Below are 72,089 nucleotides of genomic sequence, written 5' to 3' on the forward strand. Positions count from 1 at the left end.
CACTAGAATTCATTTATGGCTTGACTCCAAAATACCCTTAGTCTAACAGGGAAGCATGATAATACTTTGGTCCACTTTGTTCCTTTGTTAAATGGTGTTGAAAAGTTTGGAGTATTATCCTTTACTGAGTGGACAGTTGAGCAACTAAATGTCCATAAGCATCGGTAAGTGAAGACCAAGAAGCAGTGTCATGCACCACTGAAATGTTGTAGAATCTTTGGTCCCAGTGACCCAGACTATTCTTTAATCTATCAATTCTGAGTCTGAAAATTCACTCAGATTTTGACACTGAGAAAGAAATATTTTTATCTGGGAGATGGCTTTCAGCCTCTAATTATGTACTTGATTTATTTTGATTATACCAATAAAGTTGTACCCTCTTGACTGCCCATATATTTTTCCCCTAAGGATGTCCTGTTTTGTAACCATCTCTGTAACTTTTGCAGGATGTCGAGCTGCTCCTCCATCTCTGCCGCTCATTGCAATAATTGTGACCACTGGGCTTCTGATGGCCGAGTGATATCTCCTGTCCTCTTTGGCTGTGGAGGTCCCATCACACTCATTGCCAACAGCAGCCCAGTTCTTTGGCAACATCTATGTACTACAGTCAGGCCTGGCTCATACAGCACAGCCACCACTGAACTCCTAAGTAGTGTTTTGTGTTTCTCACCAGTGAGTTAGTTCGAAGTTGCTTTAGTAAATATTATATCCTTTGTGACCTCTCATGGAAGTCCGTCTTCTAGAGTTCTGCTAGCTGACATACTATGTTCACTGTGGCATGTCACTTCTCTAAGCAGTTCAATCTGTTTTTTTCTGCAATCTGTCACTGTAACTCTGATGGCTCTACCACACTTAAAGTGTGCCATTGCTCTCTCCATGCTTCAATAATTCATCCTAACAGGGTACTTCACAATTTCCTGGAGTCTGTGTTAGAGTGTTAAATCCTGTGTCCTAAAAAGAGTATTCCAAAGCCAGTAAACTCTCCCTTAGCTATTGTATGATATAATCCCCTCAAAATTCAGCACTATGCATACTTTCACAGCTTCTTCTAGTATACGTTGTAGTCTATAGTCCTTTTCTTCCCTTATCAGGCCCAGCCTGTCTTCATCTGGGTTATGTTCTAATAGAATCCTTACTACTGGCCTCATGACGAAATAGTGAGGGAGAGGTAGATCCTGAGAAGGGCCAAGTTGTCTTGTTGTCTTGTGGGAAAGAGGCCTCTGCATTGTCTGCAAGCAAGAGGACTGTGTCACTGCTGTATGCTCAGAAGGGTCCAGGGAAATCAGATTAAATATTTTCTGAAGACTCAACTCTGATGTCTGTATTGTGTATGTCAGGACCCCATTCTATTCCAACTAGGTCCTTCGCTTTGGCATAAGACTTGTCTGTATTAAGAGTTTAAACTTTTTAGAGGCTCAGCTCCTCTTAAAATTAACTCCTGGTTCTGGTCTTCAGCTTTCTCTATCCTATCACTGGAGGAAATGAAGGTCCATTTATATGCTACCAAGGAAACCTTCTGAGTGTAACATTTAGATTTGGGTTGTCAAATAATCTATCTCAAATTTTTCCTATTTTGTTTCCTTAGCAATAGTCATCTGATTCTACTGTTCTTATAGTTAGTATTTTACTTACGTTTCTCTGATACACTGATACACTGACCGATCCAGTGACTTTCTCAAGTCACTGATACACCAGCCCAGGAATTGGTTTTCACTGGTATATACCGTCTACCCCAACTACCAAGGGGGAGTTTCAGCAATTGTATTATCACCTTACCCAGGGCAATATATGCTTTAATTACCACCACTGATGGGGTCTTCTTTCCCAGATGGGGGCAAGTTATCCAGTTCCAAATCCCATCCTAATGTCTTCTTTCTTATACCTTTTCTAGTTCCATCCATTGAAGTCTGAGTTCCCTGAGAAACAGAATCAGAACTCTTGCAAATTGGACTGCAGGGTGTCTTCATCTACGTATGCTGTCATAAAAAAACACCATAGACTGTGGGGCTAGAAAAACGTAATATTTTTCTCTCCTAGTTTTGGAGACTGGAAAGTTCAAGCATCCAGCAGGGTTCATTTTCTGGTGGGGGCTCTCTTTCTCGCATGCAGATGCTTCCTTCTCGCCGTGTCCTCTCATGGAGGCAAGAGAGCAACCTTAGCTGTCTATTTCTCTTTCAAAGGACACCAGTTCTCTCAGATAAGGGCTTCATGGTTATGATCTCATTCAATCTTAATCTCTCCTTCAAGGTCCTATTTCCAACATAGTCACACAAAGTCTTCGGACTTTTAACATAAACATATGAATTTGGGGGGCACAATTCAGTCCATAGCAAAAGACCAGCTTTAGATATTCCCACATCAGTCAGTGACTGGATATAGACCAATGGGAATGTGTGATGTCCTTGGATCATCTGAGGCAATCTCAAAAATGCTGAAAACCAAGGGCCGCCTACCACTGGCACTCTGAGCAGCATATACCACATGCCCCATCAGGGTTATTGCCCTCAGCTGGGGAGAACCCTCTCACATAAGGTTGTGATGCCTTCCTAGAGGCAACCTGCATTCAGTGACAGCTTGAGAGGGGCGTAAAGGGCCAGCCATTCTGACCCGATTCAGGACAATTATGCAAGGCTCTCCAGGCTCTCCAAGCTCCAGAATTCTCATAGTGTTTCCTGAACCCTTGTTGTCACTGTTTCGCAAACTGCTTCTCTTTTCGTCAATCCTGTCCCTTTCCCTCTCCTACTACAGATGTTGGTCACTGGAGTACCCCCAGTACACATCTATGAATGAATCTTTGTCTCAGAGATTGCTCCCCAAGGAACCCAGCCAATGCCATCGGAAATCAAAGCATTTCTTTATTTAACTTTAAAAAAGTGAATAAAATTATCATTTTCACCATTTTTAATGTACAATTTAGTGATCATTACACATTATATACTTGTGTGAAATAATCACATTTACCCCATAAATATGGACAACTATTATGCATCTATTATAATTAAAAATAAAACATCTATAAACGAGAACGTGCAGGAAATGTGTACTCTTGATGGTGGCACTATCTTATATTTTTAAATTAAGAATTTTGGAGCGGCCGGGTGCGGTGGCTCAAGCCTGTAATCCCAGCACTTTGGGAGGCCGAGACAGGCGGATCACGAGGTCAGGAGATCGAGACCATCCTGGCTAAACGGTGAAACCCCGTCTCTACTAAAAATACAAAAACTAGCTGGGCGAGGTGGGGGGCGCCTGTAGTCTCAGCTACTCGGGAGGCTGAGGCAGGAGAATGGCGTAAACCCGGGAGGCGGAGCTTGCGGTGAGCTGAGATCCGGCCACTGCACTCCAGTCCGGGCGACAGAGCAAGACTCCGCCTCAAAAAAAAAAAAAAAAAAAAAGAATTTTGGAGCAAGAAAGGATTTCTGGCTCTACTAGGTCTTTGCATATCAGGAAATTTCATAAAAGACTAGAATAAAAGTAGCCATACAAAATATAACCACAAAATATTTTTTAATAGGCTACCAAAATGCCATGATATATCATTATAATCACTAGTAAATATGTATTATGCAACAGTATCATTTATGCAACAGGATTTTTTATAAACCAGCAATTTGTACTTGGAAATTCAATTTCAGTGAATCACAAGCTTAAAAATTGAAATTCAAATTAAGCACGTTCTTTAGTCAAAGTCATATATCATACTGAAAATAATCTGTATTTTTATTGCAAAAGAACACTTTAAGAAAACCCTGGAGAATTGTTTAACCTAATAATTGTAATTGTGTATATATTTCTGAATATTATTGATTAAATTTATATTTAGCTCTTTCTTTCAGCTATATATAGTCACAGCAAAGCTATTTTGCATCGGCATATATGTCTCCCTAACTATGATAAAGAATATGATAATGATGTTGTAAATTGATTGGAAGAGATGATCTATCAATTCTTTTGCAGCTTCCAAATTCCAAAAGGTCATTGCATGCTATGCATTTATTTTTAGTCTTTCAAATCCTTCCCATTACACAGAAAGAATAAAATATTACCGACAGCAACCAAACTCAGTGCCATTTACTTGAGACCCATATTCAGCTTTAATTCCATCAGATTTTTCAGCAGGTAGTATTGGTCAGTGCTTATAAACTCAGTCTCTGATTCACAAAGAGCTGTTGAATTCTGTCCTGACACTTGCTAATAACCTTCAGCAACCTAATGTCACTAAGTCTCCGTTTCTTTATGTCTATTAAATCAGGACTGATAATGTTTATACCAATAAGTTATTTTTAGAATGAAATGAAGTAATGGATGTACAGTGATGAAACCAGGGCCCATCAGGTAGCAAGTGATCAGCCAAGGTGAGCTGTTTTATGTCTTTTACCTTCCTTTTATAAATAGATCTTGTGTACAAAAAGAGTTTTGGAAAGTATACAGCATTAGGTATAAATAAAGTTTCATTAAGCTACTGCCACCCAAGTCACACCTCCATGATTACTAATGAGAGGTAGGATCTGTCACATACCAAAGACTAATATAATTATATATTAATCATCTGCATGAGTCCTAAATTAGGGTGCATTTTCTCCTTTCTACAGTTGAGAGATTTGAAAATCAGTGGTAAATGATTTGTGCAAAGTCGAACACTTGGCACATAATGAAATCTAGCATCAATTTTATGTTATTTTGAATTCAAAGTGTATAGTTCCTTCCTTATACTATTTTAGCTTTCTAAAGCAAATGCTGAGAATAATAGCAATTAATTACACTACTTATTCTCTAAAATTTATTTCAATGTCAACGTTCATATGCTTTAATTGGTGAATGTCTCATGCCTTACACTCTCACCTAATCTCAGAAATTTCCACGAAGAGAAGTTATAGCACGTTGGCTTTGTGAGTTTTTATGTAGTCCAATTTATGATGTCCATGTTCTTAATTTCAGAATTGCTGGCAATTTTATGATCCATAATAAGACACAAACTGTCCATTGGCAAAATACCAGAAACAATGAAACCTTTTCATTCATTCAATGGACTCCTTTTCTCACCAGAGATACTGATATTTTGTGACTTGACATTATGGTTTGCTGCTAATATAGCAGACAAGAATTAGAGAAGCAGTCATTAAGAAAATGACAATTCCCCCCCCCCCACACACACACTTTATTTTCAAGATAAAGTCATTGACTAGGAAAGATAAAGAAATAATAAATGAAATATGAAAGAATAAACTTTTTGACACCATCTAGAAGCAAACTTACCTAAGTCGGGCACGAGTGGATCCACAGCTTGCTTTAGGCCATGAGGGTATCTGGCACCTTTGTAGTGTTATGGGCTCTTAGTGCTCCCGGCAGACTCAGACCCTGGTTCATGTATTAATATTTCATAAAGCATTAGTACTTTTTTGATATCCTGGACTTAGCAGTCACAGTGTTTCCCATTTTTTTAAAGAGCATAGGCTAAAAGAGGTTAATAGTTTTTGGAGTCACAGAAATAAATAAGAGGCTAAAAGTACAGGGCACCTCTTTCACTCTCTTTCTTTCTCTCTCTGTGACCCATATTCTGGCTACATCTTTATTCTGCAAATAAGAACTATTTCCCCGAATATAATTACAGAAAGAATGGGTCATACTGGACATTTGTGTATTTGTATATCAAGTTCTGATCTACTTATTTGAAACAGTCCATGAAAACTTTGAAACTAACTTTCCCTGAATTCCTTACATCTCATTAAAGTTTTTGTTTCATCTATTCTTTAATTCTGGATAAGTAGTGTAGTAAGATATAGCATAGCACTAGAGGAAAAACTCAATAATGACTAACAAAAATTATACATGAAATATATGAGTAGATATACCACATAGTTTATGTATATATTCATCATTGTATATGAGGGGTTGTGTGTTCGTGAGTGTCTGTGTGTGTGTGTCTGTGCATTTATATGGAAGGCATGGTATTAACTGTTAATTACTCCTTCCTAGGGCATTGGTGAAAGTCTTATCTAGGAGTAGTAAGTGGAGCTTCTCTCTCTTGATTTGTATTTGAAGACATTTAATTTTTTTGTTGCCCTCGTTCTGGGTCTTTACTACATTTTATTTGCCTTTGTATAACACTTAGATCAAAATTGGTCTTTCATGTCTTGGTAAAAGTGTGATTTTCTTAAATTAAGTAAATTTGTAGCCTCTGAGACTATTAGTCTATGTCTACAAGTTCAAATGCAGGCTTTCGTTTTAGTCAGTAACTGTATTCCTAGGTCCAGCTTTTTTCAGCCACTTTCACTAAATATGCTTCTTTTGAGCTCAGCCCCAGTCAGCTCTAGAATCCCTCATGACTAAAGCAAGCACTGTGTTAGGAGTGGGGTATCTTATATTGGGCTGGATCACAAATTAATGCTGTTTTCATGGGACTGGAAATATGCCCAGTCATGTTTCTTGTCATTATCCTCTATTATCAATCATCATTTTAGCAAGATTGATTGGATTTCTCTCCTGGTTATGTGCATAATCATTGCTATTTTAGCATATATTTTCTTATTGAGAATAATTCCAATTTCTTAGCTTAGATTTCTCCCTATAATCTATAAAGCCAAATACTTATCTTAGGTAATCCCAGTTATTATCTGTACTTGTGCTGCCTAGAGGCAGAGTCACCGTGTAATTCAATCATGAACCTGAACACCTGTTGTTTTCTCTATTTCTACAAACACACCCTTCCTCACACACCCTGTAGAATAGTGTACTTCACTTTCAATGTCATGCTAGATCATGGTTTCTCCAATCTTTTGGACAAAGATTTTAGATTTCTGATTCTCACTTTGGCACTAATCTCAAATGCACATTACGATTTATATTCAAATGCTCTTTCTATTCATTTTCTTCCTGTTCCACATGGTTTGTAATACTGTGTACTGAGGGTTTTGGGTGGATGGCTAAGTTAAAGGTATAACTTTTATTACTATCTCTCCTGCTCTATTTTTGTTTTTAGTTTATTCTATAAATTTTGAAGTATAGAGTGATTTTTCTGAGTGCCTTCAAAAATATCTTTGCTCTGCACTGTGTAATGACAACTGTAATCAAAGTGAACTGATTTTGACCTCTCTGGTTTTGATGAAAAACTGGGTATTTATTTATTTCTTTTTCTATTTCTAAGAAAAAGACTTATTTCTTTTAAGCAGTGAGAACTATTCTAAAAGATGTGAATAGGCCATCCAGAAGACAGACAAACTTAACATCTAGCAGGTGTTTATCAATGGTCATATTCCTTGACAAGAGTTCCTTACATTTAAAGGTGATCAAGATAATCTGCAACTTCAATCTACTGTTGTGATGTTTAACTTCCATACCTGGAGCTCAGTACCCAGAGCTTCCTTTGCAATCTTTGTATTCCCACCCTGAAATCTCAGAACACTTTCTCTGCTCGCTAGGGGTCATACTCAAAGAGTTACTTCCACAGATTCTGTTTACAAAGTCCTTCACAAGCCTTTATTCCCTGAATAAACCTCACTTTTATGGAAACAATAACAAAAAGAAGAGTGCTCATCAAATTACTCTAATCAGAACACAATCACATTCATTCACTTAATAGCTCATTCACGTCACTATATGTCAGACATTGATGTATGCACTGGAGAATACAGCATAAACACAACTGGAAAAAGTTCCTTTCTTCCTGGGATTCATAGTCTAGTAAAGGCATAAATAAGCAAAGAAACATCACAAGTTATGATGACATCCAGCTGATCATTTAAAAGCTGACACTGTTAATAATTAATCTCTAAATCTGAGCTGTTCCAGGAAAAATTAAAAGCTTGTTTCCTCTAGTACAAAGAAGTATGGTGTGGGTCAGATGATGCCAATATGAATAAAGAAACCAGAAGAGACTGAGGGGACAAGGCGAGAGGTGGGCTGCCCCTTTATGAGGGTGTTCGAGAAGTGTCTACCTGGCCAGACGTTTGAAGGTAGTTATGGGGCTGAAGGACTTGAGGACATTTGGGGAAGGGAACTCCAAACTAAGGGCACAGCGAAAAGAAAGGTGGAAGCTTTGAAACGCTAGCCCAGTAAAAATTCTGCCTTTGAAAATCGTACCATGCCTCTTCCATGTAGGTTAAATGAATACAATAAAGTTTAAGTGATAATTTTTCATTCACTGAATAGACAACACTGTGCCATCTGTTAGGCAATTGTAAAGGCTTTAGGTTCAAAACATATTTCTCTCATCACCTTCCCTATATCCCCCATATCTCACCTGTGTTACTGTCCGAACCTTTTAATTGGTCTCCTTGCATCTCCCCTTTCCTCCTGTCAGCCTGTTCATGATGCAGCATTCTCTCCTGTCCAGAGCCCTGGCCCTGCCTATCCCTTCTACAAGAACAGCTTACTTTTTTAACCTTCAATTTTTTATAATTTCAACTTTTATTTTACATTCAGGGGGTACATGTGCAGGTTTGTTACCTGGGTATATTGCATAATGCTGAGGTTTGGAGTATGGTTGATTTCATGCCCAAATATTGAGCATAGTACCCAATAGTTAGTTTTTTTCAACCCTTGTCTCCTGCTTCCTCCTGATTTAGTCGTCCCCAGTGTCTATTGCTGCCATCTTTATATCCATGTGTACCCAGTTTTTAGCTCTCACTCATAGGTAAAAACATGCCGTGTTTGGTTTCCTGTTTCTGCATTAATTTACTTAGGATAATGGTCTCCAGCAGCACCCATGTTGCTTCAAAGGACTTGAACTCATTCTTTTTAATGGCTGTGTAGTATTCTGTGTAGTATTCTGGTATATTTTCTATATCCAACCTACCACTGAGGGGCACCCAGATTGATTCCATGTATTTGTTATGGTGAATAGTGCCGCAATGAGCATACGGTTGCAAGTTTCTCTTTGGTAGAATGCTTTATTTTCTTTTGGATATATAACCAGTGATTGGGTTTCTGGGACAAATGCTAGTTTTATTTTCAGTTCTTTGAGAAATCCCCAAACTGCTTTCCACAATGGCTGAATTAATTTTCATTCCCACCAGCAGTGTATAAGTGTTCCCTTTTCTTCATATCTCCCCTGGCGTCTGTTATTTTTTGACTTTTAATAATAGCTGTTCTTAATGGTGTGAGATGGTATCTCAGTGTGATTTTCATTTGAATTTCTCAGATAATTAGTGATAATGGGCATTTTTTCATATGTTAGTTGACACTTTGTCTTTTAATAAGTATCTGTTCTTTCCATTTTTAATAGGGTTATTCCTTTTTTTCTTGTTCAGTTGTTCAAGTTCCTTCTAGATTCTGGATATTAGACCTTTGCCACATGGGTAGTTTGTGAATATTTTCTCGCATTCTGTAGGTTGTCTGTTTACTCTGTTGGTAGTTTATATTGTTGTGCAGAAGCACTTTAGTTTAATTAGGTCCCATTTATCGATTTTTGTTTTTGTTGAAATTTTGAGGAATTAGTCATATGATGTTTCCTAGATTTTCTTCTAGAGTTCTTATTGTTTGAGGTCTTACTTTTTAAATATTTAATCAACCTTGAGTTAAATTTTAATATATGGTGAAATGTAGGGGTCCAATGTCATTCTTCAGCGTATGACTAGCCAGTGATCCCAGCACCATTTATTGAATAGGGAGTCCTTTCCCCATTGCTTAGTTTTCTTAATTTTGTCAAAGATCAGATGACTTTAAGTGTGTGACTTCATTTTCAGTTTCTCTATTCTGTTATGTTAGTTTGTGGGTCTGTTTTTGTACTGATACCGTGATGTTTTGGTTATTATAGCCTTATAGTTTCAAGTCAGGTGATGTGATGCCTCAGGCTTTGTTCTTTTTGCTGAGGGTTGTTTTGCCCATTCGGGCTGTTGTTTGGTTTCATATGAATTTTGGAATAGATTTTTTCTAGTTCTGTGAAAAATGGCATTGCTAGTTTAATAGGAATAGCATTGAATCTGTAGATTGCTTTGGGCAGTATGGGCATTTTAATAATATTGATTCTCCCAATCCATGAGCATGAGAGATTTTTCCATTTATTTGTGTCATCTCTGATTTCTTTCAGCAATGTTTTGTAGTTCTCCTTGCAAAGATAACCTATCTCCTTGGTTAGATGTATTCCTGCATACTGGTGTTTTTGTTTTTGTTTTTGTTTTTGCCTATTGTAGATGGCATTGCATTCCTGATTTAGCTCTAAGCTTGCACATTATTGGTGTATAGAAATGCTACTGATTTTGGAACATTGATTTTGTATCCTGAAACTTTACTGAAGTCATTTGTCAATTCCTGGAGCCTTTTGGAGTCTTTAGGGTTTTCTAAGTACAGAATCATATCATCAATGAATAGAGATATCTTGACTTATTTTCTTATTTTGATGCCTTTTATATCTTTCTCTTGACTGATTACTCTGAAAGAACTTCCTGCCAGGAAAACTTTTACAGGAGCTTTCCTACTTAATACTGCAAATTATTTCCTCCAACACTCAGCACTGTGAGTCTTTTTGTGTTTCTCTACTTTTCCTTTCCTAATAACAGTTATGGATATATAAGTACTAGAAACAATTTGTCACCTAAAGAAATGAACATTATTTCCTGACACATGGCTGGTAACAATCCATGTATGTCATGTGTCAGTAAATAGTTCTCCCACTAGTATTCAGAAGACTGAATACATCATCTATTATTAGTTTTCTAGGTAAGACAAATATTCCCTTTTTATTATCATTTATGACTTCAGTCTCAACTCTCTACGTCATTTTTAACTTTGTTACTAATTCCAAATGCATGTTCAATTTTGGTAATTTGGACAAAATCATATACAAAACATGGAAACTTATTGAGTCTTGTTAGATCTGATCTATTTGTGGAAGACAGAAGGACTTGGCTTGTTTCTTTTTCCCTGTACTCTCCAAGAACCAGCACAGTACTCCAATTCTTACCACTCTATTAGTAAAAGAATAGATAGAAAGATAGATAGATAGATAGATAGATAGATAGATGCATATATACATACACTGCTACATAAATACATACTTAGAAAAATATATGTATAGAGAGAGACACAAAATTATCTTCCCGGATTCCATAAAAAACACAAGCTTAGCAAACATAACTAAATGAAATAATGTTATCATAACCCTTCATCTTTCAGAAAGTCATCCCTTTATATCATGAACCCATTAACCATTTTTCTATCATTTCATTTTACCTCTGAAACACAGTAAATATTATTCTCTGCAGGGATGAAGTGATTATCAGAACTTTGAAATTCTTTTGGAGAAAATCAAGCTAATGTATTAATAATACAAGAAAAAAATAAGGCCTGCTTCATATTCAGGGAATGTAAAATCTGTTGGGATAGACAAGAAGTAGACAGTGAAAGTAGAATTTTTCATTAATGCCAAATAGACTTCAAATTTTTATGAAATCTACTTCATTCATTCTTAAATTGTCGTGTACTATTTTGTCCATAACACGCAAGGGACCAAAATTAACCGGACAAGTGCCTGCAAGGAGACATTCATCCCAGATCAGCGTCCCAGTGAATGGAATGTTTCCCGGTGAGGTTTTTACCTAAAGCAAAGTAGCCAGAGAATCATTTGTTTTTTAAAGAGAATGCAAGCTGAGTCTTTTGAGACAGATGAGTCCGACAATGGAAAATACAAACATGTTCTAAAATCTAATTCTTAAAAATGAGAGGCAATGAAAAAATTCTAAAGGAGAGAAATGTTGAAATAGACTGGGAATTGCATGTGAATGTTAAAAGCAGAAGAAAAGACTCTGTAAAAATTATCTCCACAAAATCCAGGATGCCTCAAAGTTGCAATTAATTGCAACTTTTTTTCAGTTTCTAACCAGTTTAAAGTTCATATTATAGGTCAGAACTGTGTTTCTACTTCTTCTATACATCTTTGTCATATATATAGAAAGAGATATGTCTTAGTCATGCCCAGAGAACTAGAGGTAACTTCCAGATGGTTTAGAATCAGTGTGCTGTTTGTATGTTAAAAGTTTAAGAGACTTGCAAGATTTAGTGTTAAAGGTTATTCAATCTGACTCCCATACTGTAGGTAAATTACTATCCTACAATGCATGGATAAATATGGAACATAAATCGAGATATAAAAAGTTTCTATCTTGAAAATCACAGAATACCAGATTTAGAAATGAACTGAAAGTACTCAAAAATTCGATCTTTTTAAAACTGCAGAATCTTTGGATACATGATCTTGATTGATTTTTGGTTATTCAGTTTCCATTTGATCATATCAAGGATCAAAGGTAGCCGATTATTATTCACAACGTATTATCAACATTTGCCTCCTGTAATATATCTGAATTGCTCCATGGGAGATTTATGAGATGACACAGCATGTATTACCTGACAATAGCAATTCAGAGATCTGAACATGTATCTAATGTCTCCTTGGAGTCAGCAATGCACCCTGACATCCCAGTTCTTTCTATGATTCTACTTGTATGTAGGCTTCTCAATCAATTCTCTCTCCTAGGCATTCCCTCACAGGTTTTCAGTATGTCGGCTTCTGTAGCATTTTATCACTTATTCGCATTATAAGATTTAATCTCCAAGAATGATATTCAAGATCATACACATTATTTTATGTGTGTATGCTTATTTTGATAGTGTGAGAAAATGTAAAATCATTTGTTCTTAGGAGATAATGTCAGAAGTAGATATATATTCATCTTTCTAATCAAACCCATCAATTACACTGGAGCATAGGGAGGTAGGAAAATAAAATTCTAACAGTTGTTGAAAAAAATGATGTTATCTCAAAGTAGAGATACTTTGCCTTAGCTCTAGTATACCATATGAGAGAAAACTACTATGGACTTAAGTGATGAGTCACAACTGCACTTACTAGTATGTTTTTATACCTAATAGTACTGCATACATATTTTGTTGAGATATAAAAACTGAACACCTGTTATCTTGGAGTACAGTAAAATGAGAACATCATGAATTGCAAAGTTAGGTAAGATTCAATTTGAGTCTCCACAATAACATTTTCTGGCTGTGTGAAAATAGCCTAGTTAATTAGCCTTTCTGAGTTTTACATATTTAAAAGAGAAAAACAGCACTAGCCTAAGATTAGAAATATATAAATAGAGTTAATATTTAAATTAGCCACACATAGGAGAGAGAGTACGGTTCTACTGTATCTGATATAATGTTTGCAACCCTAAATTCTCTTTTTTCATGTCTTTGATACTTCTTTAATACTTTAATACTTCTTTGAGCATTTATATATATGACTGTATACAGACACAGAAGTTATACGTGATGCCAGCATACAACCTACAATGTAAGAAAAGTATAAAATACAATATTTTGTGTATAACTCCCCAAAAGTTGTGAATAACACTTTGCTTTAGACATGAATTTGGAATATATAAATTCACTATTTATTACCATTAAAAAATAATTTGAAAGTAACAGCCATTAACCATATTAGGGAACTGAGTTACCTAACTGACAAAATGATTCATATATATATATACACACACACACATATATATACACACACACATATATATATATCTGTAATTCAATGAAATGATATAATGAAATGATATAATATTATGAGTATGCTAAACGAATAAGTGAAAAAAACTATGCCACAATGTAATAAACATATTATAAATCTTGGAAGTAAATTTCCCTCACAAAAAAAGAAATATTTCTTGCTTTAAAGGTGTAAGCACACTTTTAAATCATTTTACATTAAGTGAGACACCACTTCATCAACCAGATTAGGGGAATCATGCCTAGAGATTAATGGAGTGGCAAATGTTTTAGTCATAGATCCTTCATATGAATTATATTCCTGATTCAGTCACTTAATTCTGTACAGTCTTGGACAAGTAGCTTAACCATGATGATCTTCAATTTTCTTAGATATTTTATGCAGAAAATAAACTCACCAGTACAACGCCTCATTTAAATTTCCTTAAAGAATATAATAAAGTAATATACATGAATGGGTATTGAGAATTTAAATTGGCTATAAAATATCAGATGCCATGTAATCATGAGAACAGAATATTTAATAAATGTGCTCTGATGCCTGCTTATTTATGGAAAATTCATATTACATTTCTGCCTAACATCCTTAACAAAAATAAATTTTACTAAGGTTAAAACAAGTTAAAAGAAAAAAACCTTTAACATTTTAATGTGATAAAATAAATTTAGACACGTACTTCTAGGAAAGATGAAGTAATGCAGATTTAACCACTTGAGACACACAAACGCACACAAACACACACACACACTCAAAAACAAAATACAGGACATGATTATTTTCAAAACACTGGACAGTAGGTAATACAGGACTTTGATCCTTGAGGAACAGGAAACAAATAAAGTGAGTCCCATGAATGCCCTAAATTATTGTCTTAATAGAGTTATCAGACTATGGTACAGGGAAGAAAAACACAGGCAGAATCCATCAGATTCCTAGAGTTGAAGAGAAAGAGCAGAGAGTCTAGGAAGCTCTTAGTGGCTAAAATTGTTTTAATCCAGTGAAATATGTCAAAAGACATACTGTGTCCACTCATGTCCATAGAAGCATTATTCATAATAGCCAAAATGTGGAAGCAACCAAAGGGTTCATTGACAGGTGAATGAGTAAGCAAATGTGGTCAATACATAAAATGAAATATATATAAAATATTCATTTCATTCAAATTATATATATTTGAATGAAAATATTTTATACATTTATATTATATATACTTAATATTTAAAATTCATTATATATAATATAAATATATAAAATGAATATATGATACTCATTTAAATATAAAATGAAACATACATAAAATGAATATCCACTTAAATAGTAAGGAAATTCTGACACATGCTACAATATGGATGAACCTTGAAAACATGCTAAGTAAAACAAGTCAGCCATATATAAAAGGATAAATAGCATGTAATTCTACTTATTTGAGATTCTTAATAGAGTGAAAATAGAATGATGGTTCCCGGGGACAGAGCAGAGGAAGAAACAGGGTTTGTGTTTAACGGATACAGAGTTTGTTTTGTAAGAAGAAAAAAATCCTGAAGACTAGTTGCACAACAAGGTGAATGTAAGTGATACCATATGTATCAATCAATTCACAAGGTGAATGTAATTGATACCATAACTTAAAGATGTTTAACATGGTCAATGTTATGTATATTTTACCAAAATAAAAATTTAAAAATGAGCCAACATAAAAGATAGTATATCATTTACTATTTCCTTGAAAGCCAGGCTGGCTTAACAATAAAAAAAATCAACATATTCACAAAATAGAAATTAAATCCACCTAAATATTTATAGGCTTAAAAAACACCTAATTTCAGTAGAAATAGAAAAAAATGACAACATTCAACATTGATTATTGATATTATTCAGCTGAGTGGAAATACAATGAACTTTTCTCAGCCTGATGTAAGGTATCAATGATCAGCCTACACCTAGCATCATATTTAATATAAAAGTCGATTTTTCTCCTCTAATGTCAGAAATAAGGTAAGGATGCCTGCTCTTTGCACTTCTATTCAATATTTTAGGGGAGCTTCTAGCCAGTGTAATAAAACAACAAAAAGAAACATACTGTATCCAGGTTTAAAAGTAAGTTGAAAAATTAGCTTTATAATTTTTACAATAAAATACAATAAAATCTACAAAAACTTCCAGAACTTATAAATGAGATTACAAGATTGCAGGATAAAAATTAACATACAAATTAATAAGTTGTATTTTTATATACTAGCAATAAAAAGGAATAGAATGTAAAGGAAAATACAGTTTTTAATAACATAAACATAAAATATTTAAGTATAAATATTACAATATATGTTAATATTACAAAATATTAAGTGAATCATATGGAAACTTTTAATAATATGGAGACTGAATAAATGGAGACTTTTACCACATTCATGAGTTAGAGGGCTAAATATTCACATGTGAATATTCATGAACAATGTACAAGTTTTTGTATGGACATATGCTTTGTTTTCCTTTGCTTGAATGCCTAAGTGTGAAATGGCTGGATCAGATAGTATTCATTCAAAATACCTCCAATCCAGGAACAGTACAAATGTCTATCAAAAAATGAATGAATGAGCCAATGGTGTTACATTTATATAAGTGAATACTATTCAGCAATGGCGATAAATCACTATTGATACACAACACAGTATCATAGACCTCTAAATAATTATTCTGAGTAAAACAAGACAAATGACATATAATACATGATTTCATTTAAATGAAGTACTTTTGAAAAAGACATCCTAATTGACAATTTAAAGCAGATCAAAATTTGCCTGGAAACGTGGGTAAAGGTAGCGGAAAATCTAAACGGTCACAGTGAAACTTTTGGTGTGATATAGATGCTCATTATCTTGATTTTGATGGTGATTTTATGGGTGTGTACATATGTCCAAACTTATCAAATTGTACCCTTTACATATATGTACAGTTTATTTCATGTCAACTATATCCCAATAAAGCTCTTAAATAAAAAAAATTAATGTATGTGGAAGGAACATGATAATATATAAAATCGAAAATTATTGCAATCACAGCCCCATGAACCTAATCAGGGCAGGCAGTCAAGATTTCTTACATAATGAAGAAATTGCAAGTAGTGAATGAAGGGCATTGTGGATGGAACTTATATGTAAACATCTAATCCAACCTCCTGTGTAGATCTGAACAGCAGTTTAAACACAAAATGATTGAGTAAAGCCACAGTCCTACTTGTTTTTAGAAGCCATAAGCTTTTGAAGAAATTCATTACAGAGAAAATTTTTAAAAGAAATTACAGTAAACAGAAACTGAAACGGATATAAACCTGAAATTTCAGAGAATTGCCCTCTGCAAAACTTATTTAGTATTTTAATTAGAATAACTTTTTACAAGAAGTTTTTATCTTCAATGGAATGAAAGAAGTTACAAATGCCATCAGAGAAGCAGACATCTATAGTGACAGAAAAAAAAAAAAAAAAACGGAAAAAAACAGCAGTATCAAAAGCACAAAGAAACAGGTGAGATAAATATAAAATACAAAATAAGAGCAGAACCAAAAGTTTTAATGAAGGTTTAATGAGAAGAATTAAAATTTCAAAATACATCAAATTAATGATATGGAGGACACATTTAATAAACTCATTAAGAACCAGAACAACATAAAAATTTGAAAATAGTGGGATGATCAATGAGGAGAACATAGAGAATAAATTTATCTAGTGACTAGAGTAATTCATCAAGAAGAAAAAATAGTGTGTATTCAAGGATCAAAATTAACACTATTTGTAAAAATTATGAAAATCAAAACATACCCAGGTATAGAGATCAAAACTATTGACTGTGTTACTAACAAAATTATAAACAGAAAACCCCAGCAAAAATATTCTATGTATATTTTAAATTCTAGGTCAAAAATAAAATAATTTACTGTGCAGCAATTAAAAAGTAAAAGTCTGTCTTATAAAACCAAAATTGACTACAATTTCTCTGCAGTTAAACTTCTTTGCTGGAAATAAAATATTGGTAGCTGACTTAATGAATGGACCGTTTCTGGATGAATATTAGGAGCTTTAAGTATTTGTTTGATGCTTGAGAGGAAAAGCTTGGAGAACAATAGAAAAAAAGAAATATGCAATTTTTAAAATAAGTTTTACATAGCTCGATACAAGAAACTCTCAAGGATAGTAACGGGTAGGAAAATGCTCAAATTTATGAGCGCAGATACAAGTAATTCAAACAGAATATTAGCCAACTGGATTCAGCAGCACATAACAGATCTAATACTTACTGATCTCCCCTATCCCTAAAGATTCTATTTAGTGCTGAAAAAAAATCATTCTCCACATTAACAGATTAAAGATAAACACATCAAAAGCTTAAATCAATGCATACAGAAAGGACAAATAATATTAAAGATCTATTTATGATAAAAAAATTATCAATCCTAAAGAAATTTCCTTAATCTGATAAAATTTATTAAAAACTATAGCAAATATACTTACTGTTAAAATGCTAATAATTTTTTCTGTGAGAGCAAAAAGACAAAAATATGTGTTATTGCTTGTTTTATTTAATTTTGGGGCAGAGTTCCAAGTTAGCATGAAAGTAGGCGATTAAAAATAATTTAAAAGGAATAAATAATACTGTGATTATTTGCAGATGGTGATTATACAAATAGAAATTTATAATACCTAAAATATATATTTTTAGAATTAAAAATTAGGGAAATTTTCTAGATAAAAATATCAATATATTAAAAGTCATTATATTTTGGTATATTAGAAACAATTGAAAAACAGTAATGACATTTTTGAAAAAGACTAAAATGTAAGGCCTTACCTTAGAATTTATGGAGACTCACCATAAAGGTCTATAAATAATTATGATACTATAGTATCTGTGAAAGAATGCAGAAATTGACAAATCAAACATCTTATTCAGGCTTTAAAATTCACGCACACATACATGATATATGGAGGTGGCATTTTGGGGAAGGGAGAAATGTATGGTGCTGGGATCACTCAGATCATAATAAATGATTTTAAGTGAACTGAAGGCATAGATAAAACTGTAAATATTTTTTTTAATTTGGAAATTTATTTCTTATTTTTAAAAATGTTATTGTTTAGGCATTACGATAGGGCTTTAAAATTTAACTTTCTTCTTTTATGGTCCATAATTTTTTTAACTTTTATTTTAAGTCCAGGGGTACATGTGCAGGTTTGTTACATAGATAAACTTGTGTCATGGGCTGAGGGGAGTTGGCGTTGTACAGATTATTTCATCACCCAGGTGTTAATCCAAAGACATACTGTTATTTTTCCAGATCTTCTCCCTCCCCACCCTCCACCCTCCCATAAGTCCCAGTGTGTGTTGTTCCAAACTATGTGTCCATGTGTTCTCATCATTTAGCTCCCACTTATAAGTGAAAGCATGCAGGATTTGGTTTTCTGTTCCTGTGTTAGTTTGCTAAGGATAATGGCCTCTAGCTCCACCCATGTCCCTGCCAAAGTCTCCTTCTTTTTTATGGCTGCATAGTATTCCATGCTATGTATATAGCACATTTTCTTTATTCAGTCTATCATGGATGGGCATTTAGGTTGATTCTATGTCTTTGGTATTGTGAATAGTGCTGCAATGAACATACAACTGCATGTGTCTTTATAGTAGGGTGATTTATATACCCTTGGGGATGTACCCAGTAACGGGATTGCTGGTTTGAATGGTGTTTGACATATTTAGGAATTGCCACACTGTCATTCACAATGTATAAGCATTCCTTTTTCTCCACAGCCTCACCAGCATTCGTTATTTTTTGACTGTTTAGTAATAGCCATTCTGACGGGTGTGAGATAGTATTTCATTGTGGTTATGATTTGCATTTCTCTAATGATAGTGATGTTGAGCTTTTATTCATATGATGGTTGGCGGCAAGTATGTCTTTCTTTGAAAAGTGTCTGTTTATGACCTTTTCATACTTTTTAATGGGGTTTGTTTTTTTCTTATAAATTTGTTTAAGTTCCTTGTAGACACTGTTTATTAGACCTTTGTCTGATGCATAGTTTTCACAAATTTTCTTCCATTCTTTATGTTATCTGTGTACTCTCACTCTCTCTCTCTCTCTCTCTTTTTTTTTTTTTTTTTTAGATAGCATCTAGCTCTGTCTCCCAAGCTGGAGACCTCTGTGGTTTACGTGATTCTCATGCCTCAGCTTCATGAGTAGCTGGGATTACAAGCATGCACCACCATTCCCAGCTAATTTTTTGTAATTTTAGTAGAGATGGAGATTCACTGTGCTGCCCAGGCTAGTCTCAAACATCCGGCCTCAACTGATTCATTTGCCTCAGACTCCTAAAGTGCGAGGATTATAGGTATGAGCCACTGAGCCTGGCCCTGTTTACCTGTTGATAATTTCCTTTGCTGTTCAGAACCTCTTTAGTTTCATTAGATCCCATTTGTCAATTTCTCAAGTTTTACTTCTGTTGCAATTGCTTTTGGTGTCTTTGTCATGAAATCTTTCCCATGCCTATCTCCTGAATGGCATTGCCTAGGTTGTCTTCCAGGGTTTTTATAGATCAGAGTTTTACATGTAAGTATTTAGTCTATATTGCCTTAATTTTGTTTGTGGTATAAGAAAGGGGTCCACTTTCAATCTAGCCGGTTATCCCAGCAGTATTTATTGAATAGATAATCTTTTCCCCATTTCTTGTTTTTGTCCGCTTTGTCAAAGATTAGATAGTTGTAGGTATGCAGTCTTATTTCTAGGGTTCTCTATTCTGTTCCATTGGTCTAGGTGTCTGTTTCTATGCCAGTACCATGCTGTTTTGGTTACTGTAGCCCTGTGGTATAGTTGGAGGTGAGTTAGCATGATGCCTCCAGCTTGGCTCTTTTTGCTTAGGATTGCACTGGTTATGTGAGCTTTTTCTTGTTACATATATTTTACAAATTAATATAGTTGAATATTATTATAATATTAAATACATTACAAAAATTATTAACCATGAAAGAAAAGACATATATTTAACTATATTTAAATTAAATTACTTCATCCTTAGATGCCATACACCCAGTGAAAGTCACAGTGATCTGCAACAAATATAACCAACAAAGTTTCAGCATCCAGATGCGTAAAGACCTCCAACAATTAAATAAGAAAAAGCTCTAAAAAATTCAAAAGAAAATTGAGAAATTTAAATTTAATTGGCATTTCATAATAAAAAAGAAATACATTCCAGATATCAGTTGTTCATAAATCTACAGTAATTACAAGGCTGTGTTTTTCACGTAAGACAAAAATGCTATGTGAACAGGAGAGTGTCCAAGGGAAAGACTCATTTACCTGTGGACTCTTGACTTATGACATAATTACTTTGCTGCATTGCAAAGTAATTAGGCAAGGACAGACTTTTCTACAAAAGAAACTGAGACAACTGTGTGTGAACAGAAAGAAAACAACAAAACTTGACTCTAAATGTGAAAGACAAAAGGAATTACTTTCTGATGATATTATTACAGAGTAGCTTAAGTAATTCAGTGTGGGGAAAGCTTTCTTAAACATTACAAAAATACTAACTGTAACAACAAATGTTGATAATTTGACTAGATTAAAATTGTGAACTTCTATTAATCAATAGGATCATTTAAGAAAGTAAGGAAGTCAGCCTTCAGAGTGAGGGAAGACATGTGCAACACATTTTTCTGACAATGAACTCAAATCTAGACTTATAAAGCAAGAGAGTTGAAATGTTTATTAAAAAGTATAGGTAAATGATTAACAAACATGTAAAATATTATTAACCCCATTAGTCATTACATAATTGCAAATTAAAACCTCAATGAGGTAACAAATCTGCCAGATTCTTAAAAATTTAAAAGTTAGGTATAACAAGTATTTAAAAAAATGAAGCAAAGAAATTTTCATACCCTGCTGATGGAAATGTAAGCCTGTAGAACCACTTTGGAAAAGTTTGGCATTGTCTGGTCCTGTTAAGATATGCATACTCTATGATATAAATATTTGCAACACCTGATGTTACACAGGTGTTACTTTGATATTTTTTCTTTAACCTGTACATCTATGATGTATGTACATTTCATTGAGTATGATTAATCTCATAACAGAAGCAGGAATCAAAGCTATCATTGTCTTATTGTAACACTCTGTCATTAGGAATAGATGTCTATCAGTTTTCATTCTCTTTTTGTATCTATCCATGGCCATGGTCCAAATGCTATGACAAAAGGATCAATTAGCCCACTATGGTTCACAGGTCCTCTTGTGGGGAGGAGAGTAGCATTCCTGATGAAAGTCTTGGCCAATATGGAATTTTACAAAACAATTGTTCAATTGTTAAATAGAGAAAGTTGAGTTAATAGCCATCAATAAGTAAATATACACTAGACTCCCTCTTCTTGTTTGTACTTCAAAGAAATTCATATATTAATATTAAAAATAGAAAAGACAATCTCTGTATAGCAAAGACTCAGAAAACTGCTATAAGGCAGGCAAAAGAGTGATGAGTCAAACACTTCCACCCCTCATTCCCAAACATTTCTACTCTGGCTATGGAAGAAAGAGTGCCATATATTCTTTGCTATTTTAAAGCATATATTGCATCTACTGAAGTAGAGTCCTATTTTTCATGGTGTTTGCTCTGGACTGGTACCATAACTGAGTTTTCAGAAAGTCATCCCATGAATTGCTTCTCATTTATGTGGTACATGGTGAAAAGACTCACCTCTTAACCACAACGGAGTCAAGCTCCTCACTGTGCTCTTTTTGACTAGGCCTTGACCTTGGTCCCCAATCTCCTGGGCCTGCGAAGCTCAATTTTAAGGAAGATCTGGTGTCAGTTTACAGACCATCATCCACCCTTGATATCTAGTCACCTGGATATATGATTAAAGTTCTCATCCCTCAGCATCCCTCAGGCAATACCTGATCACCGTGGTTTGCCTTCAGCAAGAATCCTATTTGGTCCTCAGTAGGTTTAGCAAGATAGCAAGAATGCCACTATACTTGATGTCTCCTCTTAGCAATTTTCTTTTGTTCCTTTTTTTTTTTTTTTTTTTTTTTCTGAGACAGACTCTCACTCTGTCACCCAGGCTGGAGTGCAGTGGTGCAATCTCAGCTTACTACAATCTCTGCCTTCTGGGTTCAGGTGTTTCTCTTGCCCCAGTCTCCTGAATAGCTGGGATTACAGGCGTGCACTGTTTGGAAAATTTATGAATATTTGGCTTCTAATGTAAGATAAATACACATATTTTAAAAGTAAGTATCTAACACTTATATAACACTAACCATGGAATAGATAAAATCCTAAGTGTTTTATTTATACCAACTCATTTATCCTAACAATTACCACAGAAAGTAGGTGACTAGGAGGAGTGTCCTTGTTTTAAAAATGAGGAAAATGAGGCACAAAGAAATTTATCAAGATTACACAATTAGAAAATGGCAAAGCTTAGATATAAAGTTTTGAAAGAGGCTCACAAGTTCAAAATTTTAACTACTACCATAGTGAATGGGGACTATAAAAAAGTAATGCCCTGTAGAAAAAAACCAAGAAAGTTATATTTTTATACACATGAGCTAATACGGGTAAATTCTGGCCTCAATACATTCTTTACTAATTAGTACATCAAAGAGGATACATTTCCTGTGGCCCCCTCTTAGTGTACCATTTTTGGCCTCATTTTATAACTTTGGACATGTAGAATATCAATATTGTTGATTTTTATATAGTTTTGCATGTTCCTTTTTATTTCCTTTTGGCACAAATTTTTGGCAATTTGTATTTAGCTTTCATTTTGTCTACATTCTTTGTTGCTCTTTTTTTTTAATATCCAGGAAACACTGGCTTTTTTTTTTTGTATTTTTAGTAGAGCTAATTTTTGTATTTTTAGTAGAGACAGGGTTTCACCATGTTGGTCAGGCTGATCTCAAACTCCTGACCTCATGATCTGCCTGCCTCAGCCTCCCAAAGTGCTGGGATTACAGGTGTGAGCCACCACGACTGGCCCTCTTAGTAATTTTCTGTCCATTGACTTCATTCTGCTTGTTCCTTGTTTTTGTTTGTTCGGAGTTAGGCTCCATCTTTCTCTCCTATTGGGATAGTTTTTTTTTTTTTTTTTTTTTTTTTTGAGACAGAGTCTCGCTGTGTCACCTGGGCTGGAGTGCAGTGGCCAGATCTCAGCTCACTGCAAGCTCCGCCTCCCGAGTTCATGCCATTCTCCTGCCTCAGCCTCCCGAGTAGCTGGTACTACAGGCGCCCGCCACCTCGCCCGGCTAGTTTTTTGTATTTTTTAGTAGAGACGGGGTTTCACCGTGTTAGCCAGGATGGTCTCGATCTCCTGAACTCGTGATCCGCCCGTCTCGGCCTCCCAAAGTGCTGGGATTACAGGCCTGAGCCACCGCGCCCGGCCTCCTATTGGGAGTAGTTTTGACATCTATCATGAGAGTCCTGAGTGAAGTCTTCCTTACAATTTTAACAAGTGTCAAAATAATTTTTTCTTTAACTGTGGTGACCATGAATCTCACACTCTTTTCCTTTGAACCAACCCACAACTGAACAGGCACATCTGGGGGCACATCTGAGGAGCACTGGCAAAATCACTACCTGAAAGAAATCGTTATACACACACATAGTGGTTACATCACTCTTGAGGCAAAAAGAAAAAATCTGAGTTAAGAAAAAATCTGAGTTATGAGAGAGTGAAGTGACATTGAGTTGTGGGCAGAGTGGGGGCAAGGAACCGCCATCACTTCTGTCTTTTGCCTTTGTATCCATGCCCAGATACATAAATCCAATTTTTGGTTGATTGCATGGGATAAAGAGAACAATTAGGTCAAAACACAAAATCTGTGGGCCAGGCTCAGTTCATACATTTGCAAGTTGGGGCTGACACCCCGATTTATATAAACACGAATCCAGGAACACAGGCTAGTATTTATGATCACAGTGAACAGAAACAGATTTGGCTTGGCCCATTTCAGCTGCCTGAGGCTCCCCAGAGTCCCAGATGCAGATGTGCAGCTGGCATTAACAGAGTCTGTGCAAGAGTGACGTTGCTGATCTCAAGATACTTAAGTTTTGCAGTGTCACATGCCTTTTATGCTTAAAACATATACCGTCACTCAGAAAGGATTTATATAAGCTAACCATGCACTTATTTTTTTCTATTTAAGAAAATATCTGTAAATAGTCCAACTCAACATCAGCAAAAACATATTCTTAGCCTGCATAAAAAGCAGTCACTAAATCTGAATTGTTCTTGAGTATCTTTTGTAATATAGGATTTCTGTTACCCTGTTCCTATTACAATGACTGTAGAGAACTCTCACTTCAACAGTGAGAAAACTGACTCTGACCATGTGACTAAAAACGTCCGATAAAGCTGGTCAAAAGGAAACTTTAAACTGAAGTTGTTTGCTGTTTTCAGTAGATGCAGCTAAAATAAATTAATATAATCAAATGAAAACAGTGAAACAATGATGTATAACGTAAAAGTCAAATGATAAAATGAGTGATAATATTTACATCATAAAAATATAAGTAAAGAAGGAGCATGAAACAGCGTGAACTGGATCTAGTTCTATTGACAATGTATCTAATATACATATTACCATTTGAACAATATTTGAGTTTCTATATTCCAATAATAATATAAGGAGAAATGGCCCCAAATCCAGCTAATTTTGTAAATATTAGTATGTCCCTCTTAATTGTTGATATATCAAACAAAAGCAGTAAACATAGATTTTTTTTTTTAAATGGAGAAAACCCTCCACCTTGGAAATGCACAAAGAATATCTTGACATGAAAGTAAAAGAAACTGTAAGCATCTAGGCAAAAGAGAACTTTTACATAGGATGAAAAATTAGTAAGGAGATAATATACCAGATTTTAACAACATATGCAGAGTTTTTAGAGAAAATCTTTCTGTTCCAAGAATTTTACACCCTGCCAACCTGTCATTCACATGCATGAAGACAACAAAAAGACTTTATCTGCTTTCTGTGGACTTAATTTTCCTAATTTCTGGTTTTCTTTGGATGAGAGACTGAACACATGCTGGATTTGCCCATTTTTCACCACAAGCCAAGAAATGACAGAAAAGGTATTTTTTAAGTGAGTTAATGAGTGCATTACAGCTATCAAACATATAAAAGATAATTTTCTGCAGTCAAGATGCATGATGCATATATATCCAGAAGGCCAAAGAAAATGAGACATCATGGATCCCATCATCCTTAGCTACCTTACAAAATGTCAACATGCAGACCTACGTAATTTTTCTTGGTAAGCCAATGTTTTCTGGACATTAAAAAAAGAGCAACAAAGAATATAGACAAAATGAAAGCTAAGTACGAATTGCCAAAAATTTGTGCCAAAAGGAAATAAAAAAGAACATGCAAAACTCTATAAAAATCAACAATATTGATACCCTACATGTCTAAAGTTATAAAATGAGGCCAAAAATGGTACACCAAGAGTGGGCTACAGGAAATGTACCCTCTTTGATGTACTAATTAGTAAAGAATGTATGGAGGCCAGAATTTACCTGTATTAGCTCATGTGTATAAAAACACAACTTTCTTGGTTTTTTCTACAGGGCCTTACTTTTTTATAGCCCCCATTCACTATGGTGGTAGCTAAAAATTTGAACTTGTGAGCCTCTTACAAAAGTTTATATCTAAGCTTTGTCATTTTCTAATGGTGTAATCTTGATAAATTTCTTTGTGCCTCAGTTTCTTCATTTTTAAAACAAAGATACTCCTCATAGTCACCTATTTCCTGTGGTAATTGTTAGGATAAATGAGTTGGTATAAATAAAACACTTAGGATTTCATCTATTCCATGGTTAGTGTTATATAAGTGTTAGATACGTGCTTTTAAACTGTATGTATTTTATCTTACATTAGAAGCCAAATATTCATAAATTTTCCAATTAAATGTAGAGAAAGTCCTTCTGTTTCAAACCAGTCTCATTGAGGGTAATTATATAGTCACTTCAAAGGTTATACTCCCTACTAAGATTATTCTATTATTTTCATGTTTTCTACTGTCTACCTCATCTTGGTTGGCATAAATATTGTATTAATCTTCGCAGTCACAAAACCTATGATCCACAAGCTGTTTCTAACTTCTCACTGGCCACCTCTGAAATGCCCCTTTTTTGCCCAGCTTATTAATATATTATACTGGTACCTGCTGAAGGCCTATTTATTTCTTTTTTGGTATCTTGCTCATACATTTGACTAAATTTAAAGATATGTAATACAACTATTGCCAAGCGCTCCAAATTCTAGACTTCTTTCATTCTGACCTCACACCTTTTCTAAGACATGAATTTTCTCAGTTTATTTGCATTTACCTAGGACATAGCTTTCTGATTCTCTCTCTATTCACTTTCTGGGACTGCAAATACATGTACACTAGACCTTTTGGATGTTCTCTACTTTTTTTTTTTTTTTTAATTTTTTTTCCATAGTCCTTGTTTGTGCCTTTCAATTTTGATATTTTATAATGATCTGTCTCAAAGTTTATTTCTCTCCTTAGCTGTGTCCAACTGATTTGATCACTATCAAGGGAATTCATTACGTCTAGTAGCATTTTAAAAAATTCTAGAGTTATCATTTGACTCGGTTTATTTTTTTATTAGTGTGCTCTAATTCCTTTTTTGTCCACAAATGCTATCCATCTTTTTCACTAGATTTCTGAGTATATTAGTCATAGTTATATTTAAATTCCTTTCAGTTTTAGCTTAGCCACATCTGAGTTTGATTTAGTCGACTACTTTATCTCTTAATAAGTTATTTTATTCTTCTGTGTAACTTTTTCCCCTTAATTTTGAACTGACTTCTTAAAAGTTAGTTACTTATGTACAAAGTTTTCATGACTTCCAATAGACAACTGTTTTCTTCTCTCAGGCCATTGATGTTGAAAACTGAGTCAATACACTATTAATAATTATTTGAATTGATACTGAATTTTATTGCTGTTTAGTCCCTTTCAGAGCAGCCCACAGACATCACGTTTCTCCAGGACTAGGTTGCTATTACTTGGTGTGAGACTGGAAGTATCTGGTGCATTTTCTAGTATTTCTCAGTTATCCTGATTCAATGTCAGTCCAAGAAGTCTGTGTATTTTGTCTTTGAGGGTTGGATTTTTCCACACTTCTGCTTATTACCCCCAAAGATGAGAAACTCTTTTGTACATCTCAAAAACCTCCTGTGCAAAGGACTCTCTGCCCCACATCCAGCTATAGGAACTCTGCTTTGTTTGCTGCAGAATCCTAGGACAGAATGCTTCTGTTTCTTCCTCCAGGGACAAAACTACTTTTGCTTCTACTTCTCCCCCAAAGTATGTTGATATCTGCCCGTGGACAAAGGTGGAGAAGTTTCCACCTCTCCCCTAGAGTCAGAGGAGTTTTAAATGTATCCTTCCTACAGAAACAGTAGATTTTGCTTATGCTCTTGGAGTAGAAAGGATTTTGGCCCTTGATGAATGGTTCACATCTTTTTTTTTTCCCACAAAGTCTCACTCTGTCACCCAGGCTGGAGTGCACTGGTGTGATCTTGTCTCACTGCAACCTCCACCTTCCAATCTCAAGAGATTCTTCTGCCTCAGCCCTCCCAGGAGCTAGGATTGCAGGTGTGCGCTACTGCACCTGGCTGATTTTTGTATTTTCAGTAGATACAGGCTTTCACCATGTTGGTTAAGATGGCCTCAAACTCCTGACCTCAAATGATCCACCTCCCTCGGCCTACCAAAGTGCTGTCACTATAGGCCTGAGCCACCACGCTGGGCCGTACATCTTTTTACTCATCTGAGGAAAACATGTCATAATTCTGCCTGGCCCCAGTGGCAACTGATCAAGTCATATGCACCTTTGCCACAGGGAAAGGCTCTCTTTGGATTCCTGCTTTGCATCTAATATTTTTGTGAGGCCAATGCAAAGATGTTTTTAAGTGGGTCTGAATACTCCTGGTGTTTGGCATTTACCATTTTTCTAAACTGCAATAATATCTCAAACTTGAACTTTAAGAATTTATTTGAAATTATCTCCTTTATTGTTGCTTTCATGGTAGCCACTTTATCCTGTGTTCAACCAAAGATGAGAAACTTTTGTGTTCCACCTCATTTTGGAGGGACTTGTCACTCTGAAATTTATCTTACTTAGTTACTTTCTAACAATAGCAATCTAATTAATTCAAGATAATTTATTTTTGATGCATAGTTTTCTCATAATTAGCAAGGGAGTAACTTTCTCTTTGAACTTTTTTCAATTGAAGTAAATCTAGAAATATTTTTATTTGATAACATTTTTATTTTATAATAGTTTTAGATTTATAGAAAAATTGTGAACATGGGCAGACAGATCTCATATACAAGATAATTAATTTCCACATTGTTAACATGTTACATTAGTATGATAAATTTGTCACAATTCACAAATAAATGTTGACACAGATGTTTTTATACATTTTTACAGATTTCCTTAGTTTTTACCTAATGTCTTTTCTCTGTTTCAGGATCTTATCAAATATAGCATTCATCATCTACTTGTCAGTGTCTCTTTAGACTATCCTTGAATGTGACAATTTATCAATATTCCTTGTTTTTGATGACCTTGACAGTGTGGTTAGCTAGCATTAACCACAGATATTAACTAATATTAACAGAGGGCTGGTTAACTAATACTCCTCAACTGGGATTGGGCTGATGTTTTCTTTGTGATTACATTGGAGCTGGATTTTTGGAGGAAGACTACAGAGGTAAAATGTCATTTTGATTACATTATATGAAAAGATGTACCATTAACATGATTTATCATGGTTGTTGATAACTACATCGCCTAAGGTAATATTTGTTCGGTTTTTTAATGGTAAAGTTACTCATCTTTCGCCTCTCTATATTATATTCTTTGAAAGGAAGTCACTAGGCACAGCTCTCACTTAAAGAACAGGAATCATGTTCCACCTTCCTGAGCATGTGGCATCTACATAAATTGTTTGTAATTCTGCAAACAATATCTGGCTACCTTATCCATTTATTTATTAATTCGATCACTTATTTCTATCAGTTTGGATTTATGGATATATATTTTTTTACTTTAGATAAAAATTCAATATTATTTTATTTATGTTTGCTCAAATTTATCTGGTTTTGAACAATGTGAGCCCTTTCAGTTAGTTTCTGTGTCTCTGACATACCCATATCCTTATAATTTATTGAGAACTTCCTTACTTCTGTTATTTACAAATTGCAGTAGGTTTATTGTGTATATTTTCTGCTGGATACTAAAGTCTCCCATTTCTCCCAAAAGCCTTCTATTTCTTCATACATATACAAATAGAAAGATATATAAATATATGGACAGATACAGATATTAAGCTGAAGGTGACATATGAGTTCATATTGATGTCGCCAACTCCAATTCAGATTTACATTGATCATTCTAGTCTTCTGCCCTTCCTTATCATTAGACTGTCTCTCCGACAGTGAGAAACCTGAATCTAACCATCTGACATCCATTTACTTAATTATTCAATTTCAGAATAAATGTTTAGTGGTATCACAATGACTATACATTGTGAAAACCAACATTACCAACTAGAGCACAATGCTTACATAAAGTTCCTTTTGTCCTTAAATTGACAGACTCCACTCATTTTCAAAGTTCCTAAATTCAGCACCTTCCTCCATTTCAGTGAATTTTTTTTTTTTTTTTTTTAGTATGCATTTAACATAATCAGATTGTTTTGTCACATTCTGTATTTCATCCTGGGATTTTCCTACCTACTAAATTACACATTTGCACACATTAAGATTCACTCTTTATGCTATACATTTTTCTGGGTTTTTACAAGTTAATAATATAATGCATCCATTATGACAGTACCATACATGTTTTGCCTATTCATCTCTCACCCTCAAATCAATGGCATACACTCACATGTTTAGTGTCTTTTTCACTTTGCCTTTTCCAGAATTTCATATGATTAAAATCATATGGCAAGTATATTTAGGACTGACTACCTTTAAATGTATATTGCCAAGTATTATACATTAAAATACATTATACATTAAACATTACATTATACATTAAAATACAACTATGTCAGCTGGGTCCGGTGGTTCATGCCTGTAATCCCACACTTTGGGAGGCAGAGGCAGGCAGATCACCTGAGGTCAGGAGTTCAAGACCAGCCTGGCTAACATTGTGAAAGCCGCTTTCTATTAAAATACAAAAAATTGCTGGGTGCGGTGGCTCACGCCTGTAATCCCAGCACTTTGGGAGGCCAAGGTGGGTGGATCACAAGGTCAGGAGATCAAGATCCTCCTGGCTAAAATGGTGAAACCCTGTCTATACTAAAAATACAAAAAGGTAGCTGAGTGTGGGGGTGGGCACCTATAGTCCTAGCTACTTGGGAGGCTGAGGAAGGAGAATGGTGTGAACCCGGGAGGTGGAGCTTGCAGTGAGCTGAGATCGCACCACTCCACTCCAGCCTGGGTGACAGGGCGAGATTCTGTGTCAAAAAGGAGAGGAGAGGAGAGGAGAGGAGAGGAGAGGAAGGAAGAAAGGAAGAAAGAAAGAAAGAAAAAAAAATAGCCAGGCATGGTTGTGCAGCCTGTAATCCCAGTTGCTTGGGAGGCTGAGGCAGGAGAATCTCTTGAACCCGGGAGGTGGAGGTTGCAGTGAGCAGAGATCACACCATTGCACTCCAGCTTCGGCAACAAGAGCGGAACTCCATCTAAAAATAATAGCAATAATAATAATAATACACCTATGTATTTGCATAGTTTCATAGCTCGTTTATTTTTAACACTAAATACTACTCCAGGAGATGGACAGAGCATGATGGCAGAATAAAAGACTCCACTGATCATCCCTCCTGCAAGGAGACCAATTTAACAAATATCTACACACAAAAAAATTTTCATAAGAACCAAAAATTAGGTGAGCAAACACAATACCTGATTTTAACTTCATGTCACTGAAAAAGGCACTGAAGAGGTAGGAAAAAACAGCCTTGAATCACTGATGCCAACCCTTCCTTATAGCCCAACAGCAGCAGGGTGTTACAGAGAGCATTGCTGTGTGTTGGGGAGAGGAAGAGTACAATAATGTAAGGCACTGAACTCAGTGCTACCCTGTTATAATAGAATGTGAAAGTGCAACCAACTCAACTGATGCCCACCGACGGAGGCAGCATTTAAACCCCTGGCCAGAGGGGAATCAGTGATCTCAGCAGTCGGAACTTCAGTTCCTGCAAGCCTCGCCAGTAGGGTCTAAAGTGTTCTGAGGTCCTAAATAAACTTGAAAGGCAGTCTAGGCCACAGGGCAAGTCCTAGTGCTGATCTAGACCCATAGCCAGTGGACTGGAGGGGCACACAACCTACTGAAATACCAACTGGGAGAGTGCTGGCATCACTCTTCCCCTAACTCCACGCTGCACAGCTTGAGGCCACAAAGGAGACCCCTTTCTTCTATGTGAGGAGAAGAGAGAGAAAAGTGCAGAGGACTTTGTCTTGCATTTTGGATACCAGCTCAACCACAGCAAGATAGGGCGCTAGAGTCAAGAGGCTCCCTTCCCAAAACCTGACTACTGGATGACATATCTAAACACAGCATGGGCCCGAAGGGAGCCTTCTGCCTTGAAGGGAAGAACCCAGTCTTGACAACATTCATCATCTGCAAAATGAAGCGTTCTTGGGTCCTGAGCAACCAGCAGTGATAAGCAAGTACTATGTTAAAGGTCTTGGGTGAGACTATGAGACCTGCCAGCTTCAGGTGAGACTCAGCAGATTTCGACCTGTGGTGGACATGGGGTAAGAATCCTTAGGTACCAGCTCTGCCACAGAGGGGTAGAGCATCAACCAGGGTCTTGGGATTCCCAATTCCAGGATATGACTCTTGGACAGTATTTCCTGACATATCCTGTGTTAGAAGGGAGTTCACTGCCCTCAGGGGTGAGTCTCAGGCCGGGAGCACTCACCATGAGCTGACTGAAGAGCCCTTGGACCCTAAGGGAGCATTGGCAGTAGTCAGTCAGTACTCCTTGTGGGATTATGGTGGTGGTGCTACCTATAGGGTGAGACTTTCCTGTCTTTAGAAAGGGGAGGGAAGAATGAGAAGGACTGCATCTTGTGATTTGAGTGCCAGCTCAGCCACAGTACAATAGAATATAAAACACCAGTAAACTTCTAAGGTTTCAGACTTTAGTCCCTGGTTTTCTAATGGAGGGCAACCCTGGACCTGCCCAGGGCCTGGAGGAACTCATCAAGTGGAAGGTAAAGACACAGCCTTGGATGACTTTGCACCTGCTGATTGTAGAGCCTCAGGGCCCTGAGCAAACACAGGCAGTAACAGGTAGTGGTTACAGCAGTCCTTGGGCAAGAAACTGCTGACTTCAAGCCTGACCCAGAGCAGTCCTAGTGGTGGTGACCACAAGAGGGATTGGGTTTCTCCACCCTCAGCTTTAGGTGGTTCAGAACAGAGAAAAAGGGACTTCATTTGTTTGGGAAAAAGTAATGGAAAAGAACAAGAATATCTACCTGGTAATTGAGATAATTCTTCCAGATCTTGATCAAGAAAATCAAGGTAGTTCCTGTAAGGATCTGCAAAAACAACAGTGTTACTGGTCCTGGGGCAGCTCCTAAAGCACATGCAGCTTAAGTTAAAACATCTAATTCCTTTTGAATATCTGAAACACTTGCCTGAGAAGGACAATTGCAAACAAGCTCAGGCTGCAAAGACAACAATAAATACGTGACTCTTCAATACCCAGACACAGATGAACATCTATAAATATTAAGACTATCCAGGAAAACATAATTCCACCAAATTAACTAAATAAAACATCAGGGACCAATCTTTGTGAAACAGAGATATATGAGCTTTTGGACAGAGAATTGAAAGTAGCTTTATTGAGAAAACTCAAAAAAATTCAAGGTAACACAGAGAAGGAATTCAGAATGTTGTCAGATAAATTTAACAAAGAGATTGACACAATTAAGAATAATCAAGCAAAAATTCTCGAGTAGAAAAATACAACTGATGCATTGAAGAATCCATCACAGTCTTTTAATAGCAGAATTGATCAAGCAGAAGAAAGACTTAGTGAGCTTGAAGACAGGATATATGAAAATACACAGTCAGAGGAGAAAAAAGGAGAAACAATAAAAAACTAGGCAGCACACCTACAGGATCTAGAAAACAGCCTCAAAAGCACAATCTAAGATTATTGATCTACCAGATGAGGTAAAGAAAGTGTGAGGGGTAGAAAGTTTATTCAGAGAGATAACAATGGAGAACTCCCCAAAGCTAAAGAGAGATATCAGTATGTAAGTAAAGGAAGGTTATAGAACACCAAGCATATTTAACCCAAAGGAAACTATATCAAGGCACTTAATAATCAGACATTATTTGTCCATTCTTACACTGCTATAAAGAACTGCGTCAGACGGGTAATTTATAACAAAAAGAGGTTTAATTGACTCACAGTTCTGCATGACTTGGGAGGCTTCAGGAAACTTACAATCATGGTAGAAGGAGAAGAGGTACGTTTTACATGACAGCAGGCAAAAGAGAGTATGTGCATATAGGAAAAACTGTCAAACACTTATAAAACCATCAGGTGTCCTGAGAACTCACTATCACAGGAACAGCATGGGGGAAACAGCCCCCATGATCCAATCACTCCCACCAGGTCCCTCCCTCAACACATGGGGATTATTGGGATTACAATTTGAGATGAGATTTGGATGGGGACATAGAGCCAAACCATGTTGTTCTGTCCCTGCCCCCTCCAAAATCTCATGTCTTTTCACATTTCAAAACCAATCATGACTTTCTAACAGTCCCCCAAAGTCTTTATTCCCTCTAGCATTAACTCAGAAGTCCACAGTCCAAAGTCTCATCTGAGAAAAGGCAGGTCCCTTCTGGCTATGAGCCCGTAATATCAAAAGCAAGTTACTTACTTCCTATATACAATGGGGGTACAGGCATTGGGTAAATACACCCATTTCAAATGGGAGAAATTGGCCAAAGCAAAGGGGATATAGGCACCCTGCAAGTCCAAAATCTAGTGGGGCAGTCATTAAACCTTAAAGCTCCAAAGTAATCTCCTTTGACTCCATGTCTCACCTCCAGGTCACACTGATGCAAAGGGTGGGCTCCCACAGTCTTGTGCAGCTTCTCCTCTGTGGCTTTGCAGGGTACAGCTCCCATCCCAGCTGCTTTCATGAACTGGCTTTGAGTGTCTGTGGCTTTTCCAGGCAAATGGTGCAAGCTATTAGTGAATGCACCATTCTGGGTCTGGAGGATGGTGACCTTCTTCTCATAGATCCAGTAAGCAGTGTCTTAGTGGGGGACTCTGTGTGGGGGCTCCAACCCCACATTTCCCTCCTATACTACCTAGCAGAGGTTCTCCTTGAGGGCTCCCCTAGTAGCATACATATTCCTGGATAGCCAGGCATACTCATCATCTTATGAAATCTAGTCAGAAGTTTTCAAACCTCAATTCTTCACCTCTGTGCACCTGCTGGTCCAACACCACATGAAAGCTGCCAGGGCTTGGGGCTTGCACCCCCTGAAGTAACAGCCTGAGCTGTACCTTGGCACCTTTTAGCCATGACGAGGGTGAAGGGCACCAACTCTTGAGATGGCACAAAGTCAGCAAGGCCCTAGGACTGGCCCATAAAACCATCTTTTCTTTCTAGGCCTCTGGGTTTGTGATGGGCAGGGCTTTGTGAAGACCTCTGACATGCCCTGGAGGCATTTTCCCATTCTGTTGGCAATTAACATTCAGCTTCTGGTTATTATGAAAATTTTGCAGCAGGTTTAAATTAAAAGAAAAATGCATTTTTCTTTTCTATTGCATCGCCAGGCTGCAAATATTTCAAATTTTTTACGCTGCTTCCATTTTAAACATAAGTTCCAATTTCAGATCATGTCTTGTAAGTTAAAATTTTCACAGATCTCTAGGGCAGGGCAAAATGACAACAGTCTCTTTGCTAAAGCATAGTAGTAGTGACCTTTGCTCCAGTTCCCAGTAAGTTTCTTATCTCCGTCTGAAACCACCTCACCCTGGACTTCATTTTCCATATCACTATCAACATTTTGATCAGAACCGTTCAATAAGTCTCTAGGAAGTTCCAAGCTTTCCACGTCCTCCTATCTTCTTCTTAGCCCTCCAAACTATTCCAATCTCTGCCTGTTACCCAGTTCCAAAGTCACTTTCACATCTTTGGGTGTCATTATAGCAGCGCTCCACTCTCAGTACCAATTTCTTGTATTAGTCTGTTTCCACATTGCTATAAAGAACTCCCCCAGAGTTGGTAATTTATAAAGGAAACAGGTTTAATTGACTCATAGTTCTGCATGACTGGGGAGGCCTCAGAAAACTTGCCATCATGATGGAAGGAGAATAGGTATATCTTACATGGCAGCAGGCAAGAGAGAGTGTGTGCGTGTAGGAGGAACTTTCAAACATTTATAAAGCCATCAGATCTCATGAAAACTCACTCACCATCATGAGAATAGCATGGGGGATACCATTTCTATGATCCAATCATCTTCCATCAGGTCCCACCCTCAACACGTGGGGATTATGGAAATTACAATTTGAGATGAGATTTGGGTGGGGACACAAAGCCAAACCATATCAGACTCTTAAAGATGATGGATAAAGAAAAACACCCAAATGCAGCAAGGGAAAAGGAAAAAAATAACATAAAGTGGAATTCCATCTGGCAGTAGACTTTTCAGTGGAAACCTTACAGGCCAGAAGAGAGTGACATGGCATATTTAAAGAGCTGAAGGAATAAAAAAAAAACTTTTACCCTAGAGTAGTATAGCTGATGAAACTATTCTTCAAACATGAAGGGGAAGTAAAGACTTTCCAAGACAAATAAAAGCCGAGTGATTTCATCAACACCAAAGTTGCCCTATAAGAAATGCTAAAAAACTTACAAGGGATGTAAAGGACCTCTTCAAGGAGAACTACAAACCACTGCTCAGTGAAATCAAAGAGGACACAAACAAATGGAAGAACATACCATGCTCATGGATAGGAAGAATCAATATCGTGAAAATGGCCATACTGCCCAAGGTTATTTATAGATTCAATGCCATCCCCATCAAGCTACCAATGAGTTTCTTCACTGAATTGGAAAAAACTGCTTTAAAGTTCATATGGAACCAAAAAAGAGCCCGCATTGCCAAGACAATCCTAAGTCAAAAGGACAAAGCCGGAGGCGTCACGCTACCTGACTTCAAACTATACTACAAGGCTACAGTAACCAAAACAGCATGGTACTGGTACCAAAACAGAGATATAGACCAATGGAACAGAACGGAGCCCTCAGAAATAATGCCACACATCTACAACCATCTGATCTTTGACAAACCTGACAAAAACAAGAAATGGGGAAAGGATTCGCTATTTAATAAATGGTGCTGGGAAAATTGTCTAGCCATAAGTAGAAAGCTGAAACTGGATCCTTTCCTTACTCCTTATACGAAGATTAATTCAAGATGGATTAGAGACTTAAATGTTAGACCTAATACCATAAAAACCCTAGAAGAAAATCTAGGTAGTACCATTCAGGACATAGGCATGGGCAAGGACTTCGTGTCTAAAACACCAAAAGCAACGGCAGCAAAAGCCAAAATTGACAAATGGGATCTCATTAAACTAAAGAGCTTCTGCACAGCAAAAGAAACTACCATCAGAGTGAACAGGCAACCTACAGAATGGGAGAAAATTTTTGCAATCTACTCATCTGACAAAGGGCTAATTTCCAGAATCTACAAAGAACTCAAACAAATATACAAGAAAAAAACAAAGAGCCCCATCAAAAAATGGGGAAAGGATATGAACAGACATTTCTCAAAAGAAGACATTCATACAGCCAACAGACACATGAAAAAATGCTCATCATCACTCGCCACCAGAGAAATGCAAATCAAAACCACAATGAGATACCATCTCACACCAGTTAGAACGGCAATCATTAAAAAATCAGGAAACAACAGGTGTTGGAGAGGATGTGGAGAAATAGGAACACTTTTACACTGTTGGTGGGATTGTAAACTAGTTCAACCATTATGGAAAACAGTATGGCAATTCCTCAAGGATCTAGAACTAGATGTACCATATGACCCAGCCATCCCACTACTGGGTATATACCCAAAGAATTATAAATTATGCTACTACAAAGACACATGCACACGTATGTTTATTGCGGCACTATTCACAATAGCAAAGACTTGGAATCAACCCAAATGTCCATCAGTGACAGACTGGATTAAGAAAATGTGGCACATATACACCATGGAATACTATGCAGCCATAAAAAAGGATGAGTTTGCGTCTTTTGTAGGGACATGGACGCAGCTGGAAACCATCATTCTTAGCAAACTATCACAAGAAGAGAAAACCAAACACCGCATGTTCTCACTCATAGGTGGGAACTGAACAATGAGCTCACTTGGACTCAGGAAGGGGAACATCACACAATGGGGCTTATCATGGGGAGGGGGGAGGGGAGAGGGATTGCATTGGGGAGTTATACCTGATATAAATGATGAATTGATGGGTGCTGATGAGTTGATGGGTGCAGCACACAAACATGGCACAAATATACATATGTAACAAACCTGCACATTATGCACATGTGCCCTAGAACTTAAAGTATAATAAAAAAAAAAGAAAATATAGAAAAAAAAGAAATGCTAAAAGAAGTAACTCAATCAGAAAGAAAAGGACGTTAATAAGAAATCATCTGAAGGTACAAAACTCACTGTAATAGTAAGTACCCAGGAAAATACAGAATGTACAACACTCTAACTGTGGTGTGTAAACATCTCTTTACTTAACTAGAAAGCCTAAATGATGAACCAATCAAAAATAATAACTAGAACAACTTTTCAAGACATAGACAATGCAGTAATATATAAATGGAAACAACAAAATATTAAAAGGCAGGGAGACAAAGTTAAGTGTACATTTTCTTCTTGTTTATTTGTTTACACAAAGAGTGTTAAGTTGTTATCAGTTTAAAATAATGGGTTATAACATAGTATTTGCAAGCTCATGGTAACCTCTAACTAAAAACATACAATGAATACACAAAAAAGAAAAAGCAAGAAACTAAATTATATCAGCAGAGAAAAATCACCTTTACTGAAGGAAAACAGGAAGGAATGAAAGAATGAAGAGAAGACCATGAAATAACCAGACACAAATAACAAAATGGCAGGAATAAGTCCTTATTATCCATAATAACATTGAATGTTAGTGGACTAAACTCTCCAGTCAAAAAATATAGACTGGCCAAATGGACGATAAAGTAAGATCCATTAATCTATTGCATACAAGAAACACACGTCACCTATAAAGATACACATAGGCTGAAAAGAAAGAGAAAGGAAAAAATTCCATGTCAGTGGAAACCAAAAGAGAGCAGGAGTAAATATATATTTTATGTATATATCATATGTGTATATATGATATACTATATATGATTGTATATTATATATGATATATATGTATATATGGTACATATATCAGATAAAATATATTCTGAGATGTATATATACCATATATATTTCTTATATATTATATGATATATATCAGACAAAATGTATTTCAAGACAAATACTATAGGAAGAGTCAAAGAAAGTCACTATATAATGATAAATAGGTCAATTCAGCAAGAGGACATAAGAATTTTTAATATGCATGCACTCAACACTGGAGCACCCACATATATAAAGCAAATATTATTATAGCTAAAAAGACAGACCGACCCCAATACAATATAATCTGGAGACCTCAACCCTCCACATTCAGCATTAGAGAGATCTTCCAAATATGAAATCAACAAAGAAATATCAGACTTAATGTGTACTATAGAACAAATGGACCAAATATTTATAGAACATGTCATCTAATGGCTGTGGAATACACATTATTTTTATCAGCACATATATCATTCTCAAGGATAGGCCATATAAAAGGTCACAAAACAAGTCTTAAAACATTCAAAATAAATTAAAATAATACCAAGCATTTTCTTTGCCCACAATGGAATAACACTAGATACCAATAAGGAGAGAAATTTTAACTATAAAAAATTCATGGAAATTAAATAGTATGCTTCTGAATGTCCAGTGAGTCAATGAAAAAATTAAGAAAAAAATTGAAAAATTTCTGGAAACAAATGATAATGGAAATACAACATATGAAACTCTATGGGATATAGCAAAAGCAGTACTAAGGAAGTTTGTAAGTGCCAACATCAAAATAAAAAAAAGAAAAAATTTGCATTTCTCTAATGACCAGTGATGATGAGCTTTTCTTCATATGTTTGTTGGCCACATAAATGTCTTCTTTGGAGAAGTGTCTGTTCATATCCTTTGCCTACTTTTTGATGGGACACTATCTCAGGCCAATAAGAATGGTGATTATTAAAAAGTCAGCAAACAACAGATGATGGAGAGGCTGTGGAGAAATGAGAACTTTTCTACACTGTTGGTGGGAGTGTAAATTAATTCCACCATTGTGGAAGACAGTGTGGCAATTCCTCAAGGATCTACAAGCAGAAATATGATTTGACCCAGCAATCCCATTACTGGGCATATACCCAAAGGATTATAAATCATTCCGCTATAAAGAGACATGCACATCTATGCTTACTGCAGCACTATTTACAATAGCAAAGACTTGAAACCAACCGAAAGGCCCCAAAATGATAGACTGGATAAAGAAAATGTGGCACATATGCACCATGGAATACTATGCAGCCATAGAGAAGAATGAGTTAATGTTCTTTGCAGCGACATGGATGAAGCTGGAAGCCATCATTCTCAGGAAACTAACACAGGAACAGAAAACCAAATACCGCGTGTTCTCACTCATAAGTGGGAGTGGAACAATGAGATCAAATGGACACAGGGAGGGGAACATCACACACTGGACCTGTAGGTGGTGGGGTCGGGGGAGGGAGAGCATTAGGATGAATACCTAATGCATGCAGGGCTTAAAACCTAGGTAATGGGTTCATAGGTGCAGTAAACCACCATAGCACATGTAAACCTGTGTAACAAACCTGCACAATCTGCACATGAATTCCAGAAGTTAAAGTAAAATAAAAACAACAAAGAAGAAAAACTGTAAACAATTAATGATGCATATTAAAGAATCAGAAAAGCAAGATCAAACCAAACCTAAAATTAGTAGAAAAAGAAATAATAAATATCAGAGTAGAAATAAAAAAAAAGAAAGAAAACAATATAAACAACTAGTGAAACAAAAGTTGCTTTTTTGAAACGTTTAACAAAATTAACAAACCTTCAGCTATACTAAGAAAAAAAAACAAAATAATAGAAATAAAAATAAAATCAGAGATGAAAAAAGAAAACATTGCAATGGATACTGTGGAAACTCGAAGCATCATCATTGGCTACTGTGAGCAACTATGTGTCAATAAATTGGAAAATCTAGAAGAAATGGGCAAATTCCTAAACACGTACAACCTACAAAGATTGGACCATAAACAAATTCCAAACCTGAATAAATAACAAAGTAACAAGATAAAAGCTGTAATAAAAAGTCTCCTAATAAAGAAAAGCCAAGGACCTGATGGCTTCACTGCTGAATTCTACCAAACATTTAAAGAGGAATAAATTTCAATCCTACTCCCAAAGTATTTTTTTAAAAAAGTGGAAGGAACATGTTTAATCTCATTCTGTGGGGCTAGTATTACTCTGATAGCAAAATCAGACAAAAACACATAATGAAAAGAGAACTACAGGCTAATATCTCTGAAAAACATTGATGCAAACATCCTTAAAGAAATACTAACAAACAATTCAACAACATATTAAAATGATCATTCATTATGACTAAGTGAGATTTATCCCAGGGATGCAAGGATGATTCAACATATGAAAATCAAGGAATGTAATATCAATGGAATGAAGAATAAAAACAATATAATCATTTCAAATGATGCCAAAAAGCACCTGGTAAAATTCAACATCGCTTCATGGTAAAAACCTATAAAAAATGAAGTATATAAGGAACATAGCTCAATATAATGAAAATCACATATGTTAGACCCACAACCAGTATCATAGTGAATGTGGGAAAACCGAAAGTCATTATTGTAAGATCTGGAACATGACAATGATTCCAACTTTCATCACTATTATTCAACGTAGAACTAAAAGTGCTAGCTAGAAAAATTAGACAAGAAATACAAATAAAGAGCATCCAAACTGGAAAGGAAGAAGTCAAATTATTCTTGTTTGCCAAAGATATGATCTCATATTTGGAAAAACCTGAGGACTCCACTAGAAAAATCATTAGAACTGACAAAAATTCAATAAAGTCACAAGATACAAAATCAACACACAAATATCAGTAGCATTTCTATATACCAACAGTGAACAATATGAAAAGGAAATAAAAAGTAGTATCATTTACAATAGCCACACATAAAATTAAATACATAGGAATTTGTTTAACCAAAGAGTAAAAAGCTCAGTGATAAAAACTATAAGACAGTGATAAAAGAAATTGCAGAAGACATCAAAAAATGGAAAGATATTTTATTTTCATGGATTGGAATCATCAATATTTTTTAAATGCCCATAGTACCCAAGGCAATCTACAGAGGCAATGTACTGTATTTTGCACTGTATTCCTATCAAAATACCAAGGATATTCTTCACAGAAATAAAAAAATTCTAAAATTTATATAAAAACACAGAACATCCCGAATAGTCACAGCTCTCCTAAGCAGAAGAGTCACATTACCTGATTTTAAATTATGCTACAGAGCTGTAGTAACCAAAATGGCATGGTACTGGCATAAAAGCAGACACATAGACCAATGAAACAGAATAGAGAACCTGGAAACAAATGCACATATCTACAATGAACTTATTGTTGACAAAGGATCCAAGAACAGAACACATAGTAGGGAAAATACAGTCTCTTCAATAAATAATGCTGAGGAAACTGAATATCCATATGAAGAAGAATGAAACTAGATCCATATCTCTCTTTCCATATACAAAAACATCAAATAAAAATGGATTAAACACTTAACTCTAAGACCTGAAACTATGAAACCACTATAAGGAAACACTGCAGAAACACTCCATGACATTGGCCTGGGCAAAAGTTTCTTCAGCGATAACCCACAAGCACAGGCAAAATGGACAAATGAGATTATATCAAGTTACAAAGCTTCTGCACTGCAAAGGAAACAAGCAACAGAATGAAGAGACAACTCACAAAATGGGAGAAAATATTTGCAAACTATCCATCTGACAAGAGATTAATAACCAGGGTATAAAAAGGAGCTCAAACAACTTTGTAGGGGGGAAAAAAAAAAAAAACTAGTAATCTGATTTTAAAATTGGCAAAAGATTTGAAGAGACATTTCTCAACAGAGGTTTCTCAAAAGAAGAGATACACATGGCAAACAAGCATATGAAAATGTGCTCAATATCACTGATCATGAGAGAAATGCAAAATAAAACTACAATGATGTATCATCTCTTCCCAGTTAAAATGACTTATATCAAGACAGGCAACAACAAATGCTGGCACCAATGTAGAGAAAAGGCAGTCATTCTACACTGTTGGTGGGAATGTAAGTTAGTTCAACTATTATGGAGAACAATCTGGAGGTCCCTCAAAGAATTAAAAAGAGAGATAATATTTAATCCAGCATTCCAAAAATCTAGGGATACACCCAAAAGAAAGGAAGTCAGTATATCAAAGAGATAGGTGCACTCCCCCATTTACTGCAGCACTGTTCACAATAATCAAGATTTGGAAGCAACCTAAGTGTCTATCAACAGATGAGTAAATAAAGAAAATGTGGTCCTTATGCACAATGGAGAACAATAAGCATTGCATATTCTGACTTATGTATGAGGTCTAAAAATGAAACAATTGAACTCTTGGAGATAGACAGTAGAAGAATAGTTAGCAGAGACTGGGAATGGCAGTAGGGCGATGGGGTGGGAAAAGGTGCAAATGTTAATGGGTACAATAAAAATATCAAGAATTAGTAAGACCTAGTGTTTGATGGCATAACAGGGTAACTATAGTTAATAATGATTTAATTGTACATTTTAATGTAGCTAAAGGAGTTTAATTGGATTGTTCGTAGCTCAAAAGATAAATGCTTGAGTGGATGAATACCCCATTTTCTATAATGTGATTATTATGCATTACATGTCTGCATACATTTATGGAGTATCTCTTGTACCCCATAAATAAATACACCTACTATGTACCTACTATGTTCATTAAAATAAAAATTATAAATAAATACACACATACATATATGGTGTTGTATTGTACGGATATTCCACAGTTTGTTTATGTATTCACCTATTAAAGGCATCTGACTTTTTTTTCAGTTTCAGTCAAAATAAAACTGCCATAAATACTCACATCCAAGTTTTTTTGTGAATATAGGTTTTCAAAATAGTTTGGTAACTAACAAGATGTCAACTACTGGATTGTATGGGAAGACTATTTTTGTCCTTGTAAGAAATTACCAAACTGTCTTTCAAGGTAGTTTGCCACATTGCATTCCCACCAGCAATGAGTGACAATCCTTGCTGCCCTGCATGCTCATCACTAATTACATCATCAATCAGTGTTTTTTGGAGTTTAGTCATTCAAGTATACATGTCTGACATTTTATTATTTTTTCATTTGCATTTTTCTAATGACAAATGACATTGGGAATATTTTTATGTTTATTGACCATCTGTGTATCATCTTTGATTAGATGACTGTTTAAATTTTTATCCAGTTTTTTAATTGGGTTGCCTGTCTTTATATTTTTGGATAAAATTTCTTTATCAGGTATGTGTTTTACAAATATTTTCTTCCAGTCTGTGCATTTTTTAATACTCCGATAGTGTCTTTCACAGAATAGAAGTTTTTACTTTAATGAAGTACACCTATCATTTTTTCTTTATGGAAAGTGTCTTTAGTGTTTTATCTTTAAAAACTCCTCACTGCACCCAAACTCCTCACTGCACCCATGCAGATTTTCTCTTACATGTATTCAGACATTTTATGGTTTTTTGTTTTACATTTATAACTATGATCTGTTTTAAGTTAATTTTATTGTAAAATTTGTGTTTGGGTTCTTTTGTTAAATATAGAAATCTAATTGTTGATGCATCATTTTTTGAGAATGGTTATCATCTCCCCTTCAAATTTCCTTTATGTCCTTGCTAAAAATCAGCTAATCATATTTGCTTTGTTCTATGTCTATATTCTCTTTCCTTGATTTATATGTATCTTTTAACTGTATCATATAATCTTGATATACTTAAGTTTTGAAGTTGGGTAGTTTATGTCTCCACATTGTACTTTTTTTTGGCTATCTTTTGCCTTTCTATTTGAACTTTAGAATAAGTTTGTCTATATCTACGAAGTAGTTTGGTGGAATTTTAATTGAGATTGAGTTAAATCTGTAGATCAATTTGGGAGAAAAGAGTGTCAATAATACTGGGATTTTCAATCAATGGCATAGAATGTTTTCCATATAATTAGATCTTTAACATGTTCCATCTGTGTCTTAACTTTTTGCATACAAATCTGTACATATTTTGTTAAATTTATACATAAATATTTTATTTTCTGATACTACTGAAAATAGCATTGTTTTCTAAATTTCAGATTCCAAAACTTCATTGTTGGTATGTAGAAAAAGATTGAGTTTTGTGCACGAACTTTGTGCTGTGAAGATTTTCTATGCTTGCTTATACACTCCAGAAGATTTTTCTTTGTAGATTTTTGGGGATTTTACATATAGACTATTATATCATTGGCAAATAAAGACAGGTATTTTTCTTTCCAGTAAGCGTACCTTTTATTTTTTGTCTTATTGCATTAGGTAGAATTTTCAGTGAGATGTTGAAAAGTGTGGCAAGAGAAGTTATAATTGCCTTTTCCCTACTTTAAAGATATAACGTTCAGCCTCTGACCATTATGTATGATGTTAGCCTTAGGTTTTATGAGTGTACTTTATCAAGTTGAGAAAGCTCCCATTTATTCCTAGTTTATGAGAAATTTTTGTTTGTTAGGTCAATGAATTGATGAGTTTTTGCCAAAAGGTTTTGCTGCATCTATTGAAATAAACACATATGTTTCTTTCTTTTTTTTTTTTTTCAGCCTGTTGAAATGGTAAATTACATTGATTGGTTTGTGTGTTCAGTCATTCTTGGATATTTGAATAAATTCTGTTTTGTTATGGTTACAATTATCTTTATATACTATTGAATTCTTTTTGCTAACATTTTGTTGAGGAATTTTGCATTTGTGTTCTTCAGATATATTAGTCTAGTTTTTTCCTTTTAGTTTATTTTTAATCTACAAGTAATAATTGTATACATTTACGGGGTACAAAGTGATGTTTTCCTGTGTGTATACATTGTGAAATTATTAAATCAATATTTATCACCTCACAAACTTGTTTTTGTGGTGAGAACATTTAAAATCTGCTCTCTTAGCAGTTTTCAAACATACTGTACGTTATTGTTAGCTATAGTCACTATGCTGTACAATATGTCTCGGGAATTTATTCTCCCTGTCTATCTGAAACTTTATACTCTTTAACCGGTATCTTCCCGTCTCCTGGAATCCCTTTTAACTACCATTCTGCTTTGTATTTCTGTAAGTTTGACAATGTTAGATTCCACATATATGTGGGAACATGCTGTATTTATCCTTCTGTGCCTGCTTTATTTTATTTGTCATAATAGCTTCCAGATTCACCTATAGATTTACTTATTTTTCAAGGCTGAATACTATTTCATTGTGTATATATACTGCATTATTTTTACTCATTGTTCTGTTGATGGACACTTAGGTTGATTCCATATCTTGGCCATTGTAAACAACACTGCAGTGAACATGGAAATGCAGATATCTCTTCAACATGCTGATTTCATTTTATTTGATATATACCCAGAAATTGAATTACTGGATTATATGGGAGTTCTATATTTTTAGATTTTTTAGAAAACTCCATAATCTTTTCCAGAGTGCCTGTACTAATTTATCTTTCTACCAACAATGTACAGTGGTTCCCTTTTATCTTCACCCTCCACCAACACTTGTTAGCTTTTGCCTTTTTGATAAAAGCTACTTGAGTAGCCGCGAGGTGATATCTCATTGTGATTTTAATTTGCATTTCCCTGATGATTGATGTTGAGCATTTTTAAAGATTCCTATTGCCTATTTGTATGCCTTTTGTTTTGAGAAGTAGGAGGTCCTAGTGACAGGTATTAGGCATAAGCAAGAAATTACGTACATCCAAATCAGAAAGGAAGAAGTTAAATTGTCTCTTCAGATGATATGATCTTAGATATAAAAGCTCTAAAGACTCCACCATAAAAACTGTTAAAATTAATAAATGAATTTAATAAAGTTGGAGGACACAAAATAAGCATTCAATAATCAGTAGTGCTTCTATATACTAACAATGAAATATCTGAAAAAGAAAGAGAAAAAATTATGATTGCATCAAAAATATGAATAAATCAAACAAGGAGTTGCAAGATCCGTACATTAAAAAACTATTGAAAATATTAATGACAAAAATTAAAGAAGATACAAATAGATGGAAAGATATCATGTGTTTATGGGTTGGCAGAATTAGTATTATTAAAATGCCCATAATACCTAAAGATATCTGCAGATTCAATGCAATCCCTGTCAAAACTCCTAAGACATTTCTCACAAAAATAGTAAGAAAAAAAATTAATTCTAAGATTTGCATGAAGCCATAATAGACTCAAATATCCAAAGCAATTTCAAGCAAAAATAACAAAGCTGGAGACATCACACAATCTGATCTCAAAATTTACTACAAATATTTCCAATTCAGAAGAGTATGGAATTGGCACAAAACAGACATGTAGATCAATAGCACAAAACAGAGATCCCAGAAACAAGGTAATGTGTCTACAGCCAATTCATCTTTGACAAAGATGTCAATAACATGCAATGGGGAAAGGGCAGTCTCTTCAATAAATGTTATAAAAACTGGTTATCCACATGAATCCTTAATTTCACCCGTATACAAAAATTAACTCAAAATGGGTTAAATACTTAAACGTTAATAAAAAGTTAGAAAGGGAATATATGAAAAGCTTCTTGACATTATTCTTGAAAAAGGTATTTGGATACAATCCCCAAAGCACAGGCAAAAAAAGATTTGTACATTTTATGTATTGCAAGGGCTTTATATGAGTTTTAGTTTTGGATAATGATTGACTCAGAGAATGAATTAGGAAAAATCTTCTCTGTTTCTGTTTTCTGGAATAAATTGTGGAAAATTGGTATTATTTCTTCCTTAAATATTAGGTTGAATTCACCAGTGAAATTATGTGGGTCTTGGGCTTTCTTTTTGGAAGACTCTTAATTAGTCAATTATAAATATGTATAGATAATATATCCAAATTATCTATTTTTTGTGTGTGAGTTTTGGTAGCTTGTATCTCTCAAATAATTGACCTATTTCATTTATATTACAAAATGTATGGGCATATGATTTATTTATTTTCTCATTTTTAAATTTGTATGTGGCATTTTTTGAATCAATTTTAAAATTTTCAATAACCTCTTTGCTTTCTCATATATTTATATCTTATTTCTTTAAGTATTTTAATAAGGATTTTATTCAGTTTCTAATTATTCAAAACTCTGATGGCCTTTGGTTATCTAAAACTATTGGTCATTTTAATTTATTTTGTTTGCTTTTACTTATCATATTTTTTGAAAATAGTTTGCCTACGTAAATGATATTTAATATAAATTTAAATATAAGGTCTCCCTTTCTTGATGTGTAGAAATCCTTGAAGCCTAAATTGGCTATAACTCGTAAGAAGAAGTCCCAGATTTTACTCTTTTTTAGTGTAGCTAGATTAATTAAACCCGAATTTTCAGTAAATTAGTTACCCTAGCTTACGGACATCTAAAGGCTGAATGCCCAGATCATAGTGCTGATATAGGTGATTGTTTTCAGTCTAATTACCTGATTTCATATATCTTTACTTCTCATTCTAGTTTCTGCTCATAATTTCTTCAGTTGTCTGGAGAATCCATTTATTTCTTGCAAGCTAAAAATATGCATAATAAATATTTGTTTAGGGTGTTTCAAAATAGGTTTTCTTAAATAATTTGATAAGCAAAATCTTACCTTCCTTAAAAAGTAAACTACATAAAATAAAACTAAGTAATACATAGTAGAAGTTAGGGACTAAACAGAAATACATTTAGAAAACAGATAGAGCTGAGAGAAAAATTTATAAAGATGGCATGTTTATTAGAGTCATGTCATATATATTTTGTTGTCCATACAGAGAAAATAGCTAAAAAACGAATTATAGATCTTCTTATAATTGCATGTCACAAGCTAGATATTACTTACAAACTGAAATATATGAACTTTATTGCTACCAAAATATCTTTCAAAAAATGGAACTTCTGAATATTTCTGTTAGTTTTGTTCTTGCAGCTAGTTTATTTTTAATTTTTATGAGAGTAAGTTCAGTATGACCATGCAAAGTAAAAGCTGACTTTATGATCAATCACTTTTATTTTTTCTATCGTCAAATAATTAGTCAATATTACACACACATGCATGTACACAAAGACACATGCACTGATTATGCAGTTTTCATTGTTAAAAAGTGACCAAATTTTTGAAGATATAAACTATTTTTCTTGAATATTATATTTCTAATTACTAAGTTTCTAATTCCTAAGTTCTCTGCACATAAAAGGATCTTCATATTAATTACTAAATAAAGAAATAAATTGCATATTTGATTGCAAGTTCAGTAGGATAATCTGTGGTAATTTCTTAGTTGTTCTTTTTTTTTTTTTTTTTTTGGCCTTATTTTAAATAATGGAAGTTGGTAACAAAAACATATCAGTAAAAATCAAGCATATCTTCATAATATGGTGATGCACAAATTATTTAGAGTGATGAATCTCTACATATGTCAAGCAGTGATATCATGTGGCCTTCTCAGCTTGAAAGACATTTGTGTTAAATATCAAGCAAATGTTATTAAAAGTAAAAGTGGAGATTTTATGCTAGGTGAAATTTCTATAGAAAAGGAGAAGTTTACATAAATCAAATTATTTCAAAGCTGTGATAGAGTCCTAAATAATAAATAACCTTACATCAATTAAGAAACTGGTAACTTTTGTGTTTTTTGTTTTACCAAAATTCCTTAGTAAAGAAAATGAGACTTTCAATAAGTCTCATTGGTATTTAAAATTGAAATTAAAAAATTAATTTTCCCAATTTCAATGTAAAGTATAAAATGTGTGATCTAAACGAGTATATTAAATTGCATGTTTGAAAAACTTTAAAAATATGTTTGTAATAAATCTATATCTAAAAGAAATTGCTTATTTACATAGAATATACTATATTAAAATATTATTTTATCTTAATTGGGTGGCTACTGCCAAGGTTAATGTCAACTTTGAAATTGTGTCCCAATTGTTTTCAAGTAAATGGCTGAAATAAGAGGGGCAAAATTGACTATAAAAGGATGATGCTTCTGTATTTGGAGAATTATTATATTTTCAGTAGGAACAATTTTGTGTAAAGGATTTATCACTTTGTGAAAAGAATTACACCTCAATGCTTTATAAAATACTTACTTACTTAGAAAAATGAAGAAGCACAACAGAGCTTTATCTCCCATATTTTCTAGGGTAGAGAACATGCTAAAAGTATTTATGTTTAACTCTCCAATTAATAAAATGTGACCAATCATAAATACATACATATGAAAGTGTTATTTGTAACTTTTCATTACATGTATTTCTTGTCAATATTTATATTATTTTTCAATTTGACATCTAAGTAAAATTTGTATTTTTATTTTTAAAAAGAAACATTGCAACAATATTTGGAAAGTTTGGTATGGTTAGATAGACATTAAATACTATGGTTTTACATGTCATCCAGCCAGATACTAAAATAGCAGTTAACTATGCATGTAGAGATGCCTGGGTTTGTCTAGGATGTTCACTATTTCATCTGTCATTTTATTCCATTGGGAAACCACCTGATATGCTTTTTTTCAAAACCAGAGCAAGAATGTACTATATAGACAGATTTCTAGGGTATGTCTCAATGTTTGTATTGGAAATAACTTTTTTCATCCAATAATTTAAGTAGAATTATACAAAGAAAAATATTAGTACAGCTTGTAGCTCTGTTTGGATGTACTATATCCATGCTAATTAATATTATGGGTAGACGGCTTACAAACAACACACTAATGTAAAAGCAATTCACATTAACTTTAAATTTATGACATTTCTCATAAATGTTCTGATTAAGAGATTTCTATAGATTTTTATAATATTATGTAATGACTAATCACCCATTTTATGCTTGTTGTTTTGGTTCAGATATGTCATATTAGAAAAGTCTCCTTGCTGATTGTCAAATATTTTCTCTCTGAAAGAAACCAAGGTACCATTTTCTGGAAGGGTAATCAGAGTGATAGATTTTTAATTCATTTATTTCAATTTTGTTATTAAATATATAAAGAATGGTCAAGAATTTTGAAAGGTATTATAAATTTCAAATTAAATATACATAAAATTTACATTAAAAACACGTAATAAGATCCATTATATACCAGAAACTGTCCCTAAATTCCAACAAAATAAAAATGAAGAGATACGAATCCTATTCTACAGAAACACAATGTATTGAAGTGAGGAGGCATATACACAATGCACTGTAACAAAATGAAAATTCCTCGGGACACAGAGAAAATGCTATGAGCATTTACAAGAGGAAAAGATTATTCTCATTTGGGTGGTGTATATGTCTGTAAGCATCATGGTGGGGTGGAGGAGGTGACGACTGAACTGTATCTTGAAAGATTCATAATATATATGAATATGATAAAAGTGCATTCAGAAAAAAGCTAAGACATACCACAAGAACTTCGTGAGGGAATATTGGCAAAAATTGAGTAATAGTGAAAGACTTTAAAGATTAAAAATGCAAATTGTGTTATAGTATTAAGAAAAAATGCAAATTTATTAAAAATAGGTACATGAAAAACATACACAGAGTCATAGAATTTTAGCACATACCAAAATATACACAATAGCTTGCACGTAGTGGGTACCAAATAATTGTTTAATGAAACAGATGAATTTATTTATTTTATTAGATTATATGTCTCTATTATCTTGAAACTTAAAGATTAGGTACTTTTTAGGCAGGAACTGAGATTGATTGGCTTTGTATACCTAGTAACCATTACTATCCCTGAAACGTAAGAGTCCTTAAATAAATGTTTGCTAAAGGTTGTTAAATGGATTAAAATTTATGCTTGACTTATTGTGGAAGCATTGTAGTTCAGCTTATGTAAGATAAAACTATTCACTGATTTGATTTTATGTAAATAAGCCAATAAATCATTTGTAAGATTGTCGAAGAACATACTGAATCTCTGTCCCAGAAATTTGTACTACCTTTTAAAAGAACACATTATTTTTGTCTAAAATATTATTAACCTTTAATCATGATGAGTTGAAAGAAGACATTTATCTGGTGGTCTCTTGGGAAACTGGGTAGACAATGTCTATCTGTAGAGAAGGATAAAACCTAGAACTCCTAGCAGTCTCTTGTTCTGACACTGTCTGTATACTGTATTCCCCTTACCCCTGTGGTGTTCCACATATGAATTGAGTTTACATTGCTTGGACTATAATTGCTTATCCCTACCATAATTACTTTATTAGTTGAGCTATACTATTGGGAAGATCATTTCCCATTGTGGTTATACATATTTGTTTGCAAGGCTATTTAACTCAAATTTAAATTATGCTATTGTGGGTAAAAATAGTAACAAGTACTTTTTCATGGATTTCTTCAGAGACTAGCTAAAATGATCAATCAATGTGTCCAAGAAAATATGAGAAAATTTATCTTTCAGAAATGTTTTGTATGAAATTCTCAAATGCTTCAAAGGCTTACAACTTTACATGAGATGATTAAAGACAGATTTCAAAACAAGAACAAAATCCACAATTATTATCATCCACATTACTTTTGAGTATTGTTAATGCAGCCATTACAGAGACCTCCAGATAGAAGGAATGATAGTATCTAAATAATAGAAATAGAATAATTAAGTTGCATTCACTTAAAAACAACAAGTCTTTTTGGTTGGAAATAGGGTGTATAATAAAGCTCAATACCAAAATTTAGATGAGATGTACATTTATTGGAGAGAATAAAATGAATTTGTTGAGATAGTTTTTCTAACAACAAAAAAACAAACCAGGAAAGCATACAAAACAAACAAATAAAAACCTGAATTAGAGCTTTGGACTTCCTCAAATCACATTATTTGTAGTGGATTGGTTGACTCCATTTTAAGATAGAGGAGACGAACAAGATGGCTAACTAGACACAGCCAGGAAGTGTCACTCCTCTCAAGACAGGCCAAATTATTCGGTAAACCACCATAATTTGAACAGGTATTCAGGGAGAAAATGCTGAAAGTGGATGGAGAGGCAAGGTCGAAACCAGGGCTGAAGAGGAAGGAAGCTGGAAACCCTGAGTTAGCTACCCAAATGCCAGGGCTAATTCCTGGCCCCAAACAATTCTAGGAAAAGACTGAATGAAGGAACTGAGAGATGGTTCACTCTCGCCATGAGCATCTGATTTTCTAGCTACAAGGGACCTTACACGACCATGGATGTGGGAGCTGGCAGGGAGATCTCCCTGGGGAGCAGTCAGAGACAGACTTTTGGACAGCACAGAGCCCAGGAGCTTTTGTGTGCTGGACTGCTGCAGGCAAGAGCAGCCATAGATGCCCATTCCCCAGGGATTTCCATTCTCCTCTGGGAGGCATGGACCCCTACTGACCTCCAAGCCAGGAGAGAGTTGGGCCAACTTTCCTGCAGGACTGGGGTGCGTCCGCTTTGCAAGCCCTTCTGCCTACCAGCCCCTCCCAGGGTCCATGCCTAGCTGCCCTATAGGAGCAGGTGCATGGTGCAGCCCTGGAAGGCCAGCCTGAGTGTGTAGTTGCACCTGCATACTTTCTTCATGACCCTGGAGCACACTGTATCTCCCAGTGCAGCAAGAACCCAAACCCAAGCCATAGGATATCCCAGTGCCCCCAGGGCTGTAGTGTGCAGCTTGGGAGTATGGAACCAAGGTTTGTGGCTAGCACTCAAACAGAGAAAGAGCCCCTACTCTCTCAGAGCACTGAGAGGGGTGAGATGCATGGGTTCCTGAGCTGGGGTAAGAGTGGAACATGCCTCCCTTCTCAGGTCTAGTCCAAAAAGCGTGTGGCATATTTCCCTGCCACAGCTGCTGCCCAAGAAGACCATGAGGCCCAGAAAATCTAATAAAAGAAATGTGAGCACAGCACCAGCTATCAGAGGGAGCTCTCTCAAGTTTTACGAGCAGATCTGTTGATGGAACCATCTCCCTCCCTCCCCACTGCAGAGCATATCTGTGAACCCAGGAGGTACCAAAAAGCCCTGTGACCAGGTATTAACCTAGCCACCAGCCATTACTGTTAAGCCTCATTTACTGGATTGCTGCCCAAACTACAACACCTAAATTTTATCCTGCTTATATAGACAGCTGTGAAACCAAGTTCAAAAATTTATCCACACATAAAGATTCTGTACAGAGCCCTGGGTCTCTAAAAGCATTCAGAAATTAAGCCAACTGACTATTCTCAACTTACACCACAGTTAAAGAAATGCCAGCCCTCCCAGATGAGAAAGAATTAGCACAAGAACTCCTGCAATCCAAAAAGTCAGAGTGTACCCTTACCTCCAGATGAGTCCACTAGCTCCCAAGCAATGGTTTTTAACCAGTCTGAAATGACTGACATACCAGACACAAAATGTAGCATCTGTGGCCAGGAAACTCACTAAGATTCAGAAGAAAGTAGAAATTCAATTCAAGGAATTCAAATAATTTAGTAAAGCAATCCAAGAACTGAAAGATAAAATGGCCATTTTCAGAAATAACCAAACTTAAATTCTAGAGCTGAAAAACTCACTATCAGCATTTTATCAAATAATCAGAAGTATTAGCAGCAGAATAGACCAAGCTGAGGAAATAATCTCAAAACTTGAAGACTGGTTCTTTAAATTAACTCAGTTAGACAAAAATAAGGAAAAAAATAAGAAAAATAAATGAAACCTCCAAGAATGTGGGATTTGGTAAAGCAACAAAATCTATGACTCATTGTCATTCCTGAGAGAGAAGGAGAGAGAATAAGTAACTTGGAAAATATATTTGAAGATATAGTTCATGAAAATTCCTCTTATCTCTTTAGGGAGGTTTACATACAAATCCAAGAAACACACAGAACCCCAGCTAGATATGACATGAAATGACCACCTCCAAGGCACACAGTGTAATATTCATCAAGGTCAACACTAAAGAAAAAAGTCTTAAAGTCAGCTAAAGGGCAGGGTAAAGTCACATACTCATGGAATGTTTTAATGTTTCGTGATAATGAAAAATCAATATCATTAAAACGACCATACTGCCCAAAGCAATTTACAGATTTAATGCTATTCCTATCAAGCTATCATAGAATTAGAAAAACTATTCTAAAATTTATGTGGAACCAAAAAAGAGCCCAAATACCCAATGCAAATCTAAACAAAAATAGCAAAGCTGGAGGCATCACACTACTTAATTTCAAACAATAAGGCTACAATGAAAAAACAGCAGGTTACTGATACAAAAACAGACACATAGACCAATGGAATAGAATAGAAAACTAAAAAAATAAAGCTGCTCACTTACAACCATCTGATTTTCAACAAGGTGAAGGAAAACAAGTAATAGGGAAAGGATTTGCCATTTGATAAATGTGTTAGGTTAACTGGCTTGCCATAAGCAGAAAAATGAAACCAAATTATTATCTTTCACTAATACAGATATTTACTCAAGATGGAATAAATATTTAAATGTAAGATCTCAAACTATAAAAACACTAGAATAATGTCTAGGAAATACTCATGTCAACATTGGCCTTGACAAATAATTTTTGGCTATTGCAAGAAAAACAAAAATTGACAAGTGATACCTAATTAAATTAAACAGCTTCTGCACAGCAACAGAATAAACAGACAGCCTATGGAATGGGAGAAAATATTAATGAACTATGTATCTGTATTAGTCTGTTTACACACTGCTATAAAGAACTACTTGAGACTCAGTAATTTATTTAAAAAAAAAAGAGAGGTTTAATTGACACACAGTTCCCATGGCTGGATAAGACTCAGGAAACTTATAATTATGGCAAAAGGTCAAGGAAGAAGGCACGTCTTACCTGGTGGTAGGAGAGAGAGAGCAAGGAAAAAAGGAAGTGCCACACTTTAAAACCATCAGCTGTTGTGAGAACTCACCCACTATCATGAGAACATCATGGAGGAAACTGCCCCCATAATCCAATCACCTTCCACCAGGTCCCTCCTGGGCAATTTGGAGATTACATTTTGAAATGAGATTTGCGTGTGCCACAGAGCAAAACCATATCAGCACCTGATAAAGGTCTAATATTCATAATCTATAAAGAACTTAAACAAATCAATAAGTTAAAAGCAAATAACCCCAATAAAAAAATGGACAAAGACATAACAGGCACTCCTCAATAGAAGATATATAAACGGCCTACAAAAATGAAAAAAACGCTCATTATCGCTCATCATCAGAGAAATGCAAATCAAAACCACAATGAGGTACCATGTCACACCAGTCAGAATGACTATTATTAAAAAATCAAAAAACAACAGATGTTGGCGAGGCTTTGAAGTAAAGGGAATGCTTATATGTAGTTGGTAGGAATGTAAATTAGTTCAGCCATTGTAAAAGGCACTCCGGAAATTTCTCAAAGAACTTAAAACAAGGCTACCATTCAACCCAGTCATCCTATTTCTTGGTATATACTCAAAGGAACATAGATCATTCTACCAAAAGACACATGCACATATATGTTCATCACATCACTATTCACAATAGCAAAGACATGGATTCCACATAGGTGCCCATCAACAGTGAATTGGATATAGAAAATGTGGTACATATACATCATGGAATACCAGGCAGCATAAAGTATAATGAAATCATGTCCTGTGCAGCAACATGGATGGAGCTAGAGGCCACAGTCTTAAGCAAATTAATACAGGAACAAAAAGCAAAACACCACATATTCCCACGTATATGTTGGAGCTAAACATTAAGCACATAGGCACATAAACATGGAAACGATATATGTTGCACATGACTAGACAGAAAAGGGAGGAAAGGGACAAAAAGAGGGAGGAAACACAATTCACAGAACAAGGGGATAAAGTCTACCAAACAGAAGGGTAAAATCTCATTGTACTAACATTAATTGTAAATCACTCTCATAACTTCTGTTCAGATCCATACACTGATAGTAATAAGTATAAAGAAATTCACAAGCAGACATGTGACATCACCCAAATACCATCTGCAATAAGTGTTACGGTTCCTCTATCTTAAAAATGAATAGATAGCCAAGATTTGACAATAACCTGAAATGTGAAAGGCAGGGATCAAGGTAAAAATAATAATAATAATAATTACAAGTAAATCTATAATAAAAGATACAATACAGGCAGAGGAAAAAACGTTTAAAAATGATATGCCGTTATGTTCAGAGAGAAAAAATCTGTAACACCTATACATCTCAAAGGTAGAGTAAGCTGTAACAAGTAAAAAATACAAAAAATAAAATACATAAAAGCTTTTGAAACTTAAGAAATACAATTGCTAAAAGAAAATAAGTCAGTAAGAAGAATTGGAGGTTCAGTATATTTATTGGAAGAAATAGCCAAACTGATCAAAATGGAGGCCTCTGGGGTGGAGGACTTTCCACAGAAATGCTCCATGCTGGAAGGCAATGAGGCAGTGACTGCAAAATTCTGACAGAAAGGAACTTGACCCTAGAATTCTGAAGCCAGTCATGTGCTCTTGCAAGTGTAATGGAAGAAAACACCCACGAGCTTTAATTCTCACTCCTGACTTGAAAACACGTCAAGCCAGACGGAAATTAAAATAACAGACTCAAGAATGTGAAGATTCAGTGAAATGAATGATGGTGAAAACTACCCTCTATTTAAATATGGAAATTAAATTAGAATGAAACAAAATCTTTGTCAATCACGATTAACGGAGAATAACTTTTTAAGCATTGGCAATGTAAACTTAATAATATAACAAAATAAATCAATCCATATGGAGAATAGACATACAAATATTATATTCTCTTCTATTAAATATGAATATGAAGTTACTAGTTCAAATTGAATCATAGAAAAAATGACACAATACTCTTAACTTTATATTCTGTTTTTGTTGCTTTTGCTGTTTTTAATTTAGAACTACATTTTAGAATTTTTTTGTGCTAGAATAAAGTTTATTTTTGCTGTAATTTTACTTCTGCTTTATTTTTTTCATTAAATTAAATATTATAAAAGTAAAAATAATGTAGTGTGGTGTAGAATCTCATTTGTGCGATTGTATGAATTGATCTATTCTTCTATTTATTTACATGTCTAGTCATATGTCTGTCTCTACAGAGAAATATCTAGAATGCCGTTCACTAACTAATAACAATGTTTCTGTTTTGGTTTCCTTTTCTGAGTAGTAAGATTTTGGTAATTTCTTTTTAGCAGCCTTTTATTACTCTTCTATAGAAAACTTGCCCTAATGTTGCAACAACAAACATCAAGGTTTTTTTTTGTTTTGTTTTGTTTTTTTGAGACAAGTCTTGCTCTTGTCCCCCAGGCTGGAGTGCGATGGTGCTATATCAGCTCACTGCAACCTGCGCCTCCTGGGTTCAAGCGATTCTCCTGCTTCAGCCTGGGATCACAGGCACGTGCCACCATGCCCATCTAACTTTTGTATTTTTAGTGGAGATGGGGTTTCATCATGTTGGCCAGGCTGGTCTCGAACTCCTGACCTCAGGTGATCCACCCACCTTAGTCTCCCAAAGTGCTGGGATTACAGGCATGAGCCACCATGCCAGGCCAAATGTGAAGCTTTTACTTTCATTTTTTCAGAAGACATGTTGCTTGAACTCCTTTACAATCAGCCTTAGCAATTGCAAGAGCTAGCTGATGCAAGGGTAATGAAACAATCAGATTATTTAAATGGGATGGTAGCATGATGCCCTGGAATATGATCATTTGCTAATCCTGCCACACTAGCGTTCATGTCAGGTAATCTCTAGAAAGACATTTGTCTGTCCTTATGCCCTAAAATTGTTATGAATAAAGAACACAGAAAAACTCTGTAGATGTCAAATGTTTAGCGATAATACCGTTTTCACAGCCTAACTCATTGTATGGTAGGCGTGCTGGCCCACTCAGGTAGCCTCTGCTTCTCTTTTGACAGTATTACACCTGAAGTTGGAAGTCATCAGAGTCTACAGCACTGCAGAGCTGAGTAGAGGAGGCTAATTATTCTACCTCCTCTTGGGCCATATTGGACTCTTATCTAGGATTGTATGTATCGATAAGCTTTTTTTCACTTCTACCACTGTATTCTGTTCTTTAGGTGACCTTCATCTTTGTTTTGGTATAAAGTCTACTCGCACCATGCAAGCAACAACTTTCTGCTGAATGCTCCCCCCTTACTCAGGCAACTGCCCACCTTGCTCCCAGCTTGTGTTAGATAGTGCCTTCTCTCATTACAACCTGTGTTTAAGGTGACTACTTGTTATATGAAAATGTACATCAGCTGCCTTTTTAATATCTTTCTCCTCAATTAGATTTTGAAACCCCAGAGAAAAATAGGTCTTATTTTCAACTTTCACCTCTGTTTATTGCCCTAGTCTATACATCTGACTGCTTCAATGTTTGCCCAACACACAATCCAAACTAACCTATTAATAGATGTGGAATTCTACTACATTACCAGTGAGTTTAATGAGTTGCAAAGAAAAGGATCATGTTGCTTCTTCTTCCACCTTAAATATCATCCTTTATAGCTGTTTTGGCTATAACTGATTTTTATGGTTCAAATTCAGATGTTTGCATAGTAAAATGAAAATGTTCCACGAAAGGATTACTTTATTCTCAAGTGGCTGTTTCCATTTTAGTCAGAGATGAGTGAAGAGGCAATGCCCACTAAACTTTCTCTGTTATTGAAGAAGACAAATATCAAGGTTAAATCTAAAAAAGAGTGATAAGATCCTAAGATAAAATGGAATGTAATAGTGAGAGGAGTATTCTGGGAGTAAAACTGAATCTTACAAGTTTTCTGAAAACGTAAAGACAGGATACTGAGATAAAGACTTTGCAGGCTGGATGCAGTGGCGAACACCTGTAATCCCAGCACTTTGAGAGGCTGAAGCATGAGGATTGCTTGAGGCCAGCAGTTCAAGACAAGCCTGGGCAATGTAGTGAGATCCTGCCTCTACAAAAAATAATAAAAAGCAAAGATAGCCGGGTGTGGTGGCACGTGCCTGTGGTCCTAGCTACTTAGGAGGCTGAGGTGGCAGGATTGTTGAGTACAGAAGTTTGAGGCTGCAGTGAACCAGATTACACCACTGCACTCCAGCCTAGGAGACAAAGCAAGACCTCATCACAAAAAAAAAAAAAAAAAAAAAAAAAAGTCTTTTTATATATCATCATGTGTGTTAATCTTTGCAAAAGCTTTATTAAACCTCATTATTCTTATTTTATGGATAAGAAAACTGACAGAGAGTTTAGATAACTTCTAGGTATCCTTCCATTTGTAGATTGGGAAGCTACTATCTGAATTTAGATCTTTTAATACTAAGTTTATTTCTCCAGTCATGTTCTGGAAGAGTTATTATATACAAAGTAGACAAAATGTGAGATTTAACTTCCTCCTTCAGTAATTTTTGAAAAGATTATGGAAGTGTCATGGTTACCTATGTGTTTATGGCTTAAAATTAGAATCTAGGTAATCAAGTGTGGAACATAATTTATCACATTATTTTAAAGAATGACTTCTCTTAAGTACTGAGATGAAAACTTGTTTCAGGGGATTCCTGGAGTTTAGTTTGCTGGTCACTGTTCTCATACTGTTGTGTTTCTTTGTTGTTTTTTTTTTTTTTTTTTTTTGCCTGATGGCATGCTCCTGAAGGTTCTTATACAGATATGTGGTAGTCTCATTTTCAATAAATACCTAGAAAATGTAGTTGTGGTCACACTAGAACATATATCTTAGGCATTCAGATTCAAGAATTAGGACTTGTATGATTACATGGCCTTATAAGATATTAACAAATGATGGATGTTCACTTAGAAACATTCAGCTGAGTGAATTATCATATATATGAAGAAAAATATAAACCAAAAGTGTTAAACTTGTCTGCTGATCACACACAAATAGATATATCAGTGAGCAATGCACTTCAGATTTGAAACTATAGAATTTAATATCTTTTCAAAATGTAAATACACCTATAGGCATCAAGTTTTTGTTTTTGTTATTATTGTTATTGGTCTCGTATTTTTTATACAATTGCCCTCATTGGATAATGGAGTTAGTGGCTCATTTCAAACAATACTTTTGGAATCCATAATTATATCTAAAAGCTATCCATTTTTTCATTTTATTCTATAAAATATTCATGATCAATTTACTATAAATCTATCTTAATGTCTTAAAATTATACAACTGTTGCTTCATGAAGATGATGTTGATTTATACTCTTGCTATAAGCAACTAATACACTTCTCCACTGAAGATGCATGTATTCATTTATCAAAAAGCAAAGCAGCAGCACATCTATTAGCATTCAGAAGAATCCAGAATACTGTCATGACCAAATGCTGGAGTGGAGCTTTCATTTGTTGCTGGTGGAAATGTAAAACGGTATAGCCTCTTTAGAAGACAGTTTGGCAGTTTCTTACAAAACTAAACATATTCTTACCATACTAACCAGTAATCACATTCCTTGGTATCTACCCAAAGAAATGAAAAATATTTGTTCACACAAAAGCCTGCACGTGAATGCTTGAAGCACCTTTATTGCTAATTGCCTGAACTTGGAAAGCAACCAAGATATCCGTCCTTCAGTAGGTGAAAGGATAAATAGCCTGTGTTACATCCAAACAATAGAATGTCATTCAACACTAAAAAGAAATGAACTATCAAGCTATGAAAAAACATGTCAGAATTTTAAGTGCTATTTACTAAGTGACAGAAGCCAATCTATGAATTTCCAATGATATGACATTCCAGGAAAGGCAAAATTATGAAAACAGTAAAAAGATCAGTGGTTGCCAGGAGCTGGGGATGAAGAGGTTGAATACACAGAGAAGACACAATTTTTAGAGCAGGGAAAATACTCTGCATGGTACCTTAATGGTGGACACATATCATTATAAATTTTTCCAACTTATGTAATGTATAGCAAGGAGGGTAAACCCTAATGTAAACTATGGAGTTTGGTGATTATGATATGTCATGTAGGTTCGTCATTTGTGACAACTGTCCCATGCTGGTAGGGGATATTGATAATGAAAGGTTCTGCATGTGAGGGGACAGAAGGCATATGGGAAATCCCTGTTATATCCTTTCAATTTCGCTATGAACCGAAAACTGCTCTAAAATAATTAAGTTCTTAAAAATAAACAAACAAACAAGTGAGGGATTAGACCAATGATGATCATGGCAGAGATAATGCAGATATGCCAATCTTAAAATAATCAGAAAGCTGCAGTGCCCACAACCTCTCCTGACTTTAATGAATTAAGCAGATATCCAGGGATTTTCAATATGGAGTGGAAGATAAAGCTATAGGAAAAAAAGACAAAGAGGCAGTGGTTAAATGTTGAACTTTGGTCACATGCTCTGGTGTGAAAAATAAGACTTTGAAAGATTCTAGAATAAGAGCTAGATATCCCAAGTGACAGAGCATGAGAGAGGTCATAGGAACCACAGACAGAATACAGAAAAACAGTCTCACACCACAGAGACCTATCTCTACAGCTGCTATGGTTAACAATCATTATTTATTTCTTAACGTGGAGTAACCAGGAATTGTGATCAGAACTCATTTTGATCACTTAAATCATTCAATTTATGGAAGGAAAGAATATATATGTATTAAACTATGTATCTCTAATTCCAGAAAGCAAATTCAGTTATTACCCAAAATCTTGCTGTTGTTTTAATGAAATCCTGAGTCAAAGAGCCCCTGCTGCTCTTGAATAGACAGATAAGTCAGGTTTATGTAGTCTACCTGTGTGGTACCCACAGTAGGCAAATGAGAAAAGTAGCCCAATTCAGAAAACCATATTAACTGGGGCTTAACTCTGGCTGAGTGTTACATATATCTCATTATTGTAAGATATTTTCCTTTTAGATGACTTTTTCATTTCTTTTTAAAAGAAAGAATGGATCTGCATGTGGTCAATTCACTTTTCAACAATTCTTTTTCTACTGACAGGCTGAAGTGATTTCACATTAAGAGAAAATGAGTTTTGCTGCTCTTCATAAATTAGTAATGAGCTTTTTGAACAATCATAGCCATAACCTGATTCACAAAAGAACCTTCTCAGATTTGCCACTAACATGTCTGTAACATTAAGCTGAGAAAAAAATACCAAATAAGCTGATGCCACTTGCTGGGAACTATTTTCTTCTCTTCATTTCAGCCCATTAGATTATTTCTCCCTGTGACACTATCAAGCAGCCTGGGTTCAGTTTGACAGTTAAGCATTGAGATCTCTCTACCACTACCCTGTTTCACTTTGTGAAAGGAAGAGAACTTCAGTGCTTTGCAGCAAGAAGGATGCCAGGAAAACTAGATTTTATTTTTAGCTCTGCTTCTCACCAGCTTGTGTAATATTGGGAAATTTATTCTTCTGCTCTAGATTAGTTTTCAATATATCAAATATGCGTGGACCTGTTTCCAAAGAGCTAAAAGACCCCCAGAGGTCCTCTCATTATTAAGATACGATGATGCTAATAAAAGTATAACATCTGAACTGCTGCCCATTACTTTTATGGAATGATTTTTCCCTGGATACCTTCTTGTTGCTTACTTTCAGTTCCTTCAAAGAAACCAACAACCCATAGAATTTTGCCTTTACACTACTGGAATGGATTGAGGCCATATCGAGGAAAAAGAAAAATTCCAACAGTTCCTCTTTTAGCTTATCTCACGTCTCACATTCTTTATTGTGGGCAATTAAAGGAACCAGTTGGTACGTTCACCACTCTGCCTGGAAATTTTCTTAGCCAGATTTGCAAGTTTATTAACTACATTTGCTATCTTCCACATAAGAAGGTGGCAGCTTCACTACTTTTTGTGCCAATATCATTCAGGTCCATTTGTTTTTAGCTCTTTCTAACAGTTTCCTCAAGGTTTTTAGGTCCATAACTTCCACCTGATCATAAAGTCAGTGCTGCATATTTTGATATTTTGTTTCTGAAGCACCCCTCTTCTTGGTGTCATTCTATTTGTTCATCTTCTTCCATGGAACAGACTACCTTTAAAATATTGTGGCTTAAAACAGCAATCCCTTGTGATTGCTCATGATTCTGAGGGTCAGGATTTTACAGAGGCAGTGGGCTTATCTACGCTCACTTCAATGCCTGTTCTCACTTGAAAGGCTGCAACAGATTCTTTAGCTCTTTGGTGCCTCAGCAAGGGAGATTTGGGTGGTGAAGGGCTGGCTAGAAGAGCTAGAGTCATGTCTGGATTCTTCAGTTCTCAAGGTTCTCTCTCTCCACATGAACTCTTCATATTTTCTCTTTACACAGTTTCATCTGGAATTCTCATGTGAAACTTTAGGACTTCTAAGAGCTCATAAGTGGAAGTTTTACACGTTGTTAAAGCTTAGGCTAGGACTGGCATAGCAATATTTTTGCTATATTCTATTCTAAAGTCTTTGAGTCATAAGCTAAGCTTGGATTCAAGAGGAAATAAGTACAAAAGGGCATAAACACTGAAGCATAACCCATGGGGTCCTACTAGTGTTAACTAACTACCACAATGACAGATGAAAAAGTAACACAGGAAAAGAATTATTTTTTAAAAGTTAGGAAAATTGACAAATACCCTGGAAGTTGAATTTATGTACTTTTTAATGTATTTATTTATTTTTATTTATTTTTTTCAAGATGGAGTCTCACTCTGTCACCCAGGCTGGGGTGCGGTGGCACAGTCTTGGCTCACTGCAACCTCTCTCTCCAGGTTCAAGCGATTCTCCTGAGTAGCTGGGATTACAGGCATGTGCCACCATACCCGGAATCCCAGCTTCTTGGGAGGCTGAGGCAGAAGAATCACTTGAACCCAGGAGGCAGACGTTCCAGTGAGCTGAGATCATGCCACTGTACTCTAGCTACAGCTTGGACAGGAGAGTGAGTGACACTCTGGAAAAAAACAAAAGCCCACAAACATATGTGTAAATGAAATGATAAGATTCATGGAATTTAATTCAAAATAATATGGGTAATGCAGTTTCAAAATGATTGGGAACATAGATAAAATTACAAGATTGATCATGACTTGATAATTGTTGTAGTAGATTTATGGGTATATACAAAATTACTTTTTTATGTTTGAAATGTTTTAAAGAAAAAGTAAAATTAAATAACAAAGCAATAAATTCTCATATCACTAATGAAAACTGGATAATTACTACAGATCTTTCTTACAAATTAAAGATATAACAAGATTAAAGATATTTCAGGCCAATATATTTAACACTTCGTATGACATGTGCATATATCACGAAACGAAAAACTTGTGGAAATGGACTCAAAAAGAAATAGCCTAAATAGTCCTGTATCTATGTAAAACAATGAATTCATTAATACCCTTAACACAATTTGAGGTACACAGGATGTGCCTAATGAATTATTTCAAGATTTTAGAAAATAAATAGCACTGATATCAGAAAAATTATTTTAGAGAACATAAAAAGCATGAGAACACTTCACAATTCCTGTTATAAAGCTATAATATTCTTTATAGTAAACTCTGGCAAGATCATTAGTAGAAAAAAATTCACAGAATAATGTGTTACCAACACTGATGAAATCATTTTACAACTGACCCTTGAACAATGTAAAGGTTAGGGATGCTGACCCATCCGTGCAATTGAAAATTTGTGCATAACTTTTGACTCCCCCAAAACTTAACTATTAATAGCACATTGTTGATGAGAAGCCTTATTGATACTATAAACAGTTGATTAACACATAGTTTGTATGTTATGTGTATTATATACTATATTCTTACAATAAATCAAGCTGGAGAAAATTTTATTAAAAAGAATCATAAGGAACATAAAATATATTTGTTATTCATTAAGTGGCAGTGGAATCATTTAAAAGGCCTTTATCCTCTTTGTCTTCATGTTGACGAGGCTGAGAAGGAAAAGGCAGAGGAGGCGTTGGTTTTGCTGTCTCAGGAGTGGCTGTAGCAGAAGAAAATCTGTATACAAGTGGACACATGCAGCTCAAACCTGTGCTGTTCAAGGGTCAACTATATTCATTTATTTATGAAAACTGATAATATATCTCAAAGTCAATTAGGGTTTATTACAAGAATGTGAGGGTGGCTTAATATTCTTCAATCTATATAATTTATTATATATTAATAAAAAAGAGAAAATGACAGCATATTATTGATATATTTAGGAAGAATATTTGATAAAATTAATCACCATCAACAATAAAAGTTTCATGATAATGTGTAAGTAGATGGAAATTTATACAATATGACATAGAATATTAACCAAAAACATACTGTAAATTTTACAGTTATGAGTGAATTATTGAATGTATTTCCTATGACATGAGAAATGTCATAAGTGTCCCTGATTTTACAAATTCTATTAATGATATTACAAGTTATAGAAGAAGAAGAAATAAAGACCACAAGATTAAAAGGAAAGAAATAACTCTCATTATTCAGAGATCATACAATTACATATATAGAAAATCCAAAATCATCCATTGGCAAACTATAGGAATCAATAAATAAATTTAACACGTTGGTTGTATGAAAGTCAATATATAGATTAATTTTTCTGATATATAATAAAAACAATTAGAAAATAAAATTTTAAAATATTATTCATAATAAAAAGAATATCAAATAACTGAGAATAATTATGATAAACTATATTTGAATTGACACCAAATGCTGCAAAACTCTGCTGTAAGACATTGCAGATTATATTTTTGTGTATATACATACATGATATACATATGTACAACAAACCTGTACACGTACAGATATACAATGTGATTTTATGAAAATACATAATATTACAAAAATCACAGTTCTTTCTAAATATTTAGATCCAATGTGATATCAATCAAAACTAAGTATAATTTTCTGTTGTTTTGTTGAGGTTGGCAAATTCTTTCCAATATTAGTTTAGAAATATGAAGGGTCTTACATAGCCAAACTATGTTCAAGAAGAAAAAGAAAGCTAAATGATTCATTCCAATTTATATCAAGATTTATTGCAATGCTCTAGTAATTAGTACAGTGTAAAATTGATAAAAGTATAGGCAAGCTGATCAAAAGAATGTAAAAGTGTATTTAAAAGCAGTTGCACATACATACGTTTCACTGATATATAAAAGTGAAACGTTAGAGTACAATGGGGGAAAAATGGCCTTTTCAATAATTGCTGCTGGGCCACTTGTATGTTGACTGACATTTTCTAAAAAGAATCTATTAATAGATTCCTATATTATACTATATACAAAATAAATATAAATTGAGTGGAAATATAAATGTACAAATTAACACTACTAGAAAACAGTACAGAAACATATCTTGATGAACTTGGGCTAGCAAATAAATTAACACAGATAGAAAAGGATTAATCACAATGAAAAGAGATTAAAAATTCTACTCTAATACAACTAAGAATTTCAAAAGCCACCATTAAGAGAATAAGAAATTAAGCTGCAAAAGGCTCTTATCCAATATATATATAAACAAATTAGCTTTTCACATTTGGAAAGATAGACAAATGCTAGAACATGCACTTTATAAAATAGGACATCCAAATGTCCAATAAACTTTTGAAAGGGTACTGACCTTCACAGTAAATATAATTGTACATTTAAATACAAATTATAACCAAAGTATAAAACCCTTAGATAACAGAAGAATAAAAACACAGACAACAGTACATCTTTATGAGAATGTGGAATAATTGAAACACTCATAATTACCGCTGGCTTCAACAAATGGTGCTACAATAACTGAGCTTCCACATGCAGAAATAAAAAGTTAAACTATATTAAAAAATTAACTCAAAATGGGTCAAGGATTTAAATATAAGAGACAAAAACCATAAAACTCTTAAAGGAAATCTTCTTAACCTTGGATTTGTCAAGGAAATCTTAGATATGACACCAAAAGTATAAGAAGCCAAAAAAAAAAATTAACAAATTATTTAACAAAATTAGAATCTTTTGTGCAACAAAGGACATTATCAAGAAAGTGAAAAGACTACCTACAAGATGGGAGAAAATTTTTGAAAATCATGTATCTGATAAAGTTTCAATATCCAGAATATATAAAAAATTACAATTCAATAACAAAGAGAGAATCCAATAAAAATTTTGTAATTGGCTTATTTACATTTCTTCATATAATATTCATAAATGGCCAATAAGCACATGAAAAGATGCTCAACATCATTAATCATTAGGGAAATGGAAGTCAAAATCACAATTAGATACTACTTCACACCTACTAATATGGTTATAATAAAAAATATTTAATTAATTAAGAAATGGAAACTAACAAATGTCCAGGATGTGCAGAAATTAGAACACTCATAAATTGCTGATGAAAATGTAAATGGTGCAGTTGCTGTGAAAAGTAGCTTGATGGTTTCTCAAAAAGCTAAATACCTCTACACAATTACCATATAACTTGATAATTCTGCTTTCAGATATATACTCAGGGACTCAAACAGATACTTGTATACCAATGTTCATTGCAGCATTATTTATAATAGTCAAAAGGTTAAAATAACTCAAATGTCTGTCAACAGAAGAATGTATAAAGAAAATGTGGTATATGAATGCAATGGAATATTATTCAGTCCACGAAAGACATGATGTTCTGATACATGCTACAGCATGAATGAACCCTGAAAATATTATGCTAAGTGATGTAAGTTGCCTGGGAAAATATTATGTGATACCACTTATATGAATTATACATACACGGCAAATTCATTGAAAAAGAATGTACAAGAGATTACCAGGGGAAAGGCAGAAATGGAAAGATACTGTTTAATGGGTACAGTGTTTCTGTTTAGGTGAGGAAATTTTGGAAAAAGATAGTAGTAATGATTCCGCAACATTGTATGTGTAATTAATGCCAATAAATTGCATACATAAAAATAGTTGAATATAAGAAATTTTATATCATGTATATTTTACCACAATTTAAAAAAAATAAATCTGTTGAGAGTTTAAGAAGAAAAAAATCACATCTGAACACTTTTTGATAGTATCTATTGAATGTATTTATACCCTATGTCTCATATTTGCACTCATACCTATCATAAATGTGTACATACCCTCAACAAAGGACATTTTCTACAATTATCACTTACACTCTGTATACAATAAAGTGAGTTTATAAATTGATGTATATTTGTATCCTATGGAAACGAAAACAAACAAAATACAGCTATGCACATAAATTTGTATAAAATTCACAAACATTTTATGAAAGAAGTCAGTGGCAAAAAGCATGCATATTTTATGATGCCAATAATACAATATCAAGGAAAAGCAAAATCTATCTATGGTTTCAGGTAAGAATGTGGTTGTCTTTGGAGTTAATTACCTAAAAGGGGTCAGGGGCAGGTTGTAATTTACTGTGACATTCTATGTTCTGATGTTTGTGAATTTTTCCAAATTCTCGTTATGCTTCAATAAAATATGTTACAAAGATAATGAACTGAAAACTAAAAGTACATTGAAAGTGACCAAAACTATTTGTTTCACTTTTTTAAATGTTACACTAGAGAGGCAAATGTGATTACACTGGTAAGTAGCAGCTATATATAAATTGCTTGCAGATTTCTCGGTAATGTTATAGGCAACTAATTGCAAACCTAATATAAAGTGTATTTTTTAAAATGCTGATAAGAGAGAAATGGGATTATGGAGTAACTAGTAAATAGCTGGACCTTATGGGGAGGCTGAAAGGCATGATTGTCTTTGGCTAATAACCTATTCATGGGCACCAGGTCTATGATGAAGCTGCTACCTCCTCAGCTACAAAATAATGCACATTTCACCAAACCCTCTCTTGGAGTTTAATCCCCAAGTCATAGACAGTATAGTATCCTATTCACTGGATAATCATTTACAAAATATTTTTTCAATATAATACTATCCAGAAGTGCTCTGGGTCTTTAGGAAGTCTCCATCACAATGTCAAAATTTTAATTTTTCCCATAATGAAAAACTCATTAATATTAGAGCAATAAGAATGCCAACTCGAAATGATACATCTTTCTGGGCACAGGGGCTCATGCCTGTAATCCCAGCACTTCGGGAAGGCGAGGTGAGCAGATCACTGGAGTTCAAGACCAGCCCGTGCAACATATTAAGACATATTATTATAAAGATATATGCATGTGTATGTTCTCTACTAAAAGTACAAAAATTTGCTGGGCATGGTAGCATGTGCCTGTAGCCCCAGCTACTTGGGCTGAGGATTGCTTGACCCTGGCAGGTCGAGGCTGCTGTGAGCCATGATTGTGCCACTGCACTCAGCCTGGGTGACAGAGTGATATCCTGTAAAAATATATACATATATATTTGTATATTTGTGTATATATATGTATACAAAAATATACATATATATATATATACTGTTATCCTGATGTGAGCTGGTTATTTTGCAGATGTGATGTGGTTGCTTCATAGTGTCACTGGCCTGTATACTTCAGTGTGTTTTTGTAGTGACTGGTAGCGGTTTTTCCTGTCCATATTTAGTGCTTCCTTCTGGAGCTCTGGTAAGGCAGGTCTGGTGGTAATAAATTCTCTCAGCATTTGCTTGTCTGAAAAAGTTCTTACCATGAAGCTTACTTTGGCCATATGTGAAATTCTAGGTTGAAAATTCTTTTCTTTAAGGATGTTGAATATTGGCCCCCCAATCTTTTCTAGTTTATAGGGTTTCCCCCTAGAGGTCCTCTGTAGTCTGATGTGCTTCCGTTTGTAGGTGACCTGGCCTTTCTCTCTGTCTGCCATTTTTTCTTTCATTTCGATCTTAGAGAATTTGATAATTATGGTCTTCTCATGGAGCATCTTACTGGGGTTTGCTGCATTTTCTGAATTTGAATGTTGGCTTGTCGTGTTAGGTGGGGAAGATCTCCTTGATGATATCCTGAAGTATATTTTCCAAGTCACTTCCATTTCCCCCTCTCTTTCAAGTACCCCAATTAGTTGTAGATTCAGTCTCTTTACATAATCCCATATTTTCCAAACATTTTGTTCATTGTGTTTTATTCTTATGTCTCTATTCTTGTCTGTCTGTCTTATTGCAGGCAGATAGTCTTCAAGCTCTGAGGTTCTTGGTCTCGTCTGCTATTAATACTTGTGATTGCACTGTGAAGTTCTTGCAGTGTGTCTTTCAGCTCTGTCAGGGTGGTCATGTTCCTCTATATTCCAGCTGTTTTTGGCTTTCAGCTCCTTCATTGTTTTATCATAATTCTTAACTTCTTTGCATTGGATTAAAATGGATTCCTTTAGCTCAGCAAAGTTTGTTTTTATCCACATTCTGAAGCCTGCTTCATTTCAACCATCTCAGCCTCAGTTCAGTTTTGAGTCTTTGCTGGAGAGGAGCTGCGGTCATTTGGAGGAAAAGGGGCACTCTGGCTTTAAAGTTCAACATCACTAATCTTTAGAGAAAGGCATATCAAAACCATAATAAGATACCACCTCATACCAGTCAGAATGGCGATTATGGAAAAGTCAAGAAACCACATATGCTGCCATGGTTGTGAAGAAAAAAGGAATGCTTTTACACTGTCAGTTGGAGTGTAAATTAGTTCAACCACTGTGGAAGACAATGTGGTGATTCCTCAGAGACCTAGAAGCGGAAATGCCATTCAGCCAAGCAATCTCATTACTGGGTATATACCCAAAAGAATATAAATGTTCTATTATTATAAAGATATATGCATGTGTATGTTCATTGCAGCACTATTCACAATACCAAAGACATGGAATCAACCCAAATACCCATCAGTAACAGACTGGATAAAGAAAATATGGTACATATACACCATGGAATACTATGCAGCAATGAAAAGGAATGAGATAATGTCCTTTGCAGGAACGTGGATGGAACTGGAGGACATTATCCTAAGCAAACTAACCCAGGAACAGAAAAAATAAATGTTCTAACTTGTAAGTGGGAGCTGAATGATGAGAATACATGGATATATGTCAAGGAAAAACAC

This window comes from Piliocolobus tephrosceles, chromosome 15 (genome assembly GCF_002776525.5).
Source record: "Piliocolobus tephrosceles isolate RC106 chromosome 15, ASM277652v3, whole genome shotgun sequence".
NCBI classification, from domain to species: Eukaryota; Metazoa; Chordata; class Mammalia; order Primates; family Cercopithecidae; genus Piliocolobus; species Piliocolobus tephrosceles.